Raw genomic sequence first — 72,089 nt, 5'->3', positions numbered from 1 at the left:
CCTCTTTAAAAAGAATGAAGCAGCCCTCTTTACACTGACTTAGAATTTTCTCCAACATGTACTGAAAGATTGTGAAGGCAAGGTGCAGAACAGCAAGTCATCGTTTGTGGGGAAAAAATATGTATGTGCTTAGTTGTGAACACAGTGTTTGAATGCATATGCAAGAGGCTGGGATTGTGGTTATTCCTGTAGAGGGAACTGGGTGGCTAGGGCATAGGGTATGAGAGAGACTTACTTTTTCTGCAGACACTATTGTACCTTTTTTTTTTTTATCCTCACCCCAGGACATTTTTTTGTTCAGATAGAGTGGGAGGGACAGAGAGGAAGAGAGAGAGAGAGAGAAACATCGATGTGAAAGGGACACGTCGAGTGGTTGCCACCCACACGACCCAACCAGGGCCGGGGTCAAACTGCAACCGAGATACATGCCCCTAGTGGGAACCGAACCCTGGTCTCTCAAGACCATAGGCCAACGCTCTAACCACTGAGCCAAACCAGCCAGGGCACTATTGTACATTTTGAATTTCACGGTGTGTGCCTATATTAACCACTCAAACATAAATTTAAAAAAATTTTAAAGTATATTGTAAGACCCCAAAATGATGGTGCCTTAAGCTAAGCTGATGTCAACAGAAACGAAGAGAAACAGAATTGGCAGGACTATGAATAGCTAGAGTGGCGAGTGGGAGAAGGAAGAGCCCAGGAAGGTGCTCCGATTCTGAGTGGGTAGAAGACAGAGAACTTAAGAGCATAGCTCTTCAAAGAAAATTTAACGTATTTGATAAAACAATCAGGTTTATAGAAAGACCACCTTTTTAAAAATCCAAGGCTGTTCTTTTCTCTACCAAACTATCATAACCTACTTGTAATTAGAGATTATATTTTAAATGCTCTTGTATCTCTTATAGTACCTAGTATAGTGTTTGACTTGTTACAGATGCAAAATACATATCTGTTACATAAATGTCTGAAGATTAAATTTCTAGTAAGTAATGCGTTTGTTTGTTTTCAGAAAGTGGATGAAATACTTGCCCAGATATTTTTAAGCGTGAACATCAAAGACCGCATCATGGTCTTTTTACCTGAGGTGAACGGGCACAGGTGGAGAGAAGATGGAGTTCCTGCCGCAAGTTGCTAATTGGAACAGGGCACAGGACTTTCCACCAGGGATCAGTTGCTTTCATATCTCTAAGTAAAGGGAAGAGTCCATTTAGCCACCAGAGGGCTCTCATCATTCCATTTCATTGTAGGTCTAGAATTATTTTTGAAATATAAAAAATGCCACTGAAGACTAGAAGAGAAGATGTATTCTCCCCCACCCCATTAAATTTATACTACCATTGTAAGGACATCCTGCCAAGTCATCTTATTTCAAGATGAGGGAGTTTAAACTCAGCAAATGTGCTTTAAAAACTCCATTTCCAAATGTCAAGGATGGCCCCCTTGGCTTTTGTGAACTGAAAGATGAATGTATCGCGAGTGCCTTGTAACGCAAGGACTGCTCAGGAGGTATCTCACATGTTGGGCTGCAAGAAAGAGGAATTCGCAGTGGGCTTCTTCCCTTAATGTAAGCCTACCTGACGTGGGGACGTTTGCTGAAATGTTAGTGCTTTATGAAGACTTGGAGGGTTGTAAAAACTAGAGTCCTGGAGTCTATGGCATTTACAATTTTTTATTGCCTTCTCTCCGTTTTATTCTATCGGGTCATATGTAATGGTCTCTTATTTGTACTTCAAGGCAGGGGACTTGCCTGGGACCCCCTTGCTGATTTGTCAAGTCATACAGACAGTGAGTTCTTCTGACCCCTTGAGCCCCATCAGCTGTTTTGTCTATTGTGATTTAACACTAAATCTGCCAGCCTCACAAATGATAACCTATAAATATCCCTCATTGGATTAATAGAGCTTTTGAGTTAAGAGAGCAGAGAAGGACAGTGATGTTTATTGACTGCCAGACTCTGGTGCGTTCCAGGTCTATTATGACATTCCATCCATCCATCACAGTAACTCTAACACGATGTGAGTATTCCACCCCCAACTGACGTGTGAGGAAACCCAGCTCTGAGAGGTTGGATGAGTCATCCAAGGTGAGAAGAGGCAGCTGAAATGGGACGAACTGCAAGGTGCCTCCCTATAAACTCTTCTGATGGCAGTAGCCCCGAAAGTATGAGCTTATATTTTGGGCTATCTTTATCCTCTGGCTGCCACCCTCTCCCCAAGCCATTCAGGGGACTTTGGAGCTGTAGCTCACTGGTGTGGCTTTAAGGCAGTGTGTCCTGTAGCCCCTGCAATGCGTCCGGGAGTGTGATTGAATGGCAGTTGCAGAAACATCATACGGCCGCTCTCTAGGTGCAGTAGGAAGGGGAGGGTAGTGTCCCCCAACTCTCCATCCACCAGAGTGCAGGGGACAGTGATGAGACCCTTGCAAGTCTTTTGCAGTAACTGCCAGGAGCTTGGCGGTGGCTGCTCTTCTCCTTCCAGCTACTAATGGCCTCTGACCCCGGGACAGCCTGCAGGTAAACACAGGTGGGGTTAGAGGGCCACCAGACCAGTGATTGCCTTGCTGTAGACTTTATGTATTCCTCATTTGCACTGAGATTATATAATAGTGGGTCTTGCTCCCAGGAGAAGGCACAGCCCTTTGACCAAGGACACATGCATATGGATTTGCGATGACTCCATCACACCTTCTCACCCAGTTCACCTGGTAAGCAGTGTTATCTGAGCAGGATGGTAGCCGGAGGCTGCTTGTAAAACCTGTAGCCTTGGAGGCCAGGGGCCGTTAGTACCTCGATCAGGAAGCTCCACCCAAGACCATGGCCTTGTGAGCATCAGGAGCACATCTGCCAAACGTGAACCTGGCAGGCAGCCCGGTCTCTAAGGCAGCGCGTTTTGAAACACCAGGTCCCCTCACGGCGACGTGTGGAACAGTTGCAAAGCAACACTCACACATGAGGGTTTTCTTCCTGAAATCTGTTCACTGAATGAGCTCATCTGAGGGAGGGCAGACTGTTGTTTCCTTGATTAGAAGATGTGGGATTTCGGGAGACTCTTGAATGAAGGGAAGGGAGAGACTTTGGCAAATAGAAGCTGAGGGCTTATTATAGGCCTGTGAGTCACAGGGACTGCAGGCAAACGGTCTGGAGGACAAGTGCCTGAGGGCGGGCATGGAGCAGGCTGGAAGGCAAACCTAGCTGAAGGTAGAGGAGTCCTGGTTCTTCAGAGAAACAGAACCAATAGGCTGTGTGTGTGCGCGTGTGCATGCGTGTGTGTGCATGCGCACACACACGTGTGTGATTGATAGATGGGTGTAAGGAATTGGCTCATGCTATGGAGGAGCCTGGCAAATCCAGGGTTTGCAGGTGGGCCGGCAGGCTGGAGACCCAGGGGAGCTGCCGCTGCAGTCTGACCGGAAGGCTGGCTGCTGGTGGGATTCCCGGGGGGAGCTTCCTCCGGGCTCCAGGAGTCGGGCTCCTTCCCGACTGGGGCAGTGCACTGAGGTGTGCCGGCAGATGTGAACACACCCGACAACAGAGCTCTGTACAGGTCTCTGAGCATTCCCAGAGCCTGGCCCTGCACTCTGCCCTAAAGTCACCTCTGGTGTGGCATCCAAAGGGACCAGGCCTCAGTCATGCCACCAAATTCACTGAGCATTAGATGGCTGGGCTCCAGAAGGCAGCTAGGGAAGAGGTTGTAGCTCTCCTAGGTCATGTTTAAAACAACCTGATAGGCCCTGGCCTGTTTGACTCAGCAGTTGGCCCGAGGACCAAGGAGTGGTGGGTTTGATTCTGGTCAAGGCCAAGTACCTCGGTTGCGGTTTGGTCTTCGGCCCTGGTTGGGGTCGTGCGGGAGGCAGCCACTCGATGTGTCTCTCTCCCATCAATGTCTCTCTCTCTCTCTCTCTCTTTCTCTCCCTCCCTCCCACTCTATCTGAAAATAAATGGAAAAAATATCCTTGGGTGAGGATTAAAAAAAAAAAACCTGATTATTATATACTTATTATATTCATATTTGGTCAGACCTCAGCTGCTGCATTTCAAAATAAAATTCAAGAAGTCCCATCTATCAGTGTTTCCAATGTTGGCTGCACACTGGGGTGACCTAGAGGTGCTTTTGAAACTCCCAGGGCCTAATCCATAGCCCGGACCAAGCCAGACTCTCTGGGGGGAGGATCCGGGCAGAAGTATTTTCCTAAGCTCCCCAGGTGACCAGGCTCAAGAGCTCTGCCATCTGCCCCAAAGCCCCCCTCAATGTCCTTTTAACCCATTTTCATGACCATTCAAGCTGCTAGGGCTCAGGAAAGAGGGTTTCCCCTTTTAATTTTTTTTTTTTTTTTTGCATTTAATCTTCAGATAGAGAGGGAGGGAGGGGGGAAGAGAGAGAAACATTGATGTGAGAGAGACACATCGAGTGGTTGCCACCCACACAACCCCAACCAGGGCCGGGGACAAACTGCAACCGAGGTACGTGCCCTTAGAGGGAACCAAACCCGGGTCTCTCTGGTCCGCAGGCCAACACTCTAACCGCTGAGCCAAACCAGCCAGGGGTGGGTTTTCTTTTTTTCAAGGCCTATACCCTTTCCACATCACCTTAGGAGGCTCAAAATGAAAATGTTTAACATTTTGACCTTGAGGAGGCAGAAGCAAGGGTTCATATAGATGTTGTGAAGTAAACAGAAGCAGGGATTTGCAGAAATCCTGTGACGTAAAGGAGAGGGGCAGGCACCCCAGCTGACCACGCTGGGCAGGGGCTTCATTCTTCCTGGATAATTCTCCTCAGGCAAGTCCATTCATCTCACTGAGCCTCAGTTCCTTCATCCTCAACATTGGGATAAAAATGTCTACCTTTCGGGGATGTGGGGAGGACTAGAGATAATAAACAGTGGTGGCCTGCTGTAGTAGGCACTTGATAGTGTAAATTGTTGGTGCCAGCTTGCATTATGACGGATGAGTGAGAAGGATGAAAAGCTGGAATTTGATATCCAATGACCTCTGACCCTCAGTCCCCTCATTTGTAAAATAGGGATAATATGCTGGGTTGAATAGCATCTCCCCCATATTTATGACCTGGAACCTCAGAATGTGACCCTTATTTAGAAATAGGGTCTTTGTAAATATGATTGGTTAATCAATTAATCATCTTCTAGATAAGTTAAATGAGAAGTGATGATCTCCCCTGATCTCATAAATCAAGGGGGACACAAAGAAAAGGGGACATAAGAGATCATGGAAGCCCGTGGCCCCGAGTTCCTGCCCTAGGAGTTCTGGCAAGTGTACTGGGAATAAAGCTTTTCTTTGCTTTCTCTTTTAAAAATCCTCACCTGAGGATATTCTTTCCATTGATTTTTAGAGAGAGTGAAAAAGAGGGAGGGAAGGAGAGAGAGAGAGAGAGAGAGAGAGAAATGGAAATGATGTGAGAAAGTCACATTGATTAGTTGCTTCCTGCACGGCCCCGACTGGGCTGGAGAACCAACTTGTAACCCAGGTGCGTGCCCTTGACCAGGCATCGAACCCTGACCCTTTGGTGCACTGGTGACGACCTAACCACTGACAAACACCAGCCAAGACTGAACCTTCTTTTTCTTTGCTCCAGCGGGAGAGCCTGGTCCAGAAGGCCGCCCTGCCTCCTGCTCCACCATCACTGGCAGAGAGGCTGGTGTTTCCACCATCCGGGTGGACTCCAGTCTGTCCTGCTCCCACAGGCACCCCACCACCACTGCGGCCAGAAGTGCGGGGGCTGGGAAACCTCTCTGTGGTGGAGAGGTCTGAATGAAACAGACTGGACTAAGGTGGGCCTTAAAACCAGACTGGCGTCTCTGTAAGAGAACGGACAGGCAGATTTGGACACAGACTCCCTCTGTGGTCAGAGGTTCGGAGGCACACATGGTAGAAAGCCGAATGATGATGGAGGCAGAGATCAGAGGGGTGCAGCCACGAAGCAAGAATTCTCATGGGCCATCAGAAGGAAGAATTCTTTCCCAGGCCTTCAGAGGGAGCATGGTGCTGCTGATACCTTGATTCACACCGCCAGCTCCCAGAACTGGGAGAGGACTAACGTCTGCTGTTTCTAAACCATCTCGTTTGTGGTCTTTTGTTACGCTAGCCCTAGGAAACCAATGCGGGTCATAAAAGCTATACCACGTATAGGTTATTGTAACTACAAATAAATGTATGTTGTACATATAATTAAGTTTAGCAATGGTAATGTTTTAGCTAAATGCTAATTGGGATTATTTAGGTATTGGGTGAACAGCCCAGTCTGATGATATTCTGTAATAGGAGCCAAGGCCACTGGCATTTGTAGGCTCTTTCAAGGGTGACGGTGTGAGATAAAGGGACATGACAAGTGCTGAGTGTAGAAGGGGCAAGGAGAGGGGCAGGAAGGCAATGAGTCAAAATCAAAGAGCTGCCACCACGGGCACCTCCACCTACCAACCAGCTGCTCTTTGATCTCAGGTGCACCAGCACAGTCCCCTATAACACCCCCCCCCCCACACACATGCACAACTAGCTTAGAGCATTGCTGGCCCTCGTCCTTGGAGACCCACCCCGGGGGGGTGCTTTCACTCTCCTTCCCAATCAGCAACCACTGAACCAGATTCATGTGCACGTGGCACTGTTATTAAATCACTAAAACGCCCATAAAAGTCTCCCATCCCTGAATTCCATGCGGCGTGTGAAATGGCTCCCCAGCGGGCCCGGGAGAAGTCCATCTACGAGCTGGAAGGATGTTCTGCAGCAGGTCTCGTCTTTCCCTGGGTGTGAGGCTCACCCGGAGAGCCAGGTTGCTTGCAGGGGACTGGGACTGAAGTGGCTGCAGATAGGTCCCTTGGCCTCTTGCTTTTACGGTGGTGATACGTGAGGGCAGTAAACAGCCATGACGGCAGGGAGTCTAGCTGAGGAAAATACAGGCAGTGCCAATACAATCTACTTTATAACAATTTTATTTAATCGCGTGACTTTCACAACCGGCAGGACTGAGTTAATGCATGGACATAAAATGATGGGAGTACATTTTAGTCTGAAGTAAGAAAAATTTTCCAGTGGAATAAAACACGCCTGGATGGAGAGTTTTCCGAATTGTGGACCAGATTTCTGACAAGGTAAAATTGTGCAGTATTTGTTTTCCTAACTCTCTGTCATCCAACGTCATAATTTGCGTCTTAATGGAGTAAGTGTTGAGTGAAAACAAATCCCTAACATGTAACAAGACCTACCTGCTCAGACCAGACTTGGGCCTCAGCGGGAGGTTTCGTCAGCTCGTGCACAGGAAGCGCTTTTTTCTCCTCTTCCCGTGAGCATCTCAAAGGCGCCCAGCCGAGCAGAGCAGCTGCTGGGAGGAGCTGGGAGCACAGGGCTCGGTCCTGCATTCCCTCCAGTGCTGCCAAAGGGAAAGGTGGAAATCTCTAATCCTAACGCAGACGGCAGACCTCACGCCATGGCACGCATGAGGCCAGGGCCAACCACATACTAGGCACTTTATGATGACTTGCTTAATGAATCCTACAATGTGGTGAAATGCAGTGTTGTTCAACTCATTGGTTGCAAACTTGTTGGATTAAGAAATCAATATAATGGTCACAATATATTTCAAATAATAGAAGGTATTAGAGTAGAAAATAAAGGGTCTGTCATATACTTTAAAAGTACATGTGTGTGTTTCTACTGAGTCCTAATGTAAAATGTATTTCTGAGGATATCAGAAAATATTAAAAGCCATGGGTGGAGTGGAAACTACTGGGGTACTTGGTCAGGTAGATCTAGGTTTTTTTGTTTGTTTGTTTGTTTTTTATCCTCACCAGAGGATATCCTTTCGATATTTTGTTCAGATAGAGTGGGAGGGAAGGAGAAAGAGAGAGAAACATTGATGTGAGAGGAACACATCAAGTGGTTGCCACCCACACGACCCAACCATGGCCAGGGACAAACTGCAACTGAGGTACGTGCCCTTAGCGGGAACCGAACCCGGGTCTCTCTGGACCGCAGGCCGATGCTCTAACCGCTGAGCCAAGCCAGCCAGGGCTAGGTAAATGTAGGTTTGCATTGTAATGACAACATGAGACACTTGAGCACGTCACTTAAATCTGCCTGGGTGTGAAATGTGTCAAGTCCACTGTATTACACACAGTGCTGTGTGTGGAGGACACAGTGGTGAATAGGATACACTCGTGGCTCTTAAGACAGTAGAGTGTGCCTTTAGGAAGTGTCGGCTCTCTTCAACCCTTCAGTAGCTCTGGGACCGGTTAGGAAGACGTTTGGGTAAGAAGGACTCTTGGGGAAGTTCAGTCCTCGCTAAATCTCTCCATGAGTCAATGGAATCCAAATTTTTCTTTGCTCTGTGGCTGCTCTTCTCAAGACTGATGACAACCCAACACTGACTTCTCTCCCCAGCCATGAAACAAGTTTAAGTTCCTGTGGCCCAGGCAGGCCATCGAGGCCGGAAACGGAGTGGCATGTTGCAGCTGCGCCTCCTCTCTGTTCCTCCAAAGGCACGCAGAATTTGTTCACCCACCAGTGGCCCAGATCACCGTCCAGCTCCACTCTGGGGCACGCTAACCATAGATGAGCTCCCTCAGGGAGGTGTGAGAGCCGAGACGCATGCCCGGTCCTCTCTTGGCAGCTCATATGGTAAAATGTTGGGAACTCGGCAAGATTTGCCCTCGAAGTCTGCAGCTGACCCTGTCTGTAGCTGTCCTTTTCCTCACAATATCCCCATTTTTACTTTGCCAAGCGTGCCCCCTCCCGTGTTAATACTTGCCTTCAAATCATGAAATAGCTTTCACTGGTAACTGAATATGAATGAATGTAAGTCAATAGGTCACTTCTCTCATGAGCACTCACACGTTAAATGTGCCTCTCCATGTCAAATGGAAGGCTTTACCCCTGCTAAAGGGTTTTTTTGCTGTATTAGCAGGATAATGGAGTGGTAGTAAGAGCAGCGACCCTCTCCATGGTCCCCGAAGAATCACATCACAGGAGTAGCTGAAGAAGTCTCTGTTATGATAAAGTATAGACTAGACCAGATATCACCTGTAAGGAAGGAGTGAGCAGGCACCTAAAAGAAAATAAATTCTCATGTAAAGAAGATTGGTCTTCGGTACTCCCCCTACCCCCCTTCTCTCTCAAAGATCAGTCTCCCTGGCCTAGAACCTCAAACCCCACAAGCTCTCCTTGGGGTAACCAGGCCATTCAGGTGTCCAGTCCGGAGAGTCACCCACATGCAAACTTTATTCTGCAGGCCATTCCTCAACTCCGTTTTCTCTTTCCAACAGCTATTCGTCCTGTGCCCTACTGACCGATGTCCTTTCTGCTGCTAGGTCACATGGCCCCGCAACCGTCATCACTGCTCACAGGATTCTGGGATCTAAGCTGGAGAGAGCATCTTAGATGAAGTAGGGAGTCTCAGCTTCCAGGAGAGGAGGAAGATATCTGGGGAGGAAGCTTATAGGATTAAGAAGCTATGCGGATCCTCGTCAGTCCGTATTTTCAGTGTGTTCTCATGGCGCTGAGTCAGGCCTTGTGAGGGATGCGGACAACTAAACACAACCTGAGGCCTCAGAGGGTTTGCAGTTAAGCAGGGTGGGATGGGGGATCTCGGAAGCCAAGCACGTGCACCCCCCGCTTTAAGAGTCGTATTTTATTATGGCAGGTGTGGTCATGTGACTGCAAGGGACCAAGGTGCAGAAAAGGAAATGATTTCCCCCAAGTGCTATAGAAATGTGAGTGCTGGAGTCAGGATCTGAATTCAAATCTGGCTAAAGCTCATGCTCTTTCCCACGTTCCAGGCTGTTGTGGAAGAAGCCCAGGGGAGAGATGAAGAGAGGGTGGGGTGCTGGGCAGGACTGACATGGCCAGCGGTGGGGTTTAAAGAAGAAATGAGCCCAGTGCCCCGAAGGCAACGAGAAAACTGGGAGGACCGGACAGCGGTGTCCGGTGAGTTCTGAAGCCGCGGGAACAACATGTTTATTCCGTAGTAGCTGGAAGAAGAGAGGTCTTTCCAGGTAGGGCGACCAGTTTAAGGAAAGGCTTAGGAGTAGGAATTAAAGTGCGCTGGAGGCCAAAGGGGGGAGACTCGGTTAAGAAAATAAAAATTATTCCTTGTGGGCCGCCTTCTCTTTTACGTCCTGTTTCAGCTGAGGGAAGAGACCAGCTGCAGAGGAGGGCTCCCCTCAGGGACAGGAGCTCAGCACCCCTGGCTTCCTACAGCCCTACCTGGAGCCCGGACTCAACGGAGGATGTTCAGGGTCCCCAGGGCAAGGGGCCTGTTCTCAGAAGGCCCTCATGCCGCAGGCTTCGAGCTTCCGGGAGGAAGGGTGAGCAAGCCAGGTGGTTCTGTTTTCTTTTTGGAGTCCTGGCCAGTTTCAATTTATATAACACAGCTTAATCCACAGAAACAGGCGCCTGGAGGCAGGTTCTTTCTTTTTTTTTCCTCTCCAAGACATGGAGACCTTTATTTTCTCCCTACACCGCAAACCAGTGCTGTTAAATAATATTGGATAATTGCACCTGTCGTCCTCCCCATATTGTGCTGAGGAAAAATAATTGCTGGTTTTCTGCTTTGCAGTTTAGCTGTGACTCCGTCATTTGACTCGGAGCATGTCATTTTCTCCCATTTTAGACTGTGTACAGTCAAACTCTGTGAAAGGACTCACAGATAGCGGCCCCGCGTGTGTGAGTGGGCGCGGGCCTCATTCAGCAATGATTTCTAATTTATACAGCATTGAAAATCCACAGCTATAAATAAACAGTTCTGGCTGGCTTTGCTGCCTACTCAACTGCTTTATTTAAAAAAAAAAAAAAAAAAAAGAAGGGCCACCAACTGCATGAGAAAGGAAAGCGATGTCTGGATATGGATTCTGGCTTCGGACACTTGGCTCTGGGAGGGGGACGCCCAGGTTGGGGATGGGGACGGGGCTCAGCTCACTCCTCCCTCGGGCCCCTCCCCGTGTGCAGACGCGATGTGTTTGGGGATTACACTGTATGCAACTGACTTCCTGTTATGACAAGTATTGCGAGTAGGTGCAGAGGAGCTGGGAATAGCTTGAGAAATGTATGACTCTTTTCGGAGGGAGAGGCAAGGCTAATGTACTATTTAGGCAGACAAGATCAATCTTCTCCCCACATTCGAAATTGATGTCACCTATGAGACAGCACCTCCAGGACTTACGCACCGGATAGACCTGTAAGGTCCGCGGGGCCGTGGTGTTGCTCCTCCTTCTGCCTGTCTGTGTGGGTGAGAGTTTCCACGAAGTTGGGGTCCCCTGACCACTTTTTTTTTGTTGTTGTTCAGCCTTGCAGATATATATACATTTTTGCTTTTTTAAAATAAAGGCTTTCAAATGACCATTTATTGCTTTGCTCTGAAATAAGAAAGGAGGTTGGCTCAGGAATCAGCCATCTGTGTGACCTTGGACCAGTCCTTTCCCTCTGAACCCAGTGCTGAGCTGGGGCCAGCTTGTACAGGCTCATGAGGACCAAGTGGTTGCTCATATCTCTTGCCAACTCCGCATTCAGTGACTTATTGATGGCTTGAAAAAGGCTATAGTGGAGTGTTTTCACCATGGAAATGGGCAAACACTATAACTCTAAACACTAACTTTTTTTCCCCCAGAGAGCTGGTTTTTGTTTCGTTTTATTGAATAGTTTATTGATTTTTAGAGAGAGAGGAAGGGGGAGGGAAAGAGAGAGAGAAACATCAATGTGAGAGTGGAACATCAGCTGGCTGCCTCCTGCACGCCCCCCTGGGGGTGGAGTCAGCACCCCAGGCAGTGCCCTTGACCGGGAATGGAACCTGCACCCCCTGGTGCACAGGACAACACCCAAGCAACTGAGCCACCCCGGCCAGGGCCAGAGGGTTGATTTTAAAACATTTACCAGGACACCAATATCAGGAACTCAGTTTACTTCGTTGTAAAATGAGAACAATAACACAGGTTCCACCTACAAGATTTTGTGAGGATAGAATGAGATCATAGAGGTGAAGTGTGGTTGTAAATTACGTGACACTATACAAATAGTATTGCTAGTTATGTTATCATTTGTATTGCTGTTGTTTGGCTTTAATAGTTTAATGCAGCCTTATGTAGGCACCGCATACCTTTTAATGAATATTCTATCAATGTTCGTCATGGGTGTTTTGTTGCTTCTCTTTTCTGAAACTGCAACAGCACCAGGAAGCATTGTGCACTTATGCATGTGCTCGGAGGCATGTCTGGTGCTGGACTAGAGACTGCACAATGGCCAGTCATGCAGCAATCAAGGTTTAATTTGGTCCTGGGGACAGTAAAGCCACACGTAGAATTCTGCAGCTGAGTGCTTACCATGGCCCTGGGACGTACACAGCCGGAGTCATCTTTGGGGTGTGGAAAATTTGGGTGATCTGTGGGCTTCACGTTTGGGGAATTTCCAGTGACACACTGCTTCTGGGCTCCTGCTGAGACCAGTGCTTGGAGTAGTCAAGCAGCAGCAGGTATAGGAACAGAGGAGGTGTTCCCGGCTCAATCCAGAAAGACTTGAGGCTCACATTTACATGAGAGGAGAGGAGCAAGGGTCAAGCAGGCTTCCTGGAGCCTGTCCTCGTCTTCCCTTACACGGCCCACCCTACGGGCAGGGCCCGCTCTCTTCCCTCACCCGCAAGACCACTCTTGGTATTTTTGAGGGATTTCTGGTGCTGGAATAGATATTGCAATCAAGGTTTAATTTGGTCCCAGGCCCAGTTTTACCAGATTTTACCCATTTTCACCACATTTCTCCTGTATCATGTTGGATTGAGAAGCCCAAATACAATTTACTTTGATGCCCACACCCCAACCCATGGTCCTTACAACGCACAATTAGATCTGACTATCTTTACCCACCACTAAATATCTGTTGTTTGTGTTCTTTACAAAATATGCCTGTAAATAAAGAACTGGAAAATTGCAGTAGGAAAATCGAAGTTGGGTCCATGATTGCTGATAGTCAGCTTTGTGAAATCATAAAGTGACTCAGCAAAGTGCTTTTAGCAAAGCAGTCTCAGTAGTCCTCGTAATCATATCGCTTCCCACTTACACTGTTCCCCAAGTTAAAGGTACAACACTTATTTGACGAGTTAATCAATACTTGAATGGAAGAGATTTTGACAGTGTCACTATGTTTAGTGTTTATATCTACCCTGAATGCTTGCTCACAAGGGGGACAGATTTCCTAATTTTTTTTATAACTTATTTTCTATGTGTCTTGGTGTGGGCCTGTTTGGGTTCTTCTTACTTGGGGCTCTCTGTACTTCTTGAACTTGAATGCCTTCTTCCTTCACCAAAGTAGGGAAGTTTTCTGTCACTGTTTCTTCAAATATATCCTCTAACCCTTGCTCATTTTCTTCTTCTTCGGGGACTCCTATGATGCGAATATTATTACGTTTCCAGTTGTCCCACAGTTCTCTTAAGCTGTCTTCCTGTTTTTTAATTGTTTTTTCATTTTGGTTTTCTGATTGGTTGATTTTTTCTACCCTATCTTCTAATCCACTGATCTGGTCCTCAGCTTCCTCTACTCTGCTCTTTAGACCTTCTTATGTGTTCTTTATTTCTGATATGTCATTCTTCATTTTTTTCTTGGCGGTTTTTAATTTCCAATTAGTTGATTTTCAACATGTCTATGTCTTTACTCATGGTGCTCATGTCCTTACACATGCTGTTGACCTTCCTCAAGATCATGGCTCTGAATTCTATTTCTGTTAACTTGCTTAACTGCACCTCATCTATGTCATCTTCAGTAGAGGTCTCTTGTTCTTTCATTTGGCTTTCATTTCTGTGTTTCACCATTTTGGCTATCACAGTGGGCTTTGGAGCCTGCCAAGTTTTCCCTGTGGGTGTTGGTGTTCTGCTGTTTGTGGCTCCCTCTCCTGGGTTTGGATGAGCCAGGGAGGATCCACATTAAACACCACTGTCAAGTCTTACTTTCCTGATTAGAGTTGCTAGCCCAGGAATGGTACAGTTATCCTCTAGCTTTTTACCTGGAGGCTATCATTAGCAATTACCTGAAGAGACTTGGGTTCTCAGTTGAATGAAAAACTCCCTCAGGTGCTCAGCGTAAGGGGATTTCCAAAGGGGGGGCAGATGCTGGTTGTTAATGGGCCTCAATTTGCATTTCAATGGCCAATGGGTGGGGTTGAATCTCTGAGGGAGGGGCCGCTGCCTCCTCAGAGCCCTGGGAAGGAGTAAGATGACCACAGTCCTGTGTGGCTGCAACTCAGCAAAAGCTCTGAGTGCCCTCCAAATCCTGAGTGTCCCCACACAGTTCCAATCTAGTCTGCCTTCCCTCTGCCAGAGCCCAAGGTGAGTGGCTGTAGCTATTTTAGCCTCTGTCCGGGCTCTGCGCTGTGGAGCCACTTGGGAGTTTCACCCGAGGGTGCTGCTCACAGCTAAAGCCGCTGTTGTCTGTGGGCTCCCAGGCCCCCCTCTTGCGCTTCCGCAATCCTACCAGGATTGATCAGTGTCCCTGGTTTATATGGTCCTCCAATTTATAACTTATTTTCCCATTGCTCCAAATAATTTGCTATTATACTAGATTCTCTCTACACTTCTGTCGAGATGGGGGTGGGGGTGGGAATAGATGAGCCATCATGAACATAACTAGCTTATGAAAATGCTTGTTTTTAAGGAAGTTGGAATTATTTAAAAATTGCCCAGGATTGGGAGTTAAAAGATCTGGGAGGAAAAGCCCCTGGCTCCATCTGAAACTACGTCTGGCCTCATGCAGGTCACTTCTCCTCTGGATCCTCAGCAACCTCCTCTGTAAAGTGAAGAGTTTGAGTGATCCTAAATTCTCTTCTCTGTCTAAACATTCTCTAATCCTGACTTTAGGAGTTTCTTTGGCCTATAGTCAGATTTTGACCACAGACCATCCTCCACCGAGTTCAGACAAAGGTAACAAATTCTGAGACAGCAGGAGTTATTTTTACATGACCAGTAAGCCTTTAAAAGCCCAGGAGCCCTCCAATGAAGCTACCTCCATAACCCTCTTCTTAAATTTAAATGTTGTTTCCTGTCCTTTCTACTTATGTTTCTCCACCACCTCCCTACACCAAAAAAAACAAAACAAAACAAAACAACCCCTCATGTTTTCTTCCTTTTTAGTTCTTGGAAAACAGCATACAATCACTTTGTCTTCTTGAGCTGCGTCATGTCACCTGTGCAAACAAGAACAGAGAGAGACGTCAGCCTTCAGGGTTTCCCTAACAGGTTCTTCTGTAGGTAGACATTCACCCTGTCTCGAGGCAGGGGAAAGTTGAGGATGATTTCCCAAGGCAAAAGGATGTCCTTTAAGGAGTTCTAAAAAACTACCACCACTATCGCAAGGGCAAGAAGCCACCCTGCTGTCTCCCCGTGGTGCTCGGCTCAGCCCGCCAGGTGACCCTCGGTGCCGCTGGCCTGCGTGTGACTCTGTACGTCAAACATGAGCACTGATTGCTGTTGTTTTTGGCCACATATTTGCAGGCTGTACACACTCCATCAACAAACTCGGAGACTTTGCATATGGAGACAAAGAGACCACATCAACTTAGAGAGGAACTAGAAGAATGAATATTCACTTAATTAGAGGTGGTTCTGCGACTTCTCACCATATCAACTTAGCCTGGGTAGAAAAGTTCTTGCGTATTGATTAGTCTTTAGTAAGCTCATTAAAGGGTCTTTATTCAGCTGAAATTTTAGCATTCGATTTCTAGCATGACTTCCATTCAGCCAACAAGTGTTCACCTCCTTATTTAATAGAAATAAATCTTTGCATAAGCTTTGAAATGTCGAAAACTTTATTAACTTATTATCCTTTCTACTGGCAAATGCTGTCAGTTTTACTCTGGCAACTTGTTTCAACTCCGTCTCTTCTCGTTCCTTCTGGAAGTGAGAGCCGTGTTCCTTCCAGCTCTGTAGTACCACGGCGCCTCTGCTCCACCTTTAAACCCTGACCCCCCACCCCCTTCAGTCACATCCTTAACAGTAAACACAAATGTCTTCCTACTTTGTTTTGCTGGAACTCCCCTTTCCAGAGGGGATACCTTGAAGCCCCACTGTGGCCCCGTCCTCACACTGATTTCCTAGGACAGCCAGCGCCTCATCACAACAGTCCCCGTGACCGTCCTTGTATTCAGGGCTCAGCATGTTCAAGCACAGGCCTCCCCTTGTTCTTGTGACCTTCCTCAGCCCAGGCCGTAGTGTCTCCAGCAGAGCCTCTCTGACGTCTCCCGCGGTCCGGGTTCACGCTCTCATTCGAGCTTCCTCTTAGGTTTTATTTTTTATGCGAAGTCTCTCCTCTCCGATTCGGTCTTCTCTACACGTTAAGTCTATAAGCACTACATTCTGCTAAATAACACATTTATTTCCTCAGCTTCAAGAGCATGGGCAATATAAACTTCTCAAGTTTGTCCCCCCGTGGTCATCCGGAGGGTGCTGAAGGCGTTTGTGATCCACGTTGTTTACCAACCCGCGGTGCTTTGAGGCCGATTATAACCATAACCCCACTCCTTCGACTGCAGGTGCCAAGGAGCAGAGACTCCATCTCCACTGAAGAAACGCAGCAGGACATGGAGGCCTGGAGAGAAGCAGGAGTAGAAGCAGAGCAGGTAGCTCCTTCCCCGGGACCAGCGTGTCTCACGCCCAGCACTAGGCAGCTAGATGGAGCTCTAAGAAATTCTCACACGCCCACCAATGTGCTAAAGAAGGCACCGTCCCCCAAAGTGTATCTGCGTGGAGCTCCCACATCATGTCATTCCGCAGAGACTTAATGGCGTGAATACAACAGATACAACATTTTTCTTTCTGTTTCTACAAGTCGGGGGGGCGTAGAGCCTTAGTCTTGCCTTCTCATGGGGCTGAGCAAGTGGTTTCCAGGCTTCTCTGAGTCTTCAGAAATCCTCTCTTACCACGTTTCCACAGTGCATGGCTAGAGATAAGGAAGCTGTTGACTTAATAATAGATCATGTATCTTACCAAAGTTCACAAAATAGATGTCCAACTCAGACGGGGAAATAATGTTTGTTATCACTTTTTTCTTCACAGATGGGAGTTTTTCCTGGGAGAACACTTCCTGGTTAGCGAGTTAGGTGCCCTCCTGGCTTTAGTCCTTTCCTATCCTCGTTAGATGGTACCAAGGAGTAGAGATATTTTAAGCCAAACATTTAATGTTTATCTTCTGCAAGATCCAAGCATTTTCTGCTGGTATGGTAAAGGAACCATTCTTTTAAGCATATGTAACTATACATCTTATTATTTCAATAGTCAGAACACATACTGTAAAAATATACTGTCCACAAAGATTTACACCTATGTGTCTACAAACACAAAAGCTACTGCTAGACTTCAAATTCAAAATCTGAAGAACATTTGCCTAGTTTTAGTGGGTTGGCTTGGAAAAGGGTGAGAAGGCAGATGCGTAGGGGGTATGAGGCCTCAGAAGGATGAGCTCCGAGCACCAATGAATACAGTCGCAGGACAAAAGTTGCAGGAAATAGTGGAGCTGAGGGCTTGCAGTAAAGAGGCTGAGGAAGAGGGATAAGGAATAATCTAGAATGGACTATTTAGGGAGAAGAAGTTAGGACAAGAGAGGCAAAAATGCTTCAGAAATACATGAGGAGTCATTTTACGATAAGATTCTTTTGTTATGAAATGAGCAGGGACAACAAGCAAGGCAGACCGTAGAACAAATTTCTTCATAGAAAAAAAAAAAACCAAGGAGGTAGACTAGATGGCCTCTAAGCAGCTTTTAACAATAAACCCTCCTTCTTTGAAAAAGATCTGCTCTAGAGCAAGTAATAGTAAAGGAAGGTTTTAATGTCATTGTGCCCAAGGCACCATCATGAGGTCACTTGGCCATACTGGAATCTTCAGTTTATAATCTATACTTAGGAGGGAAAGGATCTATGGTCTCAGGCCTGAGCACATAAGCCTCAGGGATGTAAGGAGAGGGGTCATGGGCTTCAAGGCCGAAATGGAAGGCCTCCTATCAGTAGTAGGTGTGGCCAGAGAGGCAGTCAGTTTATTGTCTGTCCCTGACTCCCAACTGGGCCAGACAGGGCCTCAGGATTTCAGAAAGCAGAGAGTCCAATGAATTCTAGCTTGAATTAGGCTGAGCTCCTATTTCACTCATGAAGTTTTTCAGGAACTGCACCATCCCTGTCAATTTGCGTTCAGTTAGATTGTAACTTTTAATTGCCTTAGCTGGGGAAACTGATAATTCATGCAAAAAATAGAAGGGGAGGATTGGAATATTCACGTAGAAAAGAAGGTTTCCGATTTTTGCTGGAGAAGGAGATTAACAGCAACAGTGACCAACCCTATGTGCCCCGCCCTGTTCTTGGTGCTAGACACTTCCCAATTGTGTAGAGTCCTCTAGGATCCTAGAAGGTGGATACTAATATTGCATCCATGATGCACAAGAGAAAACTGAAACAAAAAGACACTGAGTGCCTTGTACAGTGTCATAGGTTTGCAAGCGCTAAGAACAAGGTAGGAACCCAGGCAGCCTGGCACAGAACTTCTAGCCACTGCTTCCCACCGCATCACCAATGCACTTATTTGAATTTCTGTTCTTATCCAAGGAATCTCAAGGCTGTGGAAGGAGGTGAGAAAGCAGGGTTAGCCCTGGATTTGGATAGAGTAGGTGGCCACTTAGTAGGTGGTCCCATAGATCCACAACAGAAGGTTTGGAGAGGGACTCAGAGAGTGAGGAACCACATGGTTGACTGTCCGAGCCTAGACAATGCTACACCGTATGTCCACTGGCCCAGCAGGCATTAACCAGGACCCAGCGGAGATGTGCAGCTGCTCTGTTTAGAAGTCATCTGAATGGTATCGGCACAGGTCACCCAGTTGAGGGAAGCCTTAGAGTGTTTTAAGCAGACTAAAACATGGGAACATGTGTTCACATAGATAACTTTGTTTAGTTTTAGGCAGTTTAAAAGAGTACACCACCACTGAGGTTTTAAGTGATCTAACTTCTTTTTTAATGCTCATTCAACCATTTGTAATTAAGATCTGTTCAGAGTTTAACATCATTTATGATCCTGTTCTGATGCTATCTATCATGAATGACTTCACTCATTCTATTCTTAAGGACTTAAAAATCTAGAGAGAGGACAGACACAGCAGTCTATCCCTCATGTAAGCATTCACATATGCACGATGTCAATGAAGGCCCACATGGTGACGCCGGCCTGTTTGTTCATTGGGACCTAATTATAGTGAAAAACTGGATCTCATACTTAAACTACAAGGCTTAGTAAAAAAAAAGCTTGGTGTTGAAAATAATGACTCAATAATATTAAATATAGTGAAAATTTTGTTTTTTAAATCAGGAGATGTTTTAGAGTTACTGCTTAGCAATTTTAAAAGTAATCATGATTGGACTAAATACAATTGATTAGAAAAGTTATTGTTCTCTAAGCTCTGATTAATCAATTTTTTTCTCTGCACATCTTTGTCTACCACCTTTTAAATAGATTTGTTTATTCCTTTTCTTCTTTTTTTTTTATCCTCATCCAAGGACATTTTTGGACTTATCTTCAGATAGAGTAGGAGGGAGAGGTGGGGGAGAGAGGGAGAAAGAGAGAGAGAGAAACATCCATGTGAGAGCGACACATCAATTGGTTGCCACCCACATAACCCCAACTGGGACCGGGGACAAACTGCAACCGAGGTACGTGCCCTTAGCGGGAACTGAACCCGGGACTATCTGGTACGTGGCCAACGCTCTGACTGCTGAGCCAAACCAGCCAGGGCTCTTCTTCTTCTTTTAATTATTTTTTTGAAAAATATAGATTTGGGGATGGCATCAAAAATCTTTACCCCGAATTTCAAGAAGCCAAAACTACTTAGAATTAGATATCAACACATCTGAAATGTCAACACTTTTTTTTTTTTTTCCTGAATAGTTCCCTGTGTTTTGGAGTCCTGATTTGGGGAGTAATTTTTAGTATTCCATATCTTAAGTGCTTTCAAGGAGGATATTGCCTTTGGGACTTTCTTAACTAGTTAAATTCTCCACAAGTAGAAAACATGTGAAAAAGCCAAATTGCATGCTTATTTATCGAGGGTCTCAGTCTTCTCTCAGAAATATGCACTCTTGTACTGAAGCCTCTGAAACTGGTGTGTGTGTGTGTGTTTATTGCACACACAGCTTACGTTTTCACAGCAGTTCGTAGATTGGGCGGAAGATGCCACTTTTGCCATTTCTATTTTGATAGAACAGAATGGAGTGTGGGTGTAAAATATGAGGGGCTGTGTGTGACTCTTGCCTTCCTTATATACAAAACCAGGATCCAGTTCCTGTACTTCTCCTTGGGTGGGGAAAAATCATGGCTATTTTGCAGCCTGACTCTTTGGTGGCTAATTTTCCAACAAAATAATATTTGGGGCATTGGGATGTGGGGGAAGCAGGGAGGAGAATAAAATTTTCCATTTTAAAACTAAGTTAAGATTATTTTTTTTCTTATGAAGAAGCAACATGGTTCTACCCACCTATAATTAGAAAGCTTAGCTTGCTGACATAGCCACATTGCCCAAGACCCTGTCTTAATGAGAATTTCAATCTCAGGTACAGGATGTGATCTTATCTGGTAAATGCTATGCTAAAGGTTGAAAAGCAACCTAATGAGAAAGGGATGGGAACTCATCCCGGAAGGCACCACTGAGGTTGGAAGAGCTAAAAGGGCCCTTTCCTTCAAACCAAACCAAATCAAAACAAACAACAGAAAATCTTGACATTTAAACATCTTGTATCCCGCAAGCCCTTACTTAATGGACCCTGAGTTCATTTTTTCATGCTGGGGTGGTGACAGCTTAATCTCTGGGTCCTAAATTCTCCAAAGATTATTTTTCGCCTCAAAGGTAAATGAGGTGTTGTTGTGGGAGGAGGGAAAATAATTTGATGGGGTTCTTTGACAAAGTATGAACTTTCCTCAGGCTTTTCCTTTGCCCACCTTGGTAAGACCCAACTGAGTCCTTGGACAAAGGCATCAAGCACCAACTACCTTCTGCTTTGAACTAGTTCCTCCTGTTTCCAGGAGGAGTGAAGAGAGGGCAAGGAAGTGTCTCTGCAGGTAAAATAGAAATAAACTGACCCCATTTCCAATGGTTGAGCTTTTCTCCAAGTAGGTAGATGCTGGCACTAGAGATGAAGCAGAGAGGGAAATGTACTGCCCGACCAACAGGGCCAAGTTTCTCCAACACAGGATACACCCACGTACCAGTCTCAGAGTAGATCCATAAGATCCTGCAGAAAATGACAAGACACAATGATTAGAGCAATAGGGGGAAAGCTATTTCCTTCTTAGATCCACGAGTTCTACAGCTCAGGCACATGAAAAGAAGCCGTGGGGGATATTTGTCAACAGTTCAGGTGTTCCACAAACCTGCAGAAGTGCGTCTTTCCTAGATAGACTTGATTCGGCGAGACATCCTGTTTCATGGGCTGGGCTGGGCTATTTTACCTAATCTATCAAATTCAATGGTTGGTGACACAATATGGGAGGACATTGAACACATCATTAGTCAAAGATAGTGTGGGAGAACATGAATCATTCCTTTCCCTGGGAGTCATGACCTGCTGAGACATTGAGCCTGCTCAGATGGCATCCATTTGCTGGCTCTCAGCCAGACAGGTGGGCTTTGCATTGCTGTACCTAAGACTCGTGCATAGCTTTCCAAGTCTGTTGGGGTAGGAGGGACAGAGATTGAGCATTATTACTCCAACACAATATGCCTGGGGTTTAATTGTTGGCCCTGATTTTACCTCCTGGATATAGCCATGGATAGAGTGTTAAGTAGGAATGAATGGAACCACAGGAGGCTCAGATCTTGCTGATGCGAGGCTAGGATATAAATCATTTTTGTAAGCCAAGAGAATAAAGAAAATGCTAGAAGAGGAGGCACAATGTCTTAAGTGCCGCCTAAAAATGCAGTTTTCTGGAAATCGACTACACCGGAAGATGCCAAAGTCTGAAATAACTTTTAAAATGAAATATAAGAAAGATGATGTATCAGCTACACTTTATAATTGGTTAAGAGTATAGAACCTGGAACCGGGCTTCCATGATCTGAATCCTCGTTCTGCCACCTGGAAGTCATGTTGCCTTCAACAATTTATTCATCCTTCTGTCCTTGCCCTCGTGTGTAAAGCAGGGGTGCAAATGTCATGTGCCTTATAAGGCCATTGTAAGGATTAAAGGAGCTAACACATGTGAAATAGAACCTTGCCTGGCACATTGCAGTCATTTAATAACAGTTTAAAAGCTTTTCTCCTCTGGGGAATGGCACAGGGGGAGGCTTCTCTGCAACCTTTCTTTTGTGACTGTTCATCTCTGGTAACAATTAGGATGGGCTAGGTTTTGCTTCATAAACAACACTCAAATTTGGATACTTCAAGTTATCAAAGGATGGAAGAATAAAATTCTGCGCTTACTTAAACTTTCAGCAACCCAAGTGTGACCTTGATTGTCTCCAATACTTGAAGTTTGTCAAATGCTTGTGAGGAGTTGGAAGAGAAAGGGAGGAGGAGGAGGACAGTAAAAAGGAAGAGGGGGAGAGGAAGAAAGGGAAGGAAGGACTGAGGGAGGGAGAGAAGGAAGAAAGGGAGGGAGGAGGTAAGAAGCAAGGAGGGGAGGGAGGAAGGGAGGGAGAGGAAGGACTGACTTAGCAAGTCCAAAATGGAATTCGTCATGTTCTCTGTCTCAGTGTCAGCTTTTCCGTAACCCCCCGGGGGAGATTCCATCCCATCATATCGAAATGGTTCTCCAGTGCACCTGCTTTACGATCTCAGTCCAGGTTCCCCCATCTCCTTTAGGTTTCTGTAATCATCTACTCTTGGGCTTTCTTCTTCTTTCCATCCACTTTCCATACCCTAGGCCAGTGGTTCTCAACCTTCCCAACGCCGCGACCCTTTAATACAGTTCCTCACGTTGTGGTGACCCCCAACCATAAAATTATTTTTGTTGCTACTTCATAACTGTACTTTTGCTACTGTTGTGTCTTAGGAGACCCCTGTGAAAGGGTCGTTCAACCCCCAGAGGGGTCGTGACCCACAGGTTGAGAACCACTGCCCTGGGCCACCATGAATCCAACACTCTTTGTAAAAGAGAAATCTGTTCACGGCGCACCCCTGACTCCAGTGGATCCCTGTAGCTTTAGGAAAATATCCAAGCTCCTTTACCGAGCCTGCCTGGCCTTGCTCTGCACACCCATCCACCCTCAGATCTGTAGTCCATCCTACTGAACCCCTTTCTGTTTCTTGAAGGAACCACGGTCTGCAGCTCCTAGACCTTCACCTGTGCTGTTGTCTCTGCTTGGAACACCTCTGGCCTTTCCGCCTCCTGGGACTTCTCCTGGCTTTGGGTCTGGCTGGATCATACTCGTGCTTCCAGTCTCGGCTTAACAGTCCATTTCTCTAGAGAAGATGTCCGAACCTCCTTAACTCTCATTCAGTTATGTTCTTCCGCCCTGTGCTGCCCCTACGTGAACGTACCCAGGCTGCCTACTGCACTGGCTTCCTCACTCGCCTGCAAGCTCTGCAGGACAGGGATCACACGTGTCACGCACATCAGTTTCCCAAATGCCGGGATAGGCAGCTTCTCGACATCCTTAAATGAACGGCTGTTTGGGTGGGTCTGCCAGCACCTGGGGTGCCCTCTGCTGCTGCCCATTGCAGCGGCCTCGATGGTTCTCAGCCGCCGGCCCACAGGAACCCGCCTCTGAAAGCTGCAAATGCACCCAGGAGCCTTCCAAATCAGTCAGTCTGATGCTCACTCTGAGAATGCCCTGAAGAAGCTAATGGTTCTGACCCTTAGCTGAGAGATCAATAATAAATGTTCTTCTGGAACTGTCTGCCATGTGAATGTGTGTGAGTCAGGGCGGGCAGGGTGGCGGCCAAAATTAATCCTACAGTCTTCTCAGCCTACATCTTGTAGCATTAACTGATGATCATGAAATGCATATTTTCTGCGTCTCATCAGTAGGGAAATCGTGGAAGCCCGTGGCACCCACCGCGCCATGTCTCGGTCCACCTGCCTTCCCAGGCTTTCTGCTCATGCCATACGAGATGCTCCAACCAAATGGGAACCATGACGTGTTAAGAACAACCTCTAGCTTTAATAGCTACAAAAATGACATCTGACTTTGAACATTAAGTTGTGGATTTCTACCACTGTCTTAAAAAATAAAGTCCTATCATGATTTACTTAACGTTCAATAAATTTTAGATGAAACAAAAATAAGCAGATAGAGAGACGATAGATAGGTAGATAGAATGAAAAGAAATTGTGAAGCGAGATTGTTAGATACACAGTTTACCTGGGTGTTGAAAGTGCTGGTAGTAATGAGAGATGAAGTGCAACCTCTTCGTGGCATTTAAAACTGTTGCCCCCCCTTTGGAACACTCCCTTCTGATTTGTTTTTGTCCTCACCCGAGGATATTTTTCCATTTTTTGTTCAGATAGAGTGGAGGGAAAGAGAGAGAAACATCAACGTGAAAGGGACACATCGAGTGGCTGCCACCCGCATGACCCATCCAGAGCCAGGGACAAACTGCAACCGAGGTACATGCCCTTAGCAGGAACCGAACCCGGGTCTCTCTGGACAGCAGACCGATGCCCTAACCGCTGAGCCAAACTGGCCAGGGCACTCCCTTTTGATTTAAAGTTTCCCCTTCTCTTCAGGGGACCATGAGTTTCTTGTACAGTCCTGGTTTTCTACCATCTGGTTATTCTTTGCTACTTTGCTGGCCCCTTGTCCCTCCTGTCCCTTAGATAAGGTCATTTTCTTAACAATTTACTTCCCACTTTTCTCCTCTTCCCTTCTGTCTGTTTCTCTGTCCTCTCTTCCCCTCGCCCTCCCTCCACATCTGTCTACTACAGCAATCTCAACTCCCTGGATCTCTGTAGCCAGGTTTGATTTTCCACATGGAAGTTCCTCTAAGCAAGTGGTTCTCAGCCTTGGCTGATGATTAAAATAGCCTTTGGGGCTTTAAAACTTCAGGCCATATCCTGAACCAATTAAATCAAAATCTTTTGGAGTGAGACTCAGACATGGGATTCTAAACCGAGTTTTTTACTTTTACCCCAGACTATTTCTTTCCTAACTTCTCTACGTCTACTCATGAAATCACTATCTTCCCAGGCTGCTGGCTGAACATTCTTAGAGTTATCCTTGATATTTTCCTTTTCACTTGCCTGCTACATGCCAATTACTCCACGGAACATCTCGGTATGTCCCCAGCCCTGATTGCACAGCTGTGTCCCTCTTCAGGTAGCTCGTATTTCTCATTTCTGTCACAGGCATGTTGGGTGAGCTGGAGTGGACAGGGAGGGTGAGAAGCGTAGACAGCTATTTTCTCCCCTAGCCCTCTGCCAACACCCCTCTTCAGTGTGCACACCGGCTAGCCTGGACCCCGGGCGTTGATCACAAGGGGAGTTGGCATTTTTATATTGTTTTTCATCTATTAATTTACATAGAGCGAAGGGGTCCCTCTGTGGAAAAGGGAGGCTGAGATTCCGATCCCCGCAAAGATTTGAGGTTATAAAACTGGTGCATCTAAACGATCCCCGGAGGAGGTCGTATTTCAGGAGAGAGTAGCAGTAGTTCTGCGAGAGGATTCGCACGGCGCACTAGTGGGAGTGGAAGCGTATTGTCGATGCCGGACGTGGCAAGGTGGCTGATCCTGGAACGCGGCTCCAGGTATGATGTTTATAGGCATAAGTGTGTGTATGTGTGTGTAAATGGGTGCATTGATTTGGAGGATTGTTAACGCTCGGGGCCCTGGCAGCTTCAATGTGGTCTTCGCCTGAGTAAGCAGAGTACAGAAGAAAGGAAGCATCTCTCTTGTCTCATACAAACTGCTCCTGAGAAGGTGACTTTGCAAGTATCTCCCCCAAGGCTGGCTCATGGCTGCATATCTGCACAGCACTTGCCCTTGGCGTGCAGAACCTCACACACTAGCAGACAGATCTGTGGCGTCAGCAGATGTCTGGTCTACCAAGAGCAAGGTGGTGATACATTCCAGGCTAGCTGGGGTGGCTGCAGTGGCCAGCACCACTGTTCTATGTCTGCCCACTTCGGTGCAATGGTAGCGTGGTGCCGTTAGCAGGGGGTGGGATGCAAGCAGAGCCCGGTGGAGATGCTGGGCCCAGAAGACTAGGCACTGTGGCTCTACAGTCCGTGTGGGAGGGCAGTGCTCAGGACTGTACAGCACGGGCATGTGTGAGCACTCATGGGATTCTGAGAACTGCGTAGGGGTGGAGGTTTGGGAGGACTGGGCCGCCTGCAGCCAGTTGGAAGGTGCTCTGAGAATCGGGCGTGGGATGACACTGGCACTAGGAAATAACCATGGATGAAGAATAAGACAGTGATTGAAATAGATGAAAAGAATATTCTGGATAACTTTTATTTGTGTGTTGTTTTATTCTGTTTTGCTCCCCATGTCTTGCCATTCCAATCTATTTTAAGCGCGCTTGTCAAGATAGCCTATTGAAAGCATAATTCTCTGACCATGTTACTAATACTTCCCACCCCCACCTCCACTGCCCAGCGAGACACCACCTCCTCCTCCTGCATGTTCCTGGGGCTCCTTGCACGGGTCCTGACGTTCTATCACTTCCCACTGTGCGATCCCATACCTGGTGTGCGTGGCTCATCTCCACTTACAAGTACAAAGCCGCGACAGGCTGAGGGTTGGCCTTATATAACTTTGCTTTTCCCAGCAAGACCAGCCCTGTGTTAGGAGAAATATTTGTTCAAAAAAAGAACGAATAAGAGCCAGCAGCAGGAACATTTCTATTTTCCTGTTCCTCACCGCTGCCGCAGAGAGAGCTAGGTGAGGTGTTTTGAGGTGAGAGAGAAGGAAGGACTGAGCGAGCTGCCATGTTTTTAGGTGACTAACGCTTTCCGGAGGAAATGAAAGATTTGCAGTTACTACTACTTTGCAAAGCTTGATTTTCCCACTTCGGGGCCAGCCCTCCAATTTTGCAATCTGAAAAATAACAGAAAGCGAGTTTCACATGTGAGGCAGTCCCCACGGTCTCGGTAATGATGTTTAGGTCACTGTGATGTGAGTTCTGCAGGGAAATGCTTCCCCAGCTCAGAGTTATTGCCGTTTTCCTGACTCGTGTTTGTTTCTCACGCTCTGTCTGGCCCGGGCCCATATTCTTGACCTCATTTCTGTTATACCGTTTCCCTATTTGACCATCAAACAGGCACGCCTAACAGCTGACCCACAGCCACTTCTCTGAAACATCTCCATGGATATCCACAGTGTGTGGACTTGTTGATGGCCATCTGTGGCTGTGCGGCTCTCGGGCCCCAGAGCACTGCATAAGGGTGGAGACAGCAGGCAGCGGAGTCTGAGCTCCCTTAACTGGAGAGCGGACAGAAGTAGGGAAGCTTCCGACAGGGGTGCAGCAGATCATGCCCACATACAGGTGTGTTTAATGTATTCTAGGAATAAATGCTGATTTACTACTGATGGCCCACATGCTGATGTACTCCATCAATGAGGAGGAGGTCCAAATCCCAAACCACTGGCTCCACCCAGTCACTTTTCGCTGGGGCTTCCTTCACCGGCTCCCTTGCATCACTTTTCCATCACAAGCACAGTGCTGGAAACAACATCATGAAAGCGTTTGGACAGTAGGGACCATGTTCAGCTTTTTTGAATACCCAACCCTTCCAGCACTTAGCGGAATATGTTTTGCACATGCAATGAGTGGAACAAATACCTGTGAATAGAGTGGAAAGAGAACTGGATTTGGAAACAGACCTGCATGTAAGTCCCAGCTTTGATTTTAACTCGCCCTGTGACATCAGTAATGTCACAGGACCCCCTGAGGCATCAGGCCTCAGGTGCTAGGTGATCTCTAAGTCTCCTCCCACGAGCCTTCCCTAATTCTTTAGAAATTGACAGATACTGTCATCCCCTGGCTAACAGCTAACCTCACAAATGCTTTTCCTCTTTAATTTCCACACTTCAGCCCAAATCAACTTTTTAATCATCTAGCTTACATAAACCGCATCATTTCATTCCTCTGCTTAAAACTTTTCCCACGGAACATCCCTGGGTTTAAGAGTCCAAACTCATCGATGTGAACTCATGATCTGGCTTTTCCCCATCCTGCAATTCAGCCACACCCTCAGCTCCTCCAGCCCTTTCCAGACGGATCCCTCTGCCTGAAGGTCTTTTCTCTGCCTCTTTTGTCTTATTCCTACTCATTCTTTAGTCAGCTTGGCCATTACTTCCTTGAGAAGCCAGTCCTCAACATCCCACATCCCTGTGCTCACCCCCATTACAGTCTCACCAACCTGCCTTCCCATCGTGTGTGCACCTCCTCTCTCCCAGACAGCCCGAGGGGCAGCGGGGTGCCTTGCATGCCGCTCTGTCCTTGGTATCAGCACCATGCCTGGCACTGGTGAGTAACTGAATGGACGTATTTTGCACCTCTTCTCCCCAACCACTGACTTCCTGCATTGTCAGAACACATGCCCAAGTGGACAAGCCAAGCCCTCTTGACCGCTGTTTCTCATCTTTTATGGCCACCACAATTTCCCCCCGGAAATACCAGTGGCCACAGGGGCTCTTGTGCCTTCTTGGTTTCTGAGGAGGAAAAGTGCAAGGGTCAGATTGGAGAATCAATGATCAACTTCCAAGTCCTTAGGTAGAAAAAGTTAGTAGATCAAAAGTACTATCTTATATATGAGTCCAAAAGTGACACTTGGTAAGAAGGAGTAAATAAGATTAAATTCCAACAACAACATAAAAAAAAAAAGAAAAGAAAAAACTAAAAATCCAGAGTATGGAAATTCAGGTACATAATCAACCAGCTACCATCCTGCTTCTCCCCAACACGTACAATGGAAATATCTTTATGGATACCTACTCTTACGCCACCCCAGGTCCCAGGTATTCCATCCTTAGGGATTTCTTCCTTTGGGTTAAGCCAGATGTGGCAAATCCATGGCACATGCCCTGCCCTTCTCCAGCCTCATTCTATTGGCAGATACCGCTAAATGACAGCACAACATTTTTCTGGTAGGGCCTCAGCATCCTTCCCAACACAGTGCTCCAGACAACAACAATCAGTAGCCCTGACCCCCACAACTTCAGCCTTATTCTCTAAAAAAAAAAACCTTTGTTAAAATGCAAAGGCCCCGGGCTGGAGAAAAGGGTGGATCTCGGGATAGGCTGACTGAGCAAGTCTTCTTTAAGACGGAAGACCAGGACTTTGGGCACTCAGGGAAAGGGGGTGCAGGGGGTGGGGAAGCAGACATCACAAAAGGGAAGGGAAGGCTAGGAAGGAGCCACGATCTGAGTTCTGGCATAGAGTTTACTTGCCCCCGTGGAACATGTTCTCTTTCTGGCTTCTGTCTCTGAAAGAGCATTTGCCCATCTGACTGTGCCCACACAGGGATTGGGGGATTACCCAGATTGTCAGCTGTGAGCATTTATGTGGGTCTAGACTGCAGAGGAACATCATGGCCAGCTTCTGCTGTGCAGGTGTCACGCTTGGCATGCCCCTGTCCGTCAAGCAAGAGCGTGGAGTGGATGAGAAAGCTGCACATGGAAAGGGGTTTCCACGCACTGGGTGGAAGACCAAGCACTCTCCCTTGATTACAGATCACTGGGCAGTATTTCTGCAAATTAGTGTCGCCAGGTGGTTGAATGATAAAATCTAGGCCAGCTGCTTAAATGAGCTTGCATGACTCCAGTTAGGCTGTTCTGCAGGCCCCTGGGCAACTGCTCAAATGCCCCCTAGGAGCTCTAGTGCCAGATGATGGTGCAAATAAACCCATAATGATGCAGGCAACAGGAAAGGACTGAACCTAGCATGCTCAACCTGTCAAGTGCCTTTTTAGAAGGAATATATTTAGATGCCTTAGATCATTCAGCTATTCAAACGTTTCATTGCAAGTTGAACAGAAGATGAACATTTTCTTGGGGAAAGTTACATGTGCAGTAGGTTTGCAATGATTAACTCTTCATGAGGAGAGGCACTTGTGACTTGCTGCGTGTGTGCATGCACACGTGTGTGTGTGTGTGCCCATCTATGTATTCTTTTGCCTGTGATGTTTCTATGAGTATCACAAGCAAACAATAAAAAGCTTTCTTACTTGAAAATTTAAAGGGGGCTAAATCCCCATTAACTCAGTATAAAGGCAGTCTTACAGAACAGTATGCTTCTGGAATATTCCTCAGAGACTTGAATGACAAATATAAGTTGATTTTCTCTCTGCAATTCTTACCTCCAACAGTAACCAAAGCCAGCAGTAACCAACAGGGCGAGTCCTTTCTTCTTCCCTGGATAGCGGTGAGGCCTGAGGATGAATTCGACCAGTACGGGGGGTAATATGAACGTGTGCTTGGGGAGAAAAGATGACAAATCACATGTCAGGTGCCTTGGCTTCTTAGCGTTTCTAATTCTCTGTCCCCCTCCTTTCTCTAATCCTCATCCACAACCACCAGAGGAAATTTCCCCAAAGTGGTCTGAGATCATGCTCCTCAATGCCCGAGGACCTACAGTGGTCCTCTATGGGTACCATATGGATCCAAATCCTTCGTCTGGCTACCAAGGGTCTTTGTGATGCACTGTCACCCTCTCTTGTCCTGCTTATTGCCTGCTGCTCCCCTCACCTCACACACACACACACACACACACACTCCTCTGCTGGAACATGGCCGTTTCCTTCGTTCTCCTTTGTCCTCAGCAGCCTGCTCCCACCCTCACACTTCTGCTCATGCCGCCGCGGTGTGAAGTGTCTTTCCTCCCTGTATTCACACCATGCATGTTCTTCACAGCCAGCGCAATCTTCCATGGTGCTGTCTCTGAATGTTCCTCTTGCTAATTTCTCTCACCCAACTTGACTGCATTTATATCCTGTGCTGTGCAGTGTAGCACTTATGATATGTATTCGTAAGATCTTGGGGCCCCGAGAGCACATCTTAGTCTGTCTCTGCATTCCCCATTGCTAGGGGACGCTGTGTGACCATCCTGTGGATGGGAGGTAGGTGTGTGGGGTGTGTGAGAGCCTCCCCCTACAGCCCTCTATGTCCTCCCCACTCCATCCCTGCTTCACCCTCTCCTTCATAACCATCTGTCTTCTCTTGCATCATTCAAACCCTTAACACTACTTTAAAAAAAAAAAAAGTAATCAAGAAAATAAGCCTTTAGTAATAGTGGTGTTTTCAGGTGGAAAGAATAGGGGTGTTTTCAGGTAAAGGCCTGCCCCCCTTGGTTATGGGAACTGCTCAGGGGAAGGTAGGTGACTTTAGTTTATGTGCAATGTCCTTTCATTTACCAAACACATTAAATTCGCCCTTCTGCCATACTCTGGGCTTACTGGGAACATCTCCTGGTGTTCGCATCGTACCGTTTTCCCATTCACAGCTGTCATTCTTGCTCCCATAGCCTTTACCGCAAGCTCCACCCATTCCCACGCTGCGTCCCAAGGCAGGAGTCCCTGGGGCTTGGACGTCACCGTGCCCGGGTGACCTGCTCCCTGCCCGGCTAGGCTGTGGGACCCTGGCCAGGGCCCCGGAAGGCCTTCACTGTCTGTCCGTCATTCCTGTGCTCAGAGGTAGCCCTGGGGGGCAGCGGCTTCCTCTTGCCTTCCTGACCTGGCTCGGGTACAGTCAGGAGATCGAGACCATTAGGTGACAGGAAATGAGACAAGTGCTGATGGGCAGAAGGGGACGAGAAGGAACGAGTCTGAAGTCCAGGGTATCACTGGGCAGAGAGGGCCTCCTGGGGCCCTCTCAAGGCTGCTGTTGGGTGGCGCAGGGCAGTTCGACCTCTTAAAGGCCGTGGGTACCCACATTTTGTAGCAAAGTGTAGAGAAACAGCATTTCGGACAAACCAAAGCTTCTACATACTCTGTCCAAGTTGGTCCTGACCACACTGACTGGTTGGATATGCAAGTGGCAAGACTTCTGAATCTGGCCTTGGACATTCCTGAATTTGAACTTCAGCTTCCTTGGTTGTGACGTGGGATAGGGAACAGGTGCACCTGTGTCAGGGTGCTGCTCTGAGGGCTGAGAAAAGTGTGTGTCACCGGCTGGCTCCTTGGCCCAGGAGACTTGCAGTGAGCATCAGCCGTGATTGTGGCTCTTCTTGTGATACATATTGCTCTTCCGCTCACTGCTGACCCAATGGGGGTGGGGGAGGCAGAGTTTGGGTGTCCACGGCCCAGGGCACCGGGTGCTCGGGTGCACCTGGCCTGCAGCCTGCAGGAGGGTGTGGCATGAGAGCAGCTGGGGTGTGGCAGCAGAGTTGTTCCCGCGGCCACCCCATGACCCCCTCCTCAGCCCACAGCTGGGGCCTGTGCTCCTGACTGTGCACTGCAGAGCCCTGGCTCGCCCTGCGACAGACATCCATGCTCTTCTCACCCAGAGGCCACCTCAGGAGGTAGGGGATGGGCCTGTCCCCCCAGCAAAGCCACTGCCTCTCCACCTGCCTCCATTCTGCCACAGCCAGGAGAGATCTGACTTCTATCAGCAACCATTAACAGTCCCATTAGACTGGCCATTGATCTGACGGGTTTATTAACCCTGCCCACCGTCAGCAGCTTCCGCTCTCTCCATCAATGATCATTTGGAACAGAATTCCTGCGAAACAATGCAGTGCGTTTGCATTAGGAGAAAATGAGTTCACAGTGATTAATGCTTTTACAACAAATAACTCAGGGATGCATGACTGGTCACCTCTTCTAGGAGCCTGCCCTTTGCAAGTGACATTCAATTGAATTTCCAAATGAATTCTCCCTGATGACTTCTGGGAAATTTACATCAGTGATGTCATTAGTGACGGGCCATATACTGTAGCTTAATACCTACTAAAAGGTCTTTAAAAGAACTACATTTTTTTTTTTTGGTTGGGCTGGCAGTAGCAATGAGGGAAGGAGGAAGAACACATTCTGTGAGCTTTCTAAATATTTAGCTACTGTGAGGAGCCAAGCGTGACACAATAAACCTCGTGGTATTTCCAACGTATGGGGATTTCACCTCATGCAGTTATAAATTATATAACCTTCGTCAGACAGCACATATTAAAAAAAAAAAAAGAGGCAGAGAAAAATTTAGTAAGAGAAAAATCAAATATGCTTTCTACTTCCCCAAAACTCTAATAATTAGGCTGGATTGACACAAATTAGAACGCTGCCAAAAATCGCTCAAAATAGTGACTCATTCTGTATTTCAATTAACAGTTTCTCGGCTTCCCTTATAAACAGTGAAGCTGACAAAAATTAATTATCTCTGAGGGGGTAAAATATTTCCTTCCAAAGTAAATAAAGCGCCATGGGCTAAAACAATAGTGTGTGAACAGAGGTGATGGAAGAAGCTGTCTTTCCTCGTCAATTAAGCTATCATTTGAGTAGATTTTTCTTTAAATATCTCCGTTTAAAAGCATCAGTTAAGAGGACCGTGTTGTTCTTTTCCCCTCCTTTTCTACTCAGCCATGCCTTTCCTCCAGTCCTTGGTATAATGCCTGCTTCCATTTGGATAGAGCTATAAGCATGAAATATTGATTTAGGCATTAGTATAACAATTGCCATTTAGGATTCCCGGTTACAAAATAGCTTTGCAGATAAGTACTAAAATCTACCAGCCCATAGAACATTCTTACAAGGTTACATGAGTGGCAACATGGAAAATAATGAGCACTTACTTTGATTCATCTCATACCAGTGGATAAGCAGCTGTTCCACACACCTTCCCTGTGTGTGAAGCTAAGCTTACAATGGGATACATGTGCCTGCCCGGCTCTTGTGAAAGGGGCCAGGTTAGTTCCTGCTGAGGCAGCCATGGAGCCCACAGCTCCTCACTGTCACACAGGCAGCGAGGACTGAGTCAGTAAGGCTGGGATGGTCACACTCTTATCTCTAAGGTCCAGCAGGGGTGGGGGAGGGGGGCAAGTGTTTTTAATTTTCTCCAGTGAGAAAAATTCAGGGAGCCTCTACATTTTAAATATCAGATAACATTTTAAAATATGATCGCTGTCTCTTCTCTATTTTATATGCTTGTTGAGCTAGTTCTTGTGTTAGGTTGACACAGATCGACAAAACAGCTTCTTCCTTCTTGGCCGGGAAATGGAGAGCTTCTCACTCATAAGCTGTTTCTAATGAATTTACCGAATGCTGCCCATTTTATGTTTGCCTGTCTTGTGCCTCCCCCTGCTCAGGCAACACTTGGATCTGAGAATTAATTTCTTCCATTGGCCCTTCCCAAATTGATGTCCCCTCCCCAAGTCCCTGAGATAATATCTTTGGTTTATGGTACTCATAGGTAGAAAGTTTTTTTATTATATTTTTTTATCCTCACCTGAGGATACCTGTCCATTTTTTGTTCAGATAGAGTGGGAGGGAGGGAGAGAGAGAGAGAGAGAGAGAGAGAGAGAGAGAGAGAGAAACATCGATGTGAAAGGGACACATTGAGCGGCTGCCACCCGCACAACCCAACCAGGGCCGGGGACAAACTGCAACCAAGTTACATTCCCTTAGCGGGAACCGAACCTGGGTCTTTCTGGACCGCAGGTCAATGCTCTAACCGCTGAGCCAAACCGGCCAGGGCATAGGTAGAAAGTTTTAAATCAAGTTTTATCGCACCAATAAGATCTCATTTCTGGGTACATTAAGGAGGATATTTTTGCTTAGTGTATATATATATATATATATATATATATATATATATATTTTTTTTTTTTTTAAATTTATTTTAAAAAATGAAAGCCTTTACAAAATCTCCTCAGGGCCAAACACATGGTCAAAACATCAATTAAAACTTAAACATAAATACAGCAGGCATGAAAACAGAGGCAAAGCAAGCCTTAATAGAATGCCCAGCTTGTTATTCCAGTGCTGGGTCACATGTCTTAAAAAATGAAATGCAGTAATCATTGTTTTGTAAATCCTTGTGACACAATCTCTGGTTTGGATCATACCATCCATTTGCCAGCTGAAAACTTTTCCCTCACTCCAACCACCTTCCCTCACAGCAGTGCCTGCCTCTAAACATCCAAGCTCTGTCGTTCCTGCGCGTTAAAGATGAGATGCTGCCTAAGTCAACTGATCACGGCAGCCCTGGCATGTAGACAGAAGTGAAATTGCTTATATCTCTAGGGGAAAAAATTCTTCTTTTACTCTTTCACCTACACTACCTGCAGGGGTCTCTTTTTTTGGGTCTCAAATACTAGAGTTTAGAAGATGATTGGATTTGTAGAATTTCCCTTTTCCACTCTCGAGGAACTCAAGTGCATAGGCCAGGCAGCACTATAATTAGTCAATGTTCAAATGCCCAGGAGCGGGGACTCAAGGTAAACCACCCACAGAGAGCCACAGGCTTCCCTTTGATCTCCCTGGCAGCCCCTCCTGCTCAAAATCCAAAAACAGAAGTTAAAAACCAATCATTTTATTTACTGCAGAGGAGTAGTCATGTTTGCAGTTTGCTCGGAAATGCACCAAAATGAGATGAGTTGATGGATGGACAGATGCATGCGTATGTGATAAAGCAAATAGAGTCAACTACTAATAGTAGAATCTAAGTGGTGGGTAATACAGGTGTTCCCTGTAAAAGTCTGTAAACTGTGTTTATATTTGAAGTTTTTCATAATAAAATGTTGGAAAAAATAGAAATAGTTTCTACTGACCTGGAAAGAGAAACAAACGCTCCATTGGGCCAAGGACGACAAGCATGCTGTCATTTCTGAACTCATGTGTGAACTGAACAGGATAACTTGCTGAATCGTCTAAGGAGTTTCTAAGTCGTGTTTTACTTCCTATGCTGTTGCCCTTTGGGTTAATATATAGTGTGGCCAACATCTCAAAGAGGCATTCTTTTACTTTGATGACATCCACTGAAGAGCTGGCCATTTAGATTTTGTTCAGTTAAGGGTGAGGCACAAGAAAGATCTGGGATCTTACGACCCTACAATCAGGAATATATCTGCCTCTTCCTGCTCTCTGCCTCCTCTCCCTCCCTCTGCAAAACACCCAAATCCCTCTCTCTAATTTAACTCTCTGGCAATAACAACAACCTAGACACCTGCTGTAATCCCTGACTCATTCCATTACTTCTCATATCTGAATGTGGTTCACTTTCCCCCTCATATTCTTCTCACAACAGTCTATTCTGTCATCTTCTTCAGCATCACCTCCCTAATGTTCCCCTATTATGGTACATACTCAACATTGAAATTTGACCAGCCTCCTAAAACAAGTTTCACGTTGCTGCTCCCTGCTCCACAACCTTCTGTAGCTGTTTGTTGCCTCAGTCCCCTGCCTACACTCCTTCTCTAATCTCTCTCTCATTTCCACAGTATCTCAACAGGCTCCCTTCTTCCTATTCAAACCAGTCTCCTCATTATCCTCGTGTTTCAGCCCATTTCCTTCCCTAGAATTCCTGTCTTTTCTTATGAACTCTTTAATTCTTCTCTCCCATCCAGCCCCACCTTCGAGACACCTTACAGTCAAAAGCACACATGTTAATGTGAGGAGATAGAAAAGAAAAATCAGGACCCAGGAGAGCACTGAAGCCCCAATAGGACAACCAGAGACTTGCTGGGTCGCTATTGTTGAGATTCAGATTTAGCTATACCACCCTGGCCGGTTTGGCTCAGCCGATAGAGTCTCCACCTAAGGACCAGAGTCACAGGTTCAATCTCGGTTGCGGTTTGGTCCCCTGCCCTTGTCAGGGTGATGTGTCTCTCTCATATCGATGTTTCTCTCTCTCTTAAAAAAAATTAGCAATACCTTTCCAGACAGCCAATGTAAAAAGAGAGAAATGGAATGTAAACAGTTCTTTTAAAAAAAAATTTTAAGGGAAACGATTTTTTTTCTATTACTAATTAGGCCTCAAATAAACTTCTATCCTTGATTTTATTTAGGGGACAGTAAGTAATAGTAGGCGGTGCTCTCAATGGGTCCTCACAGCAATAGCAGAGGTCTAGGTCCCATAAATGGATAAAATCTCAAAACAAAATAACCTACTGAGGGGGATTCTGCCAATAAGGAGATAAGTTTGTAGAATTATGTAGCCTTCTGATGATTGGAGCAGTAGTCGGACTCGAGGAACACTATTTCCTTCACGAGTGTCTTTGTTGTTCCATTTGTGAGCCAGACCACAGCCAGTACTTTCTTCTGTGTTTAGAGGCAGGAGTGTAGGTATCACCCACTGTTGATGACTCTGGAATTCGGAGAGTCAGTGGCAATGTTGACACCCTTTGACTGCAGATAAAGACTCTCATCAAGGAGACCTGCCCCTTGGAGCTGAGTGACTGGCCCCTTTGGCTATCTCTGAGGCCCTTGTCACCTCCAGGTCACACCTACCTCACATCCTGTCATTGCGTGAGATGCTCTCTCCTGTCCCTCCCACAGTTCTTTTGGTCTACACTAGACTCCTCAGTGCTCAATTATATTTCATTTTATTTTTCACACTGTCAAGGTCATGTATTTTGTCTTTGATGCTGAATTAAATTGTAAACAATTTGAGGTCCAAGTTCTCTCCTTTTCAGGACTTCCCTCCCCCCTCAGATTTATAAATGCTTTTTGACTGATTTTCTTCATTTGAAACTTTGTGTTTATATGGTTCACAAAGCCCCTCATGATCTAGTAACTGGTCCCGTCATATTTCATGCCCAACACCTCCCTACAGCCTTGAAGCCCCCTGCACTTCACCCGCGGTTCTCTCTCACCACTGACACATCACACACTTACCCCTCGCCCTCCTCTCACACTCCTGGGCTCAGCAGAGATATCATCGACTCTAGGGCAGAATCTGAAACATCCAGCAGGTGCCCTTCCCTGGCAGGGCTGGACCGCCCTGTGCTCACCCCCTTTCACAGCGACACATTACGGCATCACCTAATACTGCACAAACCTTCCCTAGAAATGGGGACCGCTTGCAGCAGCTCAGGGCAGTCAGCATTCCTCTTCAGTGCTGCGCACTGGTGCTTAAGCTACTCTGACCGCGTAACATCTGTGGCATTAGGGAATGAATCCACGGAACAATAGCATGGGGCACAGAGGAAGAAGGGGGTGCTCTTCTGCGCAGCCTGGGAAGACAAGCCCGAGTCCTGGTGTGAGAAGACAACAGCTGCACTCAGATTCAGCTGACCTGGGCAGCCACACCTCCTGCTGGGTGCACATGGGAGGGTCACCGCGTCAGTCCCACTTCAGGCTGGTCATCTTTACGCTTTGTTATGGCTATAGATTGTACCCCAAGTCCTGGGAAATGGGTGTAGTGGGTCACACAGAGAAACTTACGAGAAAATGTGACTCCTGGCAACAGCCCGTGGGTGCCCACATCATGGCAACTAAACGGTAGACTCCATAAAGGAGTATCACCATGCCAGAATCAGCGACCAGTAGAAGCTACGCAGCCAGCAGAGGCTGTTCCTTGTCAATCTTGGGGACCCACTGGCCTCTGGCCCTCCATTCTGAAACTGGGCCAGGTGGAAACCGTCCAAGTTTTGCTTGATGTCTTCTTATACCTCTCCTCTCTATTAATCTGCAATTTGCCCTCCCTCCACGGTTCTGTGCCTGGCTCCCCACAGCACACATGGAGACTTGTTTTGAAGACACAGACAGATGGGCAGCTCTCTAGAAAGCTGTTCCAAGTTGGAGGACGATGACTGTTCTTTTCGAGAAAGAGAAAGTTTTGGAAGCACGGGGCTTGTTCTGGCTTCAGAGCCACCATCTCTAGGGCACCACCCCTCCCTCTGCGATGGCTCACCACGGTGTGAGCAGACTCGGAATGTGTAGGCAGCTGGTTTCCCTGGGAGAGAACAGTCTCCTAGGCAAGCATCCCACAAGCACAGGCTCTGGGGCCAAGTGCCAAACTCCCACGTGACCCACCGGCAATGGGTCAGCTCCCACACTCTCTTCTTCTTGCCTCCAGCTCTCCCTTGCTGACCCAGCAGGGTGTTCCTAAAGGGACTCACCCGCTGTGGTGTTGGAGGGACAGTTGCTCCCTGGTGATTTTTCCAAATGCAAGTCACTGGTTGATTTAGAGTTAGTCAACATGTCAGGCTGTATGCGGGGCCCATGCGCTCGCCATGGGGGTCTTACCAGTAGAGGAGGAAGTGGCTGGGAGTGGGGCCCACGTGTAAAAGAAACAGAGGAGTTTGCTTGGGAAATGCCCTCATCCAGTACCCATCAGATATCTCAGAAGAAGTGGTTATGTCCCAGCACTCAGTCAATTAAAAGGTACGTAAGAGGAGGAGGAGGTCAATGGGAGAAAACGGGGGGCATCTGTAATACTTTCAATAATAAAAAAATCAATAAAAACATATTAAGAAAAATAAATAGATGAATAAAAGGTATGTGAGATATGGCCCTGGAACTGAAAAAAATAATGAATTTGAATTTATGCGTGTTATAGTTCCACAGAACTAAGATGAGGTGAGGTTTTAAGCATCATATAGTGGAGGCTCTGGAAGTGATAGACAACGGGGAGCCCACAGTGAAGAACAAGCGCTTCTTCAGTGCAAAGAGCGACTTCTCTTCACTCACTGGGTAAAACTCTTTCTGACTGGAAGGGCTCAGGGGTTTCTCTTCAACAGCGTTGGTGTCAGCTCAACTGTGTCTTATCATCTCCTGGCGTGGCACGAAGTTGTGCTTCGTTCTTTCAAAATAAACGTAAATTTGAATTCCCCTTTATTAAAAATCGGTAACTGTATATTACAGACTACTTTTTCAATGACAAACACATTTTTCTTGCTGAGAATACATAGAACAAAAAGGCTGACTGTAGGATATAAAACTGAAGATGCCAAGTAGGATGGTAGATATGAGTTTGGTGCTCAGAAGAAAAATTTAGCTGGAAATAGAGATTTGGAAGCCAAGAGTGTAGGTATGACTTTTATTCGTGGCGGTAGATGAGAGGACCCTGGAGAGTGCATGAGTTAAGAATAAAGGAGCTCGGAGTAAACACTGTGGAATAGCAATAGTTAAGCCAGAGTTTCTCAACCTCCACGCTAATGATGTTGTAGAATAGGTAATTCTTTGTTGAGGGAGCTGCCTGTGCATTGTCGGATACTTAGCAGCATCCTTGGCTTCTACTTGCCAGATGCCAGAAACACCCACCCACCCCTAGTTCTGACAATCAAAACTGTCTCCAGATATTGCCAAATGTCCCCTGGAGAGCGAAATCAACCCCAGTTGAGAATCCCTCCTTTAAGTGATGGGCCAAAGAAGAACATCTTGCAAATATAGTTGACAAGGAGCAATCAGAAAATCTGGAAGTAAGGTCAAGAAGGAAAGAGAATATTTCGAGAAAGATGTAGTCAAATGTATCAAATGTCAAGGCAAGGTATCAAGACATTAGTACCAACCCCTTAACCCCCAGTATTAGAGATAAGCACACTGTACTGAGCACTACAGTCCCAAATTGCTTTTTCTTCCTTCCAGGGTGACGCCCATGCTCTTTGTTCACTTCTCTGCATTTTTGGACTTCAACTCCCTTTTTCTAGTATTCTTAGACTTGGACCATGGAGCCCCTGGGAGCTGGGAGGTTAACATGGATATGTCTTTATGGCTGCCATTGCCATATGTTCCATAAAACCTACGGGTGGGTGGAAATCTGGACAAATTTGTAAGTGTAAAATTTAGGAACCTACATGCAGGACAAATTGATGACAAGTTGGCTTGCTCAGAGCCGTCTACACTTCTGGGAATGCATGCTCATGGCATTGAGACAATCTTCCCATTGCCAAGAAATCTGGCTCACTTCCTTATCGTGGTCTTCTTAAGAAAAACAAAACAAAAATTTTTAAAAGGTCACAAAATTCCTTCTCACCACAGTATAGTAAAATGTGGCTTTCATGAGTTCCTAGATGTGCTTGCAGAGAGACATCAAAAACACACGCGCTGTATCCCAACCAACTGGTGCTAGCCGACCTCACAGAATACCTCTCAAACGACTCACTTTCGGGTTTCCGAACTCAGGGGCGGGGCGAAAAGCACAAAGGTTTTTGTTTTGTTTTCAGCTTCCAAGTCTGAATTTTCACGGGTAAAATCTGTTCCTGTTAAGGGAAGTGATGCTGAAATTCCCCCTGCTTTTATGAGGCTTTTTTAAAATTCTGCCCTCAAAATAAGAAGACACTTGATTACTATTGAACTGTTAAAATGTTGGGTTCCATGGCAGCTCCCAAAGAATACTGTTGGAGTTCCACATTCCTGAGTTCACTTTCCATGTACATACACTAATGAACTCCATTACTAGCCTCTTTGTCCATCAGTAGGAGCCCTGGGTTGGATATTATCAAGTATCTCCCTCAGGGCTAGTGCCAACCCAGCAATGAAATGATGGTGGTAACTGGCCTTCCATACACTTTACAGAGATAGAAAGAGACTGTTTTTAACCAATTCTCTCTTTTCCTTTGACTACCTCTTTCATCTGGTTACCTATGAAGCTGTGTCTTCATCCCTTCATTTCAGCCTTTTCCCTTCTTCCTTGATTCAGTGGCTTTTTAGAACTCTCTTTGGTTATATGAATACTCAGTTACCTAATAAATATTTAACAATGGTGGTAACAGACTAAAGTGTGAGCCTCGAAATGGTTCTGCCAGAGCATCCATCCTTGAGCCACAGTCTAAATCAGAACAAACATCACCTCTTCTTGAACAAAACATATGCAACTACTATTGTTAATGGAGGGGAGAGGGCTTCATCTCCCTCTGTTGCTAGTGGGGGTGGATTTCTTGTGCTATACAAAAAAAATTTTTTTTATGAGACTCACAGAGGAGTTTCCAAAGTCTCATTCTCTGTATCCCTCCATAGAAAGTGTGTAACTGGGGCTTCAGTAGAGCTAACATCAAAGCCAGTGGCCGAAGTTTCCACTCTATGTCAGCACAGTCCAATTCAGCATCAGAGCTTAATTTGTGTTTCCCCATTGCATTCCACTAGCCCACTGCATGTGGGGTCCTCAGGGCCACATGGCTATGGAGAAAATACCAGTAAATGCAAGGAAGCCAAAAATGAGCCACTAGCAGAAGAGAGCCAAGAGAACTCTTTTGTTTAGATTACGGGTTCCCAAATTTGTGCATGCTTGCAATAGCCATGCCCATTCTGGCCAAAGATCTTTGTTACCAGTTGTGACTGATACACCATACCTTCCCTATGTCACCCCAACTTTACTAAGCACGGGTCTCTCTTCCCTTTGATGGATTCCTTCCCCCAGTGTTTTGCAGGGAATAGGCTGGTGGTTCCCTGGGGAGTGAACAGTTGCAGCCTCCTCTTGAAGCTGCCCAAATGGCATGCCTACAATGTCTGCCTTCCCCCTTCACTCCTTTCCTATCATTACTAACCAGCGCAATACAACGGCATCACTATGACTCTCCTTTTTCAACATGAATCTATCACTAATGAGTCATATGTTTTTGATATAACAACTAAAAGCCCCATAGATATTTCAAGGTACCAATACTTTCCCTGATACAGTGATACCTCGGTTCTCGAACATAATTCGTTCCAGGAGGACGGTCGAGAACCGAATTGTTCGAGAACCGAAGCAATGAAAGCGTGACTCCACAAAGCGTGACTCTCTCTCTGCACTCACACTGATGATGCAAGCAAGGCGCACTGGGCCGAATGAACGCCATTCGGCTCATCTCGGAAGTTCGAGTTCCAAATATTTGTTCGGATTCCGAGACAAAAGTTTCTCGAATCTCCATTTGGTCGAAAACCGAGGCGTTTGAGAACCGAGGTATCACTGTATTTCCTCACTTATAACTATCTTTACAAAAGAACGCCTCAAAGTATCAAGGCCTAGGGTGTCAGCCAGAGATGATTGAAGCAGGGCTGCTAAACCCTTCCTTCTGCCTTCTGTGTCCCCTAGCCCAGCATACCCCTCTCTACTCCTAACGAGGAACTCTGAGGCCAGTCAAGGGCACAGGGAAACTTCCAGAGTAAGAGATAAAGACTTCGTTTCTTCTTGAATGCAGCAGTCTTCAGTCAGGGCCTACCCCATGCCACTCTGTGCTAGGTACTGGAGATAGTGGCAAACAAACATGGTCACTGTCTTTGTAGGCCTATAGTTGAATCAGCAAGGTTTTCTATAAACAAGTAGAAAAGTACATAGATCCCAATCGTGACATGTACTATGAAGGACACAAACAGGAATCTATGTATCAGAAGAAAAGTGGAAGGATATTAAGTAAGGTAGTCAGGGAAGGCCAGTCTGAAGATGTCATTGTTAGGGGGTTAGTTTTTAATAGTACAGAATATTGCCCGGCTGGTGTGGCTCAGTGGTTGAGCATTGACCCATGTGCACCAAGAGGTCGCTGGTTCGATTCCCAGTCAGGGCACATGCCCAGGTTGTGGATTCGATCCCCAGTGTGGGGCATGCAGGAGGTGGCCAATCAATGTTTTCTCTCATCAATGTTTCTATCTCCTTCTCCCTTCCTCTCTAAAAATGAATAAAGAAAAAAAATTGTACAGACTATTATAAAGTGGGACTATTTTCCTATTTATCGTTGACCCTTGAAAAACCCTGGGTTAAGGACACTAACAACTCCCCCCACAACCCACAGTCAAAAGATCACATATAATTTTTGACACCCCAATAACTTAGTTGACCCTTAGTAGCCATGGGGGATTGGTTCCAGAACCCCTGTAGATACTAAAATTTGTGCATGCTCAAGTGCCCCATATAAAAAGGTGTATATCAATGCACACAGTTGGCTCTCTTCATTCATGGACTCCCAACCACGGATTGAAACAGTACAGAAATTCATTGAAAAAATTCTTGTATAAGTGGCCTCATGCAGTTCAACCCCATGTTATTCGAGGGACAATTGCATGTTGTTGCTGTGTGGAGAAGGCTGAGAATGGGAGAGGAAGACCAGTCTGGAGGTGCTGTGCAGGAGAAGTGAAGGTGGACCCCAGAGTACTGGCAGTGGAACTAGCTAGTGAACAGATTTGCTCCATATTTTACAAGATTAGTTCACAGGTTGAATATAAGGGAGGGGGGTGGAGGGAGGTGGCCCAGTCCAGGCCGGTTTCCCTCTGGAGCCATTGGGAGGATGTGGCTCCAGTTCCCGAGGAGGAGCAGCCCGGGACAGGTTTGGCAGGAAGCATCACACGTCCACTTCTGGACGAGCTGACTTGGAGATGGGGCCATAACAGCAATGTCAGGGCGACAGTTAGAGATGCAAGTCTGGAACCCAGAGGAGCTCTGAGCTGGAGACGCAGCACACAGAACTACAGCCAGGGGTGGGTGTGAGCTACTGGGAAGAGAGTCCTGGCGAAGAGGGGGCTCAGGACAAGCCTGGAGAACACCACTGTCTGGAAGGCAGGCAGAGGCCACAAGCAGAGGCTGAGGTAGGAGGAAAACTGTCAGTGAGCTATCCGCAGAGCCGACACAGCTGAGTCCCAGGGAGCCAGAGGTATACAGTGACGAGCGCTGCTGAGAGTTCAGTGAGGTGGGGGCAAAAGCAGGAGCCTGGGATTTGGCAGTGCGGACACAGTTGGTGACCAGAATAAGAGGAACGAGCAGAACACGTACTGATCATACACATGGGTCTGGGCAAGGCTCTTGGGCTCCGTTCCATTCGGAGAGGCAGACACTCTTTTTCATGTGGCTTGAATGGCAACGTGTGTCCTGAGGAAACTAATCAGCCAACCCCACAACTCCCCCCCCCCAAATCCTGGTGACAATCTGGACGAGGATCAGGAAAATGAAGTCATTTAACCCCGTGTCTACAGTGTCCCACACAGCCATTCTCAAGTGCCACCAGAGAAGAGTGATTCTCTGCTCCATCCACAGCGTGTGAGATGCCTTTCCCTGGCTGGCTCTCACCTGGAGCCATTGGTAGAAAGGGATTCTAGGAGCCGTGTGTGGTTCCAGGCGTGTCCCCCGCTACACAGAGGAGCGTGGAGAAGCCGTGGTCGTGATTTCAATTTGACGACAACTTGGCATAGGTCATGTATTACTGATACAACTTTATGTTGCACACATCGTATTTTTTTTTTAATCCTCACCTGAAGACATTTTTCTATTTATCTTCAGATAGAGTGGGAGTGAGAGGGGGAGAGGGAGAGAGAGAAACATCATTGTGAGAGGGACACATTGACTGGTTGCCTCCCACAAGACCCCAACCAGGGCTGGGGACCAAACCACAACCAAGGTACATGCCCTTGACTGGAATCGAACCCATGACTCTTTGGTCTGTGGGCCAACGCTCTAACTGCTGAGCGAAATCGGCCAGGGCTGCACACATTGTATTTTATTTGCTCCAAATAAATTGCTGAGAATTAAGAACTAACATGCCCATTTTAAGGAACCCAATACCCAGAGAGGTCTATTAACTTTTCCAAAACCACATAGCAAGATAATGGCAGAAATGGGGCCAGAACTGAGGTTTTTCTGGTACTGAAATCAATTCTTTCCATGAAATAAAAAATTAACTTGTAGGAAACATCTGAGATTATAATTTCTGCAATTTAGACAAAGAACTAAGAAAGTTTTTTCCATTCACCCCAATCTGACTTTTAGGAATCAAGCCCCAACACCTTCCTTCCTAATAATTTATCCCTTTCAACTTTTTAGCCCAAAAAGAAACTTAACAGATGTGAAAGGACATTTGTGAAGATGGACTGTGATTCACAGATGGTTCATTTCGATAACTGGTGCCTGGAGATGTCTTGGACGCTCTGCATCTTGCCCTAAGAGTCACCGCCTCAAAGACAGCCACCAAGATGGTCATTTCCATGGGGCCTGCAACTCAACGTTCCAGGTGTCGAATATCATTCAACAAGTTCTTCTTAAGCGCTAATTTTGCCAGGCTTACAATTTCTGTGATCATCATGCTATTTTCATGCTACAAACGCTGACATAATTAGGTTAGCAAAGTATTTTAAAATATGTCACTAAAAGTATGCATATTAATTAAAATGTTCCTACATATAAGCCTTAAACTAAACTCCCAGAGAGGACTGGAGACAAAAGACTTTTATTAAATACCGTTCGATAGGTTAAGTATTTTAGTATCTCTGCCAATCATTGCTACAAAAATGTCTTGCTAAGCATGAACTGGGTAAAAAAAGGGAAATATTAGCATATTATCATCTGTCAGGGTTGTGAGACAACAGCAAAAACAGCATTTTTAAGCAATGGCCAGGACACCTCACCCAGATGCAGGTCTGTTTTAAACATGTATAATTAAGTGGTCGATTCTTTGAGCGGATAGATGGAGTGTGAAGCAACACGCGTATGGATTTTGTGTTAATGGACATGCTTTTCAGTGGCGGACAGGACACTTTTAGCTGACAGTCCACTGTTAAAAGGCTGTGGGTATATACTCAGTACTGGGTGTGTATGTCCACAGCATCCCCCCTTGGAGCAAACCTTTTACGCCCACTCCACAGACTCAGTCATTCCTGTCTCACACGCCTCAACATGCATGAGCTCCCCGGAGAAGGAACCCTTCCTTGTCTCTACATCCTTCCTCGCTTTGTCTTGGCTTTGCTCGAGTGTAAAAGTTTGAAGAAAGTGGATGAATCTAGCAAATATGTGAAGGAGATACAAAAAGCATGCAGCCGGTTAGTGAGTCTGGCTGGTGACAGGTGGGAAGAGTTGTTGAGATTTAGGAAGAAGTTGGCAAAGCAAGTACCTCTGTGTAAATGAACGTGCCCATTGGATTGGGAGAGGGTAATAAAGGGCAGGGTTCAGGGTTAAAAATACCAGACATAAAGCATCTGAGAGCTAGGAATCTGTGTGTATACTTTGTGGGCAAGTAGAATGACCATCGAGAAGACTAGATGATGCCCTGCAGAAGTATTCTACGGGCTGGCAACACAAGGACCTGGAGGCGAGAGGGAGATAGAGGACTTGGACAAACTCCAATTTCCATTTATGCACAAGACTGCTCTTTAGGCAGAGAAGATGAGGAGCCCAGGGAAGGAGATATGGGGGCTGGTCAAAAGCCCGCTAGCAGCTCCCTGTTCGAGGCAAGGACGGGCCGCCACAGCTGTCAGAGTGTTGGGTTGCGTGGCAACTAGAGAAGGAACAGGGGCTCTTCTGTGGGGCCCTCCAGTCCGGAAGGGGACGTCCACTTGAAGCCGACAGAGAAGGCTTTCTCACCCACCCACTGGGCAGCTCTTGGGCATTTTCACTTCTGTTCTGAGATCGTGGGACTTTAGCTCTTTCCTAGCCACTTAGATTTTATTTTTTTCTCTTGGCAGTTCAGAGGGGTTTAGGATCCTCTGTAATGAGTTTCTCTATCCTGGTTAATCTCCAGCACGGTCATTCCTTCTGTTGTAGCATTACACACGGCTACCATGGAAGTGAGGATAAATTACGTTACCCAGGAGGGGAGGAGGCCCACCAGCAAACCCTCAAGGGCACCGAATGATTTCAACGATTCAAATGCCTGGTCACTTCTTAGAAGATAGGATATAGTTTTCGAGCATTAGAAAATGTCGACCTTGATTTTGAAATGAGAGTGTATTTTCTACTGGTATTCTTCCGTTTAAAAAGCAGGCCATAGACAGACATTCGCTAGATGATGGGATTGTGAAGGCAAACTACTCTTCAGCACCCATCGAAAGTTCCCTGAATTGGAATTAAAAATAAAAGAAGCCATCCTTTCATCGTTGTGGTCCCTGATCTGAAGAGGTGAAGGCGGCAGTCCCCGCGACAGCTTGGTTCTAGCTGTACAAGCCCGGAGAGGACTTAGCAACCCGTATCAGAGTCTGCTCTGTTCATGGGAGGCTTCCTGGGGGCAGCATGCCTTCATGGTCCTTACCCAGCTAACTCTGCTCCTTCATCCCAGCTTCGCTTCTGATTTCACTGCTGAGCTTTAAGCATTCATGTAACTTCCCCGTGTTTCCCAGGTGAATGAATGCCTTTGGGGAGCCTATCCCACCTCAGAATAAGAAGTGAATGGAATGAGTAAAGGGATGGCTAGAAAGTGTTTAAACCAAGAGGAGAATCCATAAATAACACCGAAGCAATTAAACCTGAAAAAGGTATCCAAGCAAATATCTGTGTGCTGCAAATGACCCCATTTTCATGCTTGCTCAGGCGCTTCTGAACGATGCTCTGGAAAGGGGTCTTTCCCGGGGAACACCGCTGAAGCGTCCATTCATTGTCCTAACCAGGGTATCTCTACCCTCCCAAGCATCCATTCATTGTCCTAACCAGGGTATCTCCACCCTCCCAGAGTCACACAACAAAGTTATCTACCAGTACCATTTTCTGGTCATCGTGTCATCATATTTTCTCTTTCCAATGTGGTCTAGAGTAGAAAATTGCCAGAGAAGATTTTAGAATGTGATGGTACAACACATTGGAAGGAGGAAGAGGCCACGGATCCGGGAATGCGAGAAGACTGTAGGTGGAGACTACAAGGAAACACATTCCCTCTAGAGTCTCCAGAAGAAATGCAGCTCTACTGATACCTTGATTTTATCTCATAAGACATAGTTTGAACTCCAGAACCATAAATTAACGAATGCATCTTGTTCTAAGACCTTCAGGCTATGCTAAGTTGTTACAGCAGCAGAGAGAACAAATACGCACAGCATTAGTAAGGCTCTATCTCTGCCCACCCCTCCACCCACCCGCTCGCATACCAGAGAGTTCAGTGTTGCCAGATCCAATGGAAAATTTTAACTCAAGTCATCTTATAATGTCATCTTACTTAACCTCTCAGCAGCTTTTGATATAAAACACTTCTTGTGTCTTGAAACATGTTTATACTTGACTTCTAGGAGACTAAACTGCACTGGGTTCCTCCTCACTCACTGGCACCTCCTTCTTGATGTCTTTTGCTGAATTCTCCTGCTTTTCCTCCCAAACACTAGAAGTGCTAATACTTAGTCCTGGGATATAGTCTCTAACTGTTCTTACTCCCTCGGTGATCTTATTTTACTTTAAAACAATCTTTATTATGAAGACAACCACATGTATGTCACCAGCCCAGAAGTCTCCCCTAGACTTATATGTCCAACTCCCTATTTTGCATCTAGATTTTGTTGTCCAATAGGCAGCTCAGAAATAATTTTCTCCTCTACAGCCCTTTTACCTCTCCTAGCATCTCTATCCATACCCCTTCCCTGTGTCTTAAGCTGATAAGCTGATCTCATCAACTCTACTGCCATGCCCCTAACCCAAGCCTCCATCATCTCCTCTGCACTTTGCAGACACCTCCTAACTGCTCTTCACTCCTCCCCTCCCCCATCACACCACCATTGCACCCACCCTTAGCGTTCATCTTCTACACAACAGTGACTGTGTTGCTCTTGAAATGTGAACAAGATGAATAAGTGAAAGGCAATGTAGAGAGAGAGAGAGAAAGAGAGAGAGAGATATAAACAGATAGATATAGAGATAGAGACAAGTGTTCAGGAAGAAGGAGGGATTTATATAGCCCTAAGCATGTGTGTGCGTGTGTGTATGTATATATGTAGTGTGTGTGTGTGTTGGGAAGGGACAAGTAAGGCCTGTTCCTCAGTCTTTATATCATTTACACAGTTTAAACATTGAAAGAGCTTCCTGAGCAGGTAAGCCTCCCTGAAAAGATGCCCTTCCCCATCAAAATCCCAACTTGTTATAAATCTTGTGAGGCATAATCCAAACCCTGGCTGCAGTTCTATCATTGGCCTCTTTATTCAGCCTGAAGCGGCCACACTGGCCTTTTTGCTGTTTCCTAAAGATGCTGGCGGTCCCTCTCAGGGTCTTTGTCCCTGCTGCTCTGTCTGCCCGAGCCCTTCTTCTGCCAGAACTTCTGGTGGTGCCTCCCTTGCATTATCCAACTTCAAGGGTGGGAGAGAAAACTCTGAGATTGAGTCCGAATTTAATGACAGACAACATCTTGCATGCTATGAGCGAGGAAGAAACTGAAAGGGTTCGAGTTCCACTCCGTTGACATTCTCACTCTCCACTACATCCTGGGGAGTGCTTGAAGGCCTTTCAGGAGTTCAGCCATGACCCACAAGTTGGTCACAGCCAGGCCAGAACACAAGGCCATGACGCGCTCCTGTCCCTGTCTTTCATAATCGCAAATCACGGCACGCTGCCACCTACATCAGCGTCTGGTATTAGTATTAACTGTTATTTATCGCTTCAACATTGTGTGTGCATTACCACATTTAGGTGCTAGATGTCAGAACCTTTGTCAAATATCAATCATGGTGCTACACACATAGTGAGTACTTAATAATTATTTTTTTAAGTGATAAATGGCCACACGTTAAATAATAAAGTAGATGTCTTTGTTATTTTTTACAATTTAAAGTAAGGCTTAACTCTTAAGAGCAGATCGTTTGTGAACCTCAATTAATATTAATAAAATCTTTTCAGTTCTAAGACTCTGATCATGGATTGAGGGTTTTACACGATAACAACGTATCTATGCAGTCCTTGATAGTGTATACAATATCTGTGTTAGTGTAGGCAGCTAGATATTAATAAGAAAGGAAGCAAAGGGAATCAGACATTATTGTAATACCAGGAAGCTACAGCTTCACACACTCCAGGGGTCACAGCATTGCCCCACAAGGATTAGCACCCCTGACTTCCCCCAACTCCTAGTGGATTATCTGGAATGGGGGCAGGGGCAGGAGGAGGTGAGCTCTTGTGCAAGAGAAACCAAAGTGGCCAGAGGGAGGTGCTTGACCACAGAGGCCGTCAATCTAGCCTGCGGAAAGAAGAGATTGATTGGGAGGTGGATACATCAGCAGCTCATGAAAGCTTGGGAAGCTGATTGGTTATTTTGAAAAAGCGCCTGGTCCTTTCCCAGCCTGAGATGATATAATCCTAGGGAGCAGAGAAGAGCGCTCCCTCACCCACTGACCTGCACGCAGCCCATGACTCGGCGTGTTCCCTCTAGCCACGTGGCCTCGGTAGCTGCAGGGACTCCACGCGCAGGTTCCCCGCGGGAGCCGGCGTGCAGCCCAGTGATGGAGCACGGATGGGGACACGGGTCAGCCAGATGGTGAGAAAGGCTAGACAGAGCTTTCATATGGCACAGGAACTCTGGGCATTGGCACTGCTTCTGGCCGATTTCCCACAGCAGGGTGGATGGAGCTGGGACATTGGGAGCCCAGGAGGGGCAGCCTTCAATGCTCACCCAAAGACCTCTTACCACGAGACCTCATCCTCCCGGTGGGTTCCCAGAAATGCTTTTTCTTGTGACACCACAAGAACCCCACGTCCACCATGTTCTCAACAACTCTGTACTATTTTCAAACGTAGAAGTGTTCTGAGGGGGGTTTTCTGATTTTTCGCATCCCTCTTTGGGGGCAACCTGAGCAATTTAGGTTGATTTCCTGAGAAATATGTTCCCCAGCCCTCTTCAGGTTAGAGCTGATGGTTTCCTCAGTTACTGGCTCCTCTTCCTGCTGTTTAAATCTGTCAGCTCCCATTCTGTCTTTAGTAGTCATTCAGATAAGACCTGAGGAGCTCATGTTTTCCTGGCAAACCTGGAGGGACACTGTACTGTTATTTCCCTTCTTTCATGAAGACTGGAGAGCTGCTCAGCAGTAAAACAGGGCGGTCTACTTTAAATAAGGCAGCTCACATGGGAGTGCTTAGGGCACCAGTGAATGGCAGCCGCCCATGGTTGATGCAAAGATTTCCTGATGTCACTATTTGGTTCGGATACGAAACAAGGGCAGAAAAATGCCCATTAGAGATGATAGTCAGCTTTGAATGATCCTACTTAGCGACAAGTCTCCGGCGAGCTAGAAGGCTTGCACTGGGAGGACTCCAAAGATGATAAATCACACAAGTTTTAGAGCCACACTGTGTCAAAGGGGAGAGTGGTATTTCATAATTTGACAAATATTAGTCACAAAACCCAGGGCATCATCACAAATGGCAACAGGGAAACTATTTCAAAGCTAAGGGTAAAGTAGCAAACATAAGAACTGTTATGAAATGAAGGAACCCTTCAGAAAAGGATGACACTGGCTATGTGTGCCAATAATTCTTATACTGTGGAAGAGAAAGAAAAAGGAGACTACAGGAAGCAATTCCCCACGTGCGTGTAGGTAGCTAGTACCACACGTCCGGCCTGCCTGCCCATCATCACTCTGGCTGCCACAGTGATGGTTTCTGGGTGTTTATTTCTTTGGGTTGTCATAGAATGACACTGTTAAAATGCAGAAAGTGTTAACAAGTTGACTGGGTAACAGCCATTTCCATATTTGCTCACACTAGTATGTAAGAAGTTAGCAGAAAGCATTGCTTGACACAACAGACCAGGAGGATTTATAGCAAGGACAGAAAATGTCCAGAATAAGGGACACCATCTGGAGAGAGGGATGAGATTCGGTCATGAGGATACTGGATTTGGAGAAGACACCAGAAGGAAGCACGAAGGTTGGAGATGACCACATTAGGGATACCCAAAGCTGGTTTTGCTGATTCCAACATTTTCCCCTAGAAATGGCTCTGTTGGGAGCTTCTCCATTTAATTGAACAGAATCACAGAGTCTGTGTCTGACTGAAGACAAGTTGCCACCTCCTCGTTTCTCTTTATCACCTCCTCCGTCCCACCTCCTTTGCCCTTAGCTCCATCTCTCTAAGAGATTCAAGTGACTTGGTTGACCACAGAACTAGGAGCAAACAGAAACCCCCAGGTTAGGAAGGCACATGAACATTTTCGAACTCTGTTGTACAGAATCTTCTTTGCTCTTGGATACGATGTACATTGCACAGCTATCTAGAAATCTATATGGCTGTTTGGCAAGGTCACAGATGCTGGGCATCACCAACACAACTATTTGGAAGAAATCCAACATTATTTCCCCTGGAAAATGAAACCCTAAAGAGCTGGGAGGCAGGAAGACACTTGATGAGCTCACAAAGCCTGGGAAATGTGTGATATATGTAGTTGGCCAGAGTCTGCCTTTTTTTTTTTTTTTTAGTTTAGTCACATCTAGCTCAGTCAGTTGTCCCAAATCACTTTATTTTCTTAAGTCAAGTTTTGGCTTATTAGCTTAGAGATGGGGATTCTGGATTTTTTTAAAGTGAGAAGTCTCACTTGGCTATGCTAATCAAACATCTTTTGATTGCCTGGTAAATTATGAAACCAGATCAAACCACAGTTCTGTACTTACTACAGCAAAGGACAAGGGGGAGCAGAATCAGCCTTAGATCTAAACCCCAGAGTCCCACTCACCAGCTCTGTGGCCTCAGGCAAATCACTTAACATCTCTGAGCTGTTTTTTCTGTTCTAATTTGTAAAAATCAGGATTATAGTTGTTACCTAACGAAGGTTGTGTGAATTAAAAGTTCCTCATATTTAAGGAACTTGCTTAGTAAAGTAGCATGAAAAAGCAGAAATGTCCCTGCATAGGTGTCTCAGATTAATATTAATAGGAATTAAAAGGTGGTCAGATGTTCCCTGAAGGAGCTGGTAGAAAGAGGTCCCTGAGAGGTGAGACTTACTTAACACATAGTTTTTGGTCCTGAACTCTAAATTAAATTAGAACATGGACAGCCTAGTAATTAGTAACTCAGTGAGCACATGTTTAAACGGAAACTCCATTTTACTGAGGGCTGAGGTGTGGAGGGGCCGAGTCAGGGGACTGAGCTGCTTTTCCCTGTCGGTAACTACGTGAGTGTGACGACGATGGAAGGGTTGTAGGTAAAAGAAAGTCTGTGATCTTGAGGAGCCTTGATAATGATACTTCCTTGTGATTTTCCCTGGTTTTTAAATGTCGTTTGCTTCACAGACACTGAATCCTCATTCTGAACTCCTAACCAATGTGGAAATACATTTGTTACATGGGAAGCAGATAAGCTGGGATGTTGAACAATTTCACATGGGTCCTGCCAGTCAGTGACTCAGGCCCATCGTCACCCGAGACCTGGGCAGCCTTTCTCCCCTCTGCCCGGCCAGTCCCTGTTACCGGTATTCAGGTACCAGTAACCGGAATATCTCAGAACAGGTTACGTTTACTAGTTAGCCTTTTAAAAATAAGTGCACGGATTAAAACACCAATGGCAATGTATTAATAGAATTATGTGAATAATGATTTCACCTGCAATAAATAGTCCGGATCAGGTGTTAACTAAGAAGCTGCTGCTCAGCTCTGAGATACACTTCGGATATTGGGGTGGATTTTCTTAAGTTCCATTCCTAGATCAGAATTTCCATTACATGTCATTGGCTGCAGTTGTGTTTCAGGACGGCACCCGGAAGCTGCCTGCCCTTACGGCTGCGGCCTTTTCAATGACGTCATAAGCCTCTCGGCAGAGTCCTGCCTGGACATCCCTCCCGCGCTCAGTGACTGTGATTGCTGGACCAGTTTGTGTTCACTTTACATCCTCAGTGAGCTCTTTAAATAAATAATGACAGGATGGAGAGGGAGGAGTGAGCAGGATGTTGGGGGTTGAGAAGTTCGGAAACATAAATAAGGCACTTTGGAGTTCCATACAGAGGCCTTGCTGTAGTGACTAAATCCTCCCTTCACTTACCATGGCGTGATTGAGCCAGTGTGGGAAGACATCATCGATTAACTTAGGGTAAACGAGTTCTCGGTTGTAGAAGAAGAGGATCCAGAATAACAGAAACACAAACTGGAAAATGAAACACAAAAATACTATTAAGTTTGTTTTCAAGCAGTGCTTTCTAAGATAACCAAGGAAACACAGCAAAATAAAAGTAGATACGCGTTTGAAAGACATCATAAAAATGTAAAATAAAGAAAAAAATTCCATATCATAGAATTGTAATATCGACTCCCTGGGGAGTCTGGAGAGTTAGGGATCAATTATTTGTCATGGTGGCAGGCAGTGAGGCTACAGATAAACAGGATTTGCAGACCATTAAGTCATTTAATCTTCGCCAGTGACTTTGCTCTTTAAACTGTCACCAGGAGTGCTGAGAGCAGCCACATGGAGGGCCTTTCTCTCACCCTTTGCTTGCCCAGCCCCTACATGGCCGGCCGGGGAAGTGGGGAGGCTGGCAGAGAGGAGCAGGGGAAACTCCCAGACCAGTAACAGAGTGGGGTCTCTCCATCGCTCCGAGGTTTCGGTCCATCCCCAGCATCTCATATCCCTTGGCTGCCTTTTCAAAGTGTCTGTCCTCTAGATCAAAGTCAATGGAGAGATGGAAAAAAGAAACTATTAATTTTCTAATTTTCTTATATTCCTAAATTCCACAGCCTCAAAAACATGACTAAATTCCATTGTCATGAAAAACAAAACAAAACAAAACAAAAAACACCCAAAGCCAAATGTGGCCTTTAGATGTATGGGGGTAGGGGAGTGAAACCGGAGTGCCAGTTCTTGCTCTGCTCTCTGCACCGAGAACTCATCGTTTGGCGAGTTTCGTTCTGAGTTTAACTTTGAAGTCTCAGTACTATAGGAAGCAGGACAATGACGGGTGGAAGGAGGTAGTCACGTCTAATTATAGGCCTTGCTGGGCAGCTGGAGTGCTTGATCTCAGTTTGTTTCCATTCTAACTAATGAATGAAAACATAAGCAATGTCACAGAAGTGTGGACAGTGTCAGCAAAAACGCTTACTCTCCCTTGTATATGTCTTGCTTCTTTCCAGTGTCCATTCATTCAACAAAGTGAATGAGGCACCCATTCTGTGCCCCACACCAGGTATTGCAGACAGATTTTCTCACTCTCTCTCTCTCCTCAGTAGTCTTTTTCATGTGCCAGCTTTGAAGTTTCTCATACCTTTTTTTTTATGGTTTCCACTTGCAGAAGTAACATATTGCAGCAAGTGAAACAAGATGTATAAAAGGGAAAATTAATTATCTTTCTCCCTAACACTCTGCATGCCCATTACCCTGCTGGAACCAAGGTTATCCCAGTTGTATTTTGGTTAAGAAAAGTCCTTAAGCCCTGGCCGGTTTGGCTCAGTGGTTGGAGCATTGGCCTGCGGAACAGAGAGTCCCGGGTTTGGTTCCCGCTAGGGGCACGTACCAAAAAAAGAGAAAACGTCCTTTAAACTTCCCTGTTAGACAGTAATAAAGATCTTATCTCAAACATTTACAAAGACACAAATGCTAATGATAACTCAGTAAGTAATGTGCTCTATTTCCTGAAGACACTGGGCAACGGATGCAGTCCTCAGGACGTCCATGCAAATGTAGTTGCTCTGGTCTACAGTCACGGGCTCGCAAACAGCCTTGCCACCCAGGAGACACGTTCATCCCTAGGAGCATGCGTTTCACATTGCATATACATTTTTGTAACTCACCGTGGATATAGGAAAAGCCAGTGCGGTGAAAAGCAGGTCTCTGAAGGCAGTTATGAACTTAATGTCTTTTTTCCCTTTAATTCTTGTCAGCACATCTTCCAGGCAGGCGACCCCATTGAAAATGGCCTGCAAAAGCTAAATTCATTACAACAAATGAGGGCGTTTTCATTTGTTTTAATTAATACGTTACTCGCCGACGTAAAGCACCATCCCCCAGGGAGCAATGCTGATTTGAGAAGGAAGGGGCTATTGGTTGTTTTGGTTGGAAGCCAATTCAAGGGCTGGTCTTCCAGCTCACTGGGCCCTGACCTTGCTCACTAAAACTGATTGAGTAAAGTCGTTTAGGGGATAATAATGTGTACAGTATTTAGTGTAATGGACTTGAGTTAAAATGGAAACAAAATAAAGAGTCAGCTTAAAAGGAGAATGTAATGAGCTAGATACCTTGGCTGCACAGAGGTGGGAAAGACCATGTAAACAGCAGAAGGGCAGAGAGCCAGACACAATGGTAGACATGTTCTTCCTCGGAAGAAAATTTTTTAAAAATGTCTACCGTTGCCATCTAATTACAGAAGCCAGAATCAGGGTCGAGAGCACCAAGAAGGAGCTCTTTGCTCTCCTGGGAGAGATACCAAAAACAGTATGGAGCTTATCTGAGGGAGAAGCCAGTGTTCTTCCTTCATTAAAAGGGGGTGCCTGAAGGCCAGGAAATCTGTCCAAGAGAGTGATTTAGATCCACAGAGATACAGCAAGCCATGGGCTCTGGTCAGTCACTAACTACTGTGAGATCCTTGAGGTCAACTAAAAGAGAAGAGGCTCTTTTCCAAGGAAGTAAGATCACACAAAGGCAAGCGTTGCCCACTCTTCGTGTTTCGCACAAATACGTGACTTCTAACACAAAGTTGGGGTTGTGTCTGAATTATGCTTGCATCAGAGTCCATCTTATTTCCTGAAAGCTCTGGATTGGTATGGAAAGGTCAGGACTCCGCTAGAGCGTACGCATCAGGCACGTTCTGGAACATGGGTGCTTGATGGATCCAGTCAGCTATTGGGGGATGATCTCTGACGTCAGAACTCTAAGAAAGCCCTAGCAGAGTTGGCCTCCTGTCACTCCTTGAACTGCAGATGTGGATAGGAGAGGATCTGGAGGTGTATTAAGTCAGGAATACTCCCAGGCTGTTCCTGGATCAGCAGCAGCAGCATCACCCGTAAGCTTGTTATAAATGCAGTACCTTGGCCCCACCCAGAAGATGGAATCAGAATTTTTTGGAATGGGGCCAAGAAGTTTGTTTTTTTATTTTTATTTTTGTATTTATTTATTTTGTTACAGATGTTTCTCCTCCTTCCCCCACTGATTCCCTCCTCCACCTCCCTCCCCACCCTGTCCCCAGTTTTGTTGTCCATGTCCACTGTTCATGCATACATGCATATAAGTTCTGTGGTTTATCTCTCCCCCACCCCCCCTCTTCTGGGGATTGTCAGTCTGTACCCCACTTCCACATCTCTGGGACTACCCCATTCCTCATACTGTTATGTTCATTGTATTCCACAAATAAGTGAGATCATATGATACTTGGCTTTCTCTGTTTGGCTTGTTTCGCTTAGGACAATACTTTCCAGGTCCCTCCATGTTGTCTCAAAGGATAAGAGATCTTTCTTTCTTACAGCTGCATAGTACTCCATTGTGTATATGTACCACCGCTTTTTGATCCATTCGTCTACTGATGGACATTTGGGCTGTTTCCAGATCTTAGCTCTTGTGAATAGTGCTGCTACAAACATGGGGGTACATATAGTCTTTCTAACAACAATCTTATGAGGTAAGTCCTATGATTACTCTTCCTCTTAACCCATTTTTCAGATGAGGAAACTGAGGCACGGAGAGATGTACACACTTTCCTCAAGTCTCATAGTTGGTAAGTGTCAAAGGCCAAGAATTGAGACCCAGAGTCTGGTCCTTGAGCCAGACTTCAAACAAAAGTATCAAGTTTCTAAGTACAGTTCAGATAAAGAACCACGGGAGGTTAGAGGAAAGACAATTATCTACAGGCGCGAGAATTTAAAATGACTTCAAAACATACTGCTGCCTGATTTCCACGGAGATTCTAATTTCATGGGTCTGGGGGTGGGGGTGGCCTAGGCTTCGGATTAAAAAGCATTCTCCCAGGCGGTCATGATCGGGCAGCTAAGGTTGAGAACCACTGGCCAGAGGGGCTTCCACTTGGAAGATCAGACCTGTTCTTCTCAGGAGAGGAGCTGTGACGATCTAGGGAGCTGAGCCCTCGGGAGGAAGGTGAAGAGAGAAGAGAGGGAGAAGAGCCAGCAAAACAGCAAAGATGTTCACATGGTAGAAAACCAGGAACGTACAAGAAACTCATGGCCCTTGAAGGAGAGAGCTTCAAGCAAGAAGGGGGCATCCCAGGGAGGGGTGGGCACCAATTTTAAATACCATGAAGAGGTTGCCATCCCAGTACTTATCATCTACCTTTTAAAAACTATGTTTTTATTGAGTTTTGAGAGAGAGAGGGAGGGAGAGGGAGAGACAGAGAGAGAAATATGGATGTGAGAGAGAAACATTGATCGGCTGCCTCCTGCATGCCCCCTACTAGGGATCAAACCTGCAACCCAGACTCATGCCCTGACTGGGACTCAAACCAGTGATCTTTCGGTGTCCGGGACTATGCTCAACCAAGTGAGCCACACCAGCCAGGCTATTGTCATGTACCTCTGACATTTGGCCCCCAGGGCTGTAGAATTTGAAGTGCAGTCTTTTGTACATGAAGATTAGAAGTCACTCCATCACCCTACTCCTGCCCCCACGCCTGGCGGCTCTCACCTCACTCCTGGCTTCTCTGCCAGCTCTTTAAGACACCACAGGCGGCAGCTCTAGCTAGGGAAGGCAGGCATGGCGCCTGGGGTCTGGGCGAGGAGGCTTGCATTGTCCCATTAACACAGCAATTAGCCACGCACTGAGCACTGAGTGTCCGCCAGGTTTTCCCCCTTTGGGGAGAGGCTGCCTCCATTCCGCACGTCACGTCCATGTGACCACTTTCCTTCGGAGAGCCTCCTGGGTCATCACGAGTCAGGCTCATCCTGACTTTCTCCTGCCTGTCCCAGCTGCAGAATGTGGAAATTGGACTGAGGGAAAAACACATTCCTCGGAACTTCCATGTCTTCTCCTTCAACAATAAAATTTGCTCCGCACCACAAACATGCCGATCGCTCCTCCCCTTCAGCTCACGTGTTATTTCATGGCAAATGCCACGTGTACAGATACCGCTGTGTGTGTGTGACACCGCCTTTCCCCACTGATCTTAATCCGCATTGACATACCGTCCTCTGCGTCAACAAGGACTGTTCATGGAGCCCTCACACAGGAGCTCAGGAGGGAGAGCTGGGGGGAGCCAAGGGAAGCAAAGAGGCAAGAACCGGGGCAGAGAGGAGCCACAAGCAGAGCTGGAGGGCAAGGAGGGGAGGCGCCCTGACCTGACTCGGTGAGGGGCTTCTGGGGGGCCTCAAGGACAGGTTTGGGTGAGCTCGCTGGATAGCACATGGCCTGCTCTTTCTCTAAGCCTTAGAGTCTAAGGAAAGTACAATGGAATGTTTTCCAAAATACACATGGAAAGAATAGTCAAGGGAGAAAATGGCAGCTGTTACGGGTGAACTGTGTTCCCTGCCTCAAAATTGATAGGTTGACGTTATAATCCGCAGTACCTCAGAATGTGACTCCATTTGGATATAGGATCTTTAAAGAGGTAATTAAGTGACAACCGGTGTCTTTATAGGAAGAGCAGGTCAGGACCCAGGCACACAGAGGAAAGACCATGTGAAAACATCGGAAGAAGGTGGCCACCTGCAAGCCGTCAAGAGAAAGGTTTCAGGAGAAACCAGTCCTGCTAGCTGCTAGATCTTGGATGTCTAGCCTACGAAGCCAAGGGAAATAAATTTCTGCTGTTTAAGCCATCCAGTCTATGCTACTCTATTATGGTAGCCCGAGCAGAATAACACAGCAGTATACAAATAAGATAGCAACAACTGGCCTTGCTTGAACAACGTCACTGTCATTTATATTTTTCAACTATTTTGGCTTCCCAGGAAAGCAGAGCTAATAGACCTTCTCGATCAAGACCTACTTCAGAGCTGCTGTTCCCTGATTCATCTTTTCTTTAGTCCTTCCCTAATTCTGTTCGTTCTGTGGTGCCTTTTTCCAAAATGCTGCTGGTCTAAGTTTGGTAGATGACTTCCATTTTTGTTGCTTGCTGACAAACTTACCACCTGTGAGAGCTGAATTTACATTTTTATAACTAGTGCAATTTAAGAAACCATAGCTAAAGGATATTTAGTTTTTTATATGCATGTGTCTTCACAAAATTCACAAAAATCTTGAAATCATGGAAACTTAGTCTCTCTAAGTCATCAAGTTTATGGCTTTGCCTTTAAGCCAGAATCCTTTTAAACTATCGCAGGAAATGAGAATTTTTTTCTATTTAAAAAAATAACTCCAGAGAGGGAGATTCCACAAGTTTCCTGAGCAAGACATTACAACTCTTATTCGATGAGTCAAGTAATCCAATGCCCAGCTCAGCACTCCGTGCCTGACTTAGACAGGCCGGGACTTTCTTAGGTCTTGCCTTGGAAATGACGCAATACTCGCAGTAAGAGACTGTTTCAGAATAAAACAGCAAATGGGGACTGATTGTGATGAGTCTTTATATAATTTTTAGGGTATTGGCACTTGGGGCAAGTAGAGGAAGCCTTTGCCAAATATATCACTATTATATGTTTGTATTATTTCAACATCATTGATGGATTTAGCTTAGAAATCTAAATACAATTTAGAAATTGTATTAGGCATAATCCCGGCCAGGGCAGGTTCTGCAGGAATGTGTTTTTATTAGGAAGAAGAAGGAGGCAGAGGAGGAGGAGGAGGAAGAGGCTTTTCTGTATGTTTACTCTTTTACATTATGTAGGTCAGGTTCCTTGGGAGACAGAACCTGAGACTCTGAGGTCTGCCTGCGGAGTTCATTGAGGGTGCTCCTAGACCACCTGGGAGGGCGAGGGAAGGATAGGGAACAGGACTGAGCAGCAGGAAAAGCTAACAGGCAGGGTGGCTGCATGAAATCAGCTGATCCCTGAGGGAGCCCTAGAGCTGAGTGGGCCCGTCAGAGTTGTCCTGGAGCCTGGCCTTTGTACCCCAAATCAACCGGTCATTGGATAGAGCAACCCCAGGGAGGTCCCGAAGCCTTGGTCCCTAGGTGGCTCCTTCCACTGAGCACAGATCCGGGACAGGTGCTCAGCTGTGAGTCAGCAGCAGCCAACACTCCTCCCAAGAGCTGGGGGGTGAGTACCTCAGTGCTGAGGAGGTGGGGGAATCTGAGTGCCCCCCCCCCTCAGTATTCACTACATATAAGGAAACTGAAGCACAGAGAAGTTAGGTAACTCACTCAAGGTCCCACAGTAAATGAATGGCAGAGACAGCGTTCACATCCAGGCAGCCCGACTCCAGAAACGAAGCCTTCAATCGCTCATCTCGACACTGTGTGTAAAGAATCTGCCGCAGTGCTGTCATGGGTGCTCAATGAATTTTAGCTATTTTATTTTGGGAGTTGGTGGTGACTATTCCCTTCTATCAATCTTCATCCTTCCAGAGTTCTGAGAGCTAAAAACAGTGGCCTTGGTATTTTTGTAAAAGAGTTAAGTGTATTTCTGACTGTTGCATTTAAGAGTTCCACAGATTAATATATTAACTTGATGGTGGACATTCAAGGTTGGCCCCAAGTATTGAACTGGGTTCTGTAACATAAATGGATCCTTGTCTTCTCGCTGTTCGTGGCTGCCTTGGAGTTTGGGCCAATGGAGCATCCTCAAGGATCTCTCTTCCCCAGGCCCTGCTTTGCTGTCCCTGAGCACCTAGTGACGACTGTAGTCATCATGAGAGCTTGAGGATAATGAGGTCAGAGCTGCCTGAGGCTTGGAGAAACTAATAAAGAGGAGAGGGAAAGTTTGTGCCTCTGTTGGTGAAGAGGGTGGAGGAGGGGCCCACCCAGAATCTCCCCTGGACAGCCTAGTTAAGTGGCACCATCCTTCACAATGTTTCAGAGGAAAACCCCAAAAACTGTATGAACTCTGCAAGCCAAATTGTAGCTGCAAAGTCCCCTCCATCCCCAGCCCCTCAGCTTGCCTTCCGTGGAGCCAGAGACAGCCACTGGCTGGAAGTGGAGGGAACGGAGAGCAGGGGACACAGCAGTGGTGGGAGGCGGAGGTGCTGAGGGTGTCCACAGCACTGCCTTGTGTCCACGCCCAGCTTGGGGGGCTTCCCAGTTAGCGCCAGTCCCTGCTGCTGCCTGAGCCTGTGAACTCCACCTCCGGGACTGTCCCAGGGCTGAGGGCCTCCAGCGGGGCAGCTGCAGCAGGGACAGTGTGGCTCTCTGGGGAGCCGGAGCCTGCAGCCTGCAGAGGGAGCGACTTGAGCAATGAGGAGGGAAACGTGGCCCACCACCCAAGGTGCTCAGTGCGGAGACCCGCGTTTCACTAGATCACCCTCCCCTCTGTAGCACCTCTCATTCAAGATGAGATGACGGAAGCTCACCCCACCCTCCATCCTCTGTTTCCCTCGCCCACTGCGAACACCATTCTCATGGCCGTTCTGTGGTTACGAACTATTTTTATTTCTCTTTGACAGATTTGGAAATGGAAAACAAAAAGAAATACCTAGCTCAGGGGCACGGAGCGAGCAGGTGGTGGAACTGAAGTACCCAGAGAGCTCGGGGCCCTAACTCTGCTCGTGACCACTGGGCCACACTACCTCTCCCTCTCAATGGAGAATTGGCTGCCTCCTCCCTGGTGTCAGCGACACATCTCCCCTCTCTTTCCTTGGCTCTCCTTGGGCACTAGGCATGAATTGATCACCATGACCAATTCTCGGGGGCACCCCTCACACCTCACCTCCTGCCACCACTCCTGTTGCTCCCCTTTGAGTCCGCTGGGGTGGCTTCAGGAGGAAATGAGGCACACGCAGAATGCTGACTTCCACCACGGCACACTTGGCTCCTAAAAGGGGCGTAACTGATACTCGGCCAAGTACAACGTAAAACTGTTTAAAGGGGAGGGGTGTCCATTTCCTGGAAAGCAGGATAGGGTACAGACTTCAACAAGCTTACATAAAATAAATTTTAAAATGTGATAGGAAGCTATGAGCCCTCTATAACTTTATAAGCATAACCATTTGTTAATCATTAGTTAACACTAATTAATCTTTAGGAACCACAACCATTCATCAGCCCACAAGACCTCCAGAGCTAGAAATTTTAAGGCCCAACATTTTACCTGAAGTAACGTATTTGAAATCTATCCTTACACTGACCCTCTGGAACACATTCAATCCATCTTCACCAACTGAAAAACTTTGCATTGTCATGCTGGCGAGTTCAAAAGGGAAACAGCCACAGGTGAGCCCCTCTCTGCTCGTTGCAAGGGCCAGAAGATGTCAGAAGAGACAAATTGCTCAGGAATGCAGACAGAGCTAAGGTCAATTCAGCCAACATGCCAAGTTACCCAGTTTTTCTTATGGAGGTACTCTGTGCCAGCCATTACAGCAGGCAACTTAGACTCCAAGACTGTTAGGGCTGGCACAGGACCTAGGGGACAATATTCCTGGTTTGCAGCCATTCACAATTTGATTGGGATATTAAGACTCACATGTGGGTGGAAATTAGGAAACAACGTTGAGCATAAATAAGCAGACATTGAGAGATGCTGTGAAAACTGAGGGGGAGGAAAAACAAATTTGGGCTGGGTTCAGTCAGTAGAAAGTTTAAAGAGAATATGGGATTTCAGGTGGTCTACCAGAGGAGCAAAGTGGTGGGGGGCAAGGGGCCTGTCACTGAAAGATGGTGTGAACAAGGGTAGAGTAGTGATAACAAGAAGCCCAGGGACCAGCATTAGAGGAGACACAGGCATTCCTGGGGAAGAGACCAGCTTCCTGGGGAGAGGGGGACCTGAAGGCTGGGTGGTGAGCTTTTAAATCAGGACTTTGGAATTGCTTCCATACCTTCTACATTACAGTAGAAGGTAGCTACTATAATGTCCTGAGTAGTAGACCACACTTCTCAAGCAGGCTTATGATGTTTAAGACCAAATCAAACCCAAAACAGTGCTTTGAGCAGATTAACGTGAAATCTGAGTGGTAGATGAACGGATTGATAATGAGAGGACAACGAGATGATCTGGTCATCCAGCTAAAAACTAAGTAGAGGCTGCGATTAAGAGAGTCAGTAAGACGGGGGGAGCCTGGATGGACCTAGCAAAAGGAAAAACATAAAATTCAGTGGCTAAGTAGTTAGGGAAACAAAAAGGGGATTAACACCAGGGAAAAGAATGCCTGACAAAATAAGTGTTTTTTTCTTTTTCATTTTTAGACTTGTGGTGGCTCTGGGGCAGGTAAGCAAGGCAGAATTAAGAAGTCAGAGAGCAGCTTTGTGGAAGTAGGTGATAAATCTGTTCGTAGCCATTCTTAGCATGAAGGTGGGCCACTGGAATTTGGATTTGATTAGACCATTAATTCTGGCTACAGACACACCTCTCTTTTCATTGACCATTTTTTAATATAAAGCCAACAAATACACAAAGCTGAGGTTTTTATTGCATTAGTCTAGCTCCACAAAGGCATTTCTTTTGTTGTGTTTTCTGTTTTTTGGTTTTGTGTTTTACTCCCATAAAATTCTATGATTGAAACAAATCGTCCCCTTGATACTGTCAAGCACACTCAAGCTGTGTTCAGGCCTCGAATTTTTTAGGACAAAAATCAAAGGCCAGCAATTGACCAGAGAAGGAGAAGCAGAACCTCCAGGCCTGTTCAATTTGAACTTTCTGAATTTCCAACCCTTAGCATTTCAGTGTCGATTTCTGACCTTATACAACCTCTGCTCAGGAGTGTGATGCCAAAGGACTGGCATATTTTGTCCGGGTTCTGGCATCAGATGCTGACATTGGCACTCCACATTTTAGTGAAAAATATCAAATATTAATTAGCATCCCCCCAAAATGTTTAGCTTTTAACTCTAAAAATGTTTACAAATATTCCCCAAACATTTTTTAAATTTCGTTTTTCTCTCATTCATTCACACGTCATGCGTCAGAATGGGGTCAGCCGGGCTAGCAAGACAAGGGCTCGAGCCATGTGATCGGTTTGTAAATAGTTGAAAATCCATATTTGCCATTTGGTTGGGGGGGGGGGGTTGTCCTTTAAGATTGAGCCTTAAGCCTATAAAAAAATTGAGGTGGGATCTGAACATGGCAAAGGGTGTTCGCTTTCCTCAGATACACCTGTTAGCCTATGTGCTGGCGGTGGCTTTGCTCCTCCACCGAAATCCCCTTCCTAGGCAACCTGTGTTCTCCTCACACACTTCCCCAAGCAAGTTCGAAACCCCTCCTGCTGGGAGTCAACCTCGTGGTGAAAATATAAATTTAGTCCCCGACTTGGGATCAACTGGAAAGAGCCTCAGGACAGATCTTTTCAACAAAGCATTTAATGATTAGCCAGCGCAAAATGTAGCCACGGATAACTTCTCAGAGCAAACCGGTAGGCCAAAGAGAAGGCCAAAGCTCAAAGACAAGGAAGAAGGAAGAGAAATAGTGGAATTTTGTGTTTCATACAACTGAAAGGTGAGAGATGTAGGACACCTGATCCTGTGGACAGATTGTTTCCCGGGATGGTCAGATGGACTTACCAAATTAAGCATTGTCAAGTACTTCCACTGTCCTCCGTTTTCAAAGATTATGGTTGCCCGCTTCTCTCTTGCTTTTTGTGAGATGTAATAATTGAGGAAAATATACCAGATCAAGACAAGGAAGTGGTACATGCACGTGGAAGTCCTCGCCATGGCTCGCTCTGGCCAGGGAGCTGGGAATGTCTGAAGTTGCTCTTGTCTGGCGTCCTCCTGTGGGGTGAGGGCCGCAGGCCTGCAGCAGGCAGAAGAGCTGTGGACACACCCCTCCCACAGGAGAGTTCCAACGAGACTGACTCTGCTTCCCTTATAGCTCCCTTCCTAATACATGTTGTGACAGGGTTATTGTTTCTTTTCACGTGTCACATTTAGAGAAGAGGTCAGGAGGTTTGCACACAAAGGTCAGTGTAAGAACTGCACTTGGCCGTCAGGCTGAAATAGGGTATGGTTAAGTGACCTCATCGTAAGTGCACTGACTGATGAAATCTCATTATGGCTTCATTCTCTCTTCTTTCCTTTTCATTTGAGCAGGACAAGAAAGTTATAATAATATCTCTTGAGAGGATGAGGGGCAGGTGGATAAACCAGGAGGGAGATACTGTGGACATGTTTAAGACATGGAAGGAGATAAGTAGAAAGGGGTAGGGTATTGTAATCTTGCTCCTAAATTCTCCAGGCCCCACAAAATCTGAAATAACCTTTGGACCTCCAGGGAGCAGTTCCAAGGGTTTGGTTTGTTGGATTTTTTTTTTTTTTTTTTAGCTGTGTGTGTGTGTGTGTATACACCAGAAAACCAAGGGATACCCAGGGCTGTCCCAGACACGTTAGTTGCATAGGTTTCTCTATACCCTGGGAGGGAAAAAAACATAGAAAGTGGTCTGTGGCCAAAGAAGCATAGGCAGAAGTGTGTGGTTGTGACCCCAACATACTTAAGTTCAGACATTGCTGGGAGAGAGGGAGGGTCTCTGCACAGCCTTGGAGAGGACAGGAATGTGCTTAGGCTGGGCAGAGTTTAAAGAACTGAGCCCTGCCTCAAGCTGAACCGAAGGGAGAGCTGAAGGTGTACACCTTGTGACGTCACCAGCTTGTTTCCCTGGACAACTGACTAAGAGGGTTCTGAGCAAATTCCTTAGGGAAATGCTATCACTGCGGTAGTATAAGTTTATAGTTGGTGCTGTTCAATAATTTAACCAGGGTTTACAGGTACTGGCAGAAAGAACTGCAGGTTGTACATGCAGGACAAGACAAAATAAACCCACCACCTAAAAGTCCGTCATCAGATCCCAGACCTTAGGAACTGCAGGTGGGTGCAGAGCAAACCGGAGCCAGTGATAAAGGGTCTGCACTGTGAACATTCCTAAAGGAGTGTGCTCTGGGAAACAGTGACACCACTATACACAGTTCTGTGGCCTGGATTACAACTGCACATGACAATAGCAGCTAAGACTTTTCCAGTGCTGAATACATGACAGGCATTGTTCCGAGTGCTTTATACATGCTCACCCATTTATTCTCTGAACACCACTATGAATTAAGTACCATTATGATCCTCAGTTTCAGATGAGGAAATTGAAGCCCAGGCTGCTAGAAGAAAGCACTCAAAACCTTAAGAGGCAGAGCTGCAGGCTGCACTCTAACCGGGGTGTCTGACCACAAAGAAACAATGTCTGCTCCACACACCCGGGCTCCCCTTGCATGTCGCCACTCCCTGCTGAGACCCTGACAACCTCTTCTCTCCTATCAGGAACTCTCCATAAAATGTATTTTGAAACTTGGTACACATATGAATTGTTGTGCTGTATCTCCCAGGGCATTATTATAGTAAACATCGCTGTACATTTAGGGGTTTTATTCCTTTATGCAAACATCTCAAGCATTAGTCTGCAGATGGGTAAGGATTTGAGGCACAATTGGAAGAGCAGAGGAAGCCAAAGACCCAAATCTCTGAAATGTATGTGTTCCAACCTGAAGAATGATCTCATAACACCTGCCCCCGCCCCTGTATTAGCCTCAATGCCCACAGATGAGGTCTTTCATAAATATTCATGAAATTATTTACATTTATTTGTAAGAAGTTCGACATTTAACATTGAAATTCAATTGTTAGCATTTTAAGAAATGATAGCATGTAATTATACAGTCATGCACTGCTGAACAATGGGCTGCATTCTGAGAAATGTGCCATTAGGCAATTCCGTTGTGCAAACATCAGAGTGCACTTACACAAATCTAGACAGTATAGCCTGTTTCTCTGCAAGGGAGCAAAAATAATTTTCCCTTTACCCTCTGGGTTCTTGGCTGAGACATCCTTGAAATAAAATGCATGTCAACAGGAGAAAAACAGAGTTTAATAACATGTATAACATATAATAACATGTATATCCTGTAAACATGGGAGTGACCCAGGAAAGCTGAGGAACTTGTCAAAATGACTAAAGCCACCACCTTAAATAACATCTCCAGCTAAAACACGAGATGTTGGAGGTGGAGGGATTCAGTTATGGGAGGTGACCAGGAAAAGCACCGTAAGCAAGGGTGAGGTTGTTACGCAGATTTGACTCACAGTTGTCTTCTGCATTGGAGAGAGTTCCTAGAGAAGAAGTTAATTCCCTCTCGTCTTACAAAGGGTAACTTCTATTTGCTTTTCAGAGCGTATCCCATGTCTGCTCTTTTTCTAAAATTAACCAGCCTAAAATAATCCTTATTGCAAATAGACATATTTTGGTATGACAAATTCTGTTCCCAGCAGCTCCTAGGCTACACACCTGTACTGCATGCTACTCGACTGAATGCTGTAGGCCCTTTGTGCAATGCGTTGTGCTGTGACTTTACTATGGCGGGGACACTACGAGGTGATAGGAATTTTTCAGCTCCATTTTAATCCGATGTGTGTGCAGTCTGACGTTGACTGTGTGGACAGAAAGGGGGCTATGCACTACATCTGACAAGCTCAACAGTGGCCAAAAGTAATCTCACAAGGTTATCTGACCATAAATTCATAACTGGGCAGGTTGTCGTGGACTAGAACTTCCTTAGTAAGATTTTTATTCTTGCCTTAGAACCCTGTCCATTGTTTTGTGCATCTAGGGTAACACACCTTTGAAATGTCAGAATAATCCTCTTTTTCAGACCGGTGGGAGGCTTAACCACCCTCAAGGGAGCACATGATCTTGCTGCGTGTCTACCATCGGTATTTACAGGAAGTGTTTCATGCTAACTTACTGTGCCCCCAGTGTAAAGGGAGTATGTATCCTCTACTTTTCCTTTATTCCATCATAGAGGTTTCCCCTCCTTGCTTTCTCTGCCTCCGTCATCAACCACTAATGGATTTCATGTCATCTTCCTTCCATTCCCTCCTCCGATTCCAAATGCATGAAAAGAACTGCAAAGCTGCCATTCTCCGGAGCATTTTCTCAGTCCGTTGAGAGCTCGCTTCCGGGCATGCCTTCAGTTGGCTCAAACTCCTATGCAATTTGCTCTAGGTACATGGCTGTACATGATGATCTGTAAACCAAAACTATGTAATTTCTTAATTCCATATATTTTCTTACACTTTAAAAAAAAAAAAAATGTATTGCCTAAAGGACATTCTACACTGTGACCACATTTACATTGTGATTTGTAACCATGGGTGAATGACCAGATACATTTTCAAGATGCACTTTGTCCTTCTGTTCCTGGAGCTTTGGGGAATGGGTGGAGCTTTGGGAGCAATGAGTGTCACTATGTAGCTCTCCAATACTACAAAACTGATACATACTGAGCCTGCTGTTGGCCTTAGTATTTGAAGGCCTCAGTCATACCCAGAAGAAGTGGGAGAGAATCGTTCACTGACTTAAAAACTGACAGAAATTTAATGTTCTTACATGGGAAATACTAAAAAAAAAAAAAAATACAATAAGCATTCTTTTATACTTTGACTTGAACATTATACAGATAGCTTGATTATTAAAAGTGACATTTAAAAAACTCTCTGCTCACTGGACGTTTGGAACATTATTTTTTATTTTAATCTTCACTCAAGGATATGTTTTTATTGATTTTTTTATTTTTTATTTTTATTTTTATTTTTTTTACAGAGAGAAGAAGGCAGCAGGGGGGAGAGAGAGGAACATTGATCAGGTGCCTCCCTCCTGTGTGCATCCCAAATGGGCATTGAACCTACAATCTAGGCATGTGCTCTGACCAGGAATCCGACCTGCAACCCGCTGGTGTATGGGACGCTACTCCAACCAGCTGAGCCACCCCGTCGGGGCTGGAACACAATTTTTTAATTTCACAAATACTTACTGAGCAACTAACTGTCAGGCATTTGTCAAGTTCTGGGGATTCACTGGGAATAAGAGAGATCCAATCCCTGTTCTCATGAAACTCATATTCTAGCAGGAGAGATAGACATTAAATAATAACACAATCAGGTAATAATTTATAATTATGTTAGCTTCTGTGAAGGACAATCACAGAGGACTTCTTAAAGGGATGACAGTACCAGACTTGGGGTAGTCGGAAGTCAGGGAAAAGCTGGCCCTGAGGAAGCCACAGGTGAGCAAGGCTGGTCCTCCTAACACTCCTAACATGCTCTGATTGTCCTTCTCAGTCCTTTTTTTTTTTTTTTGGTGAGTTTATCTTCCTCCACCAACTCTTTACATGTTGATATTTCCCAGGGAGCTGGGCCAGCCACAGCCCATTTCACACTACTTACTTACCCTGGTGATTTTGCCCACGATCATGGTTTCTACCACTACGTTACAGTTTATGACCACAAATTATATACCTCCAGTCCCATCCCTCTCCCCGTCTCCATCAAACTTCAAACATATCAAGTACTAATGGGACATCTCCTGAATAAATGAGGTACTCCTCAAACTCAAGATGTCGGAAATAAACTCACTACATTCCCCCAAACCTGGCATTTCTTCCCTATTCTCTGTCTTCTGGGGTTACCATCATCAACCTCTTGTCTTCCTTGTTTCCTCTCTCTCCCTAACACCCCAAATCCAATGAACCACCAAACCTTGCCCAGTTCATCTCCCGAATCAAGCTCGGATCAGTCCTCTTCTTTTCATCCCTTCTACAACGGTCCTAGCTCAAATTTTCTTTCTTTCCAGTGCCATAGTGACTGTCATCTAACTGGTTTTCCTGACTCTGGTTTCATCCCCCAACTCTGTTCTTCACAAGGTCAGGGAGTGATTATATCTGGAATGCCACCCTTACATATCCCTCACCTGCTGAGGTCCCTTTACTGAATCAATATCACCTATAGCATATCATCCCAATTCTAGAACTTTTAATAAACTTCCCATTTGCACATGGCTTTGTTACTCTCTCTAGCCGCATCTCTGCTCTCATGCTTAATGTTTCTCCAAAACCAGCAAATCGGCAGGGGTTTCCGTCTACACCTCACTACGCTGGGTCCCAGTGCCTTCAATCTCACTGTCTCCTCCCCTGATGGCCTCCTCTCAACATGTCTCCTAACCATCCTGCAAAATGCAGCTCAGCAGTTTTTTTCCCTAAGAACCTCTCCCCGAGTCTCTCCTCAACCAAGCCATATTAAATACCCCCTCTAGTCTTCCTTAATACCCTGTGCATCTCTGTACATTGAATGGTAATTAATTAGTGTCTTAGTCCATCTGGGGTGCTATAACAAAGTAGCATACATTGGGTGTGAACAACAGGAACTTCTCTCTCACAGCCTGGGGGTTCGGAAGACCAAGATCCAGGCACCAGCAGATTCGGTGTCTGGTGAGAGTGCACTTCTATGACAGCCGTCTTCTCCCTGTGTCCTTAAATATTGAAAGGAGCTAGGGGTCTCTCTGGCACTTCTTTTGTAAAGACACCAATCCTAGAGGTAGACTCATAGAGAGCAGGCAGACAGCTGGTGTGTATGTGTGGGGAGGGGGGACTGAGGGAGGGTTTGGATGGTAGAGGGATTAAATAAAAAAGAAAAAGAAAAGAACTCATGGACATGGTCAACAGCATGGTGATTGCAGGAGTGGAGGAAAATGGGTGGAGCTAGAAGAAGGCATAGAGGGGATAAATAGTGATGGGGAAAATAAAATACTATTTTAAAAAGACATTAATTCCATTCACGGGGACTCCGCCCTCATGATCTAATCATCTTCCAAAAGCCCCACCCCTAATCCCATTACTTTGGTAGTTGGGATTTCAACATATAAATTTTGGAGGAACAAGAACATTTAG

General features: G+C 46.0%; 1 protein-coding gene across 1 annotated transcript; it reads right to left on the bottom strand.

Annotated features, from left to right (window-relative positions):
- Positions 1-14,964: 14,964 nt before the first annotated feature.
- LOC118627100 (androgen dependent TFPI regulating protein) lies at positions 14,965-66,044 on the bottom strand. Its single transcript, XM_036257280.1, has 6 exons — positions 65,892-66,044; positions 56,164-56,298; positions 54,425-54,526; positions 30,250-30,365; positions 21,090-21,241; positions 14,965-15,164 (listed from the first exon to the last, which is right to left on the bottom strand). Exons 1-6 carry the CDS (start codon positions 66,042-66,044, stop codon positions 15,133-15,135), a joined length of 690 nt encoding a protein of 229 aa, XP_036113173.1. The 3' UTR covers positions 14,965-15,132.
- Between the last annotated feature and the right edge of the window lie 6,045 nt (positions 66,045-72,089).

The sequence above is a fragment of the Molossus molossus genome, unplaced genomic scaffold (assembly GCF_014108415.1).
Source record: "Molossus molossus isolate mMolMol1 unplaced genomic scaffold, mMolMol1.p scaffold_m16_p_12, whole genome shotgun sequence".
Taxonomy (NCBI): Eukaryota; Metazoa; Chordata; class Mammalia; order Chiroptera; family Molossidae; genus Molossus; species Molossus molossus.
This window is presented reverse-complemented; position numbering and strand designations above follow the sequence as displayed.

Excerpts from the sequence above, each read along its gene's own strand:
- LOC118627100 (XM_036257280.1), bottom strand. The coding sequence starts at position 66,044 with ATGGCGAGGACTTCCACGTGCATGTACCACTTCCTTGTCTTGATCTGG. Across the intron at positions 30,366-54,424 it reads ACTGGCTCAATCACGCCATG|CACACGTTCATATTACCCCC; the intron begins GTAAGTGAAGGG and ends TTTCTCCCCAAG. Across the intron at positions 15,165-21,089 it reads GCTCAACCATTGGAAATGGG|GTGACATGACGCAGCTCAAG; the intron begins GTCAGTTTATTT and ends TTGTTTGCACAG.